Source organism: Saimiri boliviensis, chromosome 11, assembly GCF_048565385.1.
Source record: "Saimiri boliviensis isolate mSaiBol1 chromosome 11, mSaiBol1.pri, whole genome shotgun sequence".
Taxonomy (NCBI): domain Eukaryota; kingdom Metazoa; phylum Chordata; class Mammalia; order Primates; family Cebidae; genus Saimiri; species Saimiri boliviensis.
The window spans coordinates 31,866,760-31,938,448 of NC_133459.1; the positions used below are offsets into that span (position 1 = coordinate 31,866,760).

At 47.2% G+C, this 71,689-nt stretch overlaps 1 protein-coding gene across 1 annotated transcript; it reads right to left on the bottom strand.

Moving 5' to 3' along the window:
• Nucleotides 1-774: 774 nt before the first annotated feature.
• Nucleotides 775-35,885, bottom strand: TRIM62 (tripartite motif containing 62). The gene is made up of 5 exons (XM_010348115.3): nucleotides 34,828-35,885; nucleotides 18,901-18,996; nucleotides 13,173-13,429; nucleotides 12,102-12,217; nucleotides 775-3,123 (listed from the first exon to the last, which is right to left on the bottom strand). Exons 1-5 carry the CDS (start codon nucleotides 35,233-35,235, stop codon nucleotides 2,573-2,575), a joined length of 1,428 nt encoding a protein of 475 aa, XP_010346417.3. The 5' UTR covers nucleotides 35,236-35,885; the 3' UTR covers nucleotides 775-2,572.
• Nucleotides 35,886-71,689: the final 35,804 nt, after the last annotated feature.

The window sequence follows — 71,689 nt, forward strand, 5'->3', positions numbered from 1 at the left end:
AAGCTTGGTCTTTTTCCTTTAGTCGACAGTCTTTTCCACTTAAGTGTGCACAGCCCGCGTGTCCACATGCAGAGCCTGTCCTAACTCCCAGCCAGGATGCTTCCCTGTCATTCAGAGGTGGGATGGACCTCAGGGCTGTCCTGGCCTAGGTGGTCCCATACCCGTCACAGGTCACAAGGAGGAAGACAGACTTCTTAAGTCAGAGCCAGCCCAGAGGTTCAGGAAACCCACACAGCTCCAGGCATTGACTCTGGAAGGCAGCTGGGGGGACAGGTAGGGGGCATCAAGCGCACCGCACTTTACAGCTTACCAATAAATAACGTGAAATCGGTGTTATTAGCCTCATCTTCCATGTGGGAAAACTAAGGCCCAGAGAGGGTGGTTATTTTTCTGAAGTCACACAGTGATGGAGCCTGGATTTGAGTCCAGGTCTTTGTGGTTCCTGAGACCGGGTCCTGCCAGTGCTCCATGGGCTTCTCCCTGCCTGCTCCCAAGACTGCCACCACCTCTCCTCCAGGTAAGGACTGACAGCCTCCCCTGGCTGGTAAGTTTTTCGACAGGTTTGTGGTATGGCACTTGTCAGTGTGGGATATGGGACTCCAGGCAAATCACGGCATCTTTCTGAACCTCATTTTTCCTCTGTAAAATGAGCATGATACCATTTGCCCAGCTGGGCTGCTTTGTGGAATAGCTATGCTCACGTGTGTGCACTGCCTGGGACGGAGCAGGGTGAGCCTGTGTGTTTGTCAGAATGAAAGGAACTGGCTACTGACATCTGTAACTTTAATTTAATACAAATTCATAATAACTCATAAAATGGGTAACATTTTAAATAAAAATACTGCTGGGGTGGCCCAGATTCTGGTAGTTGAAGGGGTGGGGTAGGGCGCTAACAATTCCTCTTGCCCAAGGGAGGCCCCAGGGGGCAGCCGCTGTAAGAGCCCCTATGTTCAGCTCTTCTGGCTACCTTGGGATGGTGTGTGCAGAGACTCCCAAGTGCAGAATCTAGGCCCCAGGACTAGAAAGAAAAGTCAAGGCCAGGGAAGCATTGTGGCTCAGTCTTGCAGCTCACTCCTCTGGTTCCTGCCTCTGAGCAGGGATAGAGCCCAGGGGAAGGACAAGCCTAGATGCAGACTCCACCCTCTCCCGAGTTCTTCACCATTGGATGCTGTGGCAAAAAAACGCAGGTGGGGCTTGCTCAGCGCCCCTAACTTCCTTCTAGTGTGTGTGCCTTTTTGTATGCCTGAAGTTGGAAAGAGGAAAACGCATTTCCCAGACTCCCTTGCAGCCAAGGTTCTGGACCTGACTTCAGTTCCCCCAAACAGAATCTCTTGTAAAAATTTAGATTTGGGAACTGAGTGTAGTGGGAGAGAGGCAGGCCTCAGGACATCCATTGGCTGGCACAGACCGCGGCAGAGACGCTAGTTCTGCAGTCAGCAGCTTTCTGGTGCAGTGACTTCCTGCAGCTGGGGGCAGCTTTCCTGGTGACAGTAGACATGATGAGTCTGGCACTGGGAGCTGTTGTTCCTGGAAATTCAGCAGAGTCTGCTTCTCCAGCCCTTCCAACAACTTTTGCAAGCCACAAGAGGCCAAGTCATAAATCCTCGTCTAATTAAACCAGCTACAGTGGCTCTTGTTTTCTGCGGCAGGACCCTAACTGAGATAGATGCCAAATCTGACGAGGGGTTCCAGCCAACAGCCCCTCCCAGTGCTCGGCTCCTAATTACAACAACTGCTCCCGGAAGCCTCCTGCACCCTAGCAAGTCACAGAAGCCTGGCTGAAGAGGGTTGGCTGGACTGTCGTTCAGAGCTGCTGGGGACTTCGATCATCCAGTGAGGCTTGAACTACAGTTGCTTTTAGGCTAATGGGCTCTGCATCCGCTTTGGGTATACCCTCACCCTGTCCTTAGGCCTGTGGGCAGGAAGGTCGCGGCACATGACTGTAATGTGTGGTCTCAACTACCAGGTGCCTTCCGCAGGCCACAGCATCATCACGGACCAGCAGATCGGGGGAGAAGTAGGAACCATATAGTTCCTGGTGTCGGGGTGGCAGGAGAGGTTGGTTCTCAGATAACCCTAGGACCAGGTACCACCTGTGTCCACTGTGGACTGGCGTCAAGGGTAAATGACCCATTACTGGCTTGGTCAGGGGCAAGTCTTAGGCCATGGGCCATAAGAGGGTGCTGTGTGTCTTTAGGGCTGCCGGCAGGGTACTGGCCGTACTCTGACACTTCCTGAGGCCAGGGCTGGGCAGGAGGGAGACGCTAGAAGGTAGTCCCCTGCCCCTGAGAGGGTGGGGATGAGGGTTGGGCAGGGGTTGCCCTGAGGAGAAGCCATGTCACATCCTTGGATCAAAGCTGTATCCCCATCAAGGTCAGAGCTACAGAAAAGGGTTTAGGAAGCAGGGAACGCGACCTCCATTTGACAGACAGTGAAATGGAGGCCGAAGGGTAAACAACTGGCCTGAGGTCTCCAGTGGCCACGGTGGCCGGAGTCCAGGTCTTCTGTCTCCTGGGCAGGGCTCTTCCAGGTGGCAGTGGCCCCAGGAGGCTGTGGTCCCCTTCTGCCTGGACTAGATGCGGACGGTGTTGATCCGCAGCGGCTGAACGTTCTTGCCATTGGCGTGGCTCTGGCCAGGGCTGAAGTAGGAGCAGAGCTTGCCGGGAAACTTCTCCCGGAAGGTGTAGAGCCAGGACATGTCATCAGCATTGTAGAAGATGAGCAAGCCTTGGTCGTAGTCCAGGAAGACGCCTACCTTGTCAAGCTTGTCCCGGACGTTGAGCCGCGTCCAGGGCTCCGTGCAGGCGCTGTACTGGTTGCCGTCGTGCATCACGATGCAGTAGAAGCCGCGGCTGGGCTGGATCTGGATGCTGCCCTTGCGGCTGGCGGCTTCATGCGCCAGCCCGATCACCCACTGGGTCTTCTCCGCCACCACCACCTCCCAGTAGTGGACGCCACTACTGAAAGCTTCAGAACCCAGCACTGACACCTCCACATCGAAGCGCTTTGGGGAGTCCTGCAGCGGCTGTGGGTGCAGGTTGCCGTAAGCCACAATGGTGCAGTCATCCGACAGGATCAGGCGCTGATGGGCCGTGCCTGGGTCCAGGGTCAGGGCGGCTGGCACTGTGTGGGGTGGAGGAGGGAGAGAAGATGAGTGGGGAGAAGGCTGTGGACCTGCCATGCAGATCCTTCCTGAGGCCAGAGTTCTGGTTGGTACCCAATCTCGGCTCACTGCAACCTCCACCCGCCAGGTTCAAGCGATTCTCATGCCTCAGCCTCTCGAGTAGCTGGGATTACAGGTGCCTGCTACCACGCCCAGCTAATTTTTTGTACTTATAGTAGAGACAGGGTTTCACCATGTTGGCCAGGCTGGTCTTGAAATCTTGACCTCAGGTGATCCACCTACCTCGGCGTCCCAAAGTGCTGGGATTACAGGTGTGAGCCACTGCGCTTTCTTCTTCTTTTTTTAAAAATAGAGACAGGGTCTCACTCTGTCACCCAGGCTGGAGTGCAGTGCTGTCATCCTAGCTCACTGTACTCTCCAGTTCCTAGGCTCAAGTGATCCTGCTGCCTCAGCCTCTTGAGTAGCTGAGACTACAGGCATGCATCACTATGTGGAGCTAATTTTTAAAGTTTTTGTAGAGATGAGGTTTCACTACGTTGGCCAGTCTGGTCTCGAATTCCTGGCTTCAAGTGAGACTGCTGCCTCAGCCTCTCACAGTGCCGGGATTATAGGTGTGAGCTACTGCACCTTGCCTGAAATTCCTTAGCTTTATTTGTGCCCTGCCACTGGCGTGGGGTATTATCTTCTGTGATCACATTTTGCCCTATTTCCCCATTTGTACCAAGAGGGCAAGGACTGTGTACTGTCTAACTGGGCTCTCCCTTGTGTGTCCAGAGCCCAACCTAGAGCCTGGCATGTGACATGTTTCCGGAAAGACTCACCAAATTAAATTGACCCTGTTTGTGTTGGTCAGGTGGCATGGGCTGCATTGCCTGGCTCTGGGCTGGCCACACCGGCTTAGCAGGTCTGACTTAAAAAATGTCATGAACTCTTGTTAAGGCCTGTTTACTCTCTCCTCCCTGAGGGAGCTGATAACCAGCCAGAGGAGAAGGAGGAAACTGGGATTGGCTTTCCTTAGCCTGAATGACACTTCCAGGCCATTGCAAGACAGAGGTGAGGAAACATGGGAAGAAGGAATTTTGCCTCCGTTCCTTGGGGTGAAGGACTTGGACATCCAGCTCTCTAGCTCTTTATATGAAGAAGTGGGATGCTTGGCTGAATCATTGCCCCTCCTTCAGTTGACTCTGTTGGCTGTGTTTATGCACAGAAATAAGATGTCTCAATGATGGGGACTGTCCCCAAAAGGGAGCCCCAGCCAGTCTCTGAACTGTGCCTCTGTTCATATACCCTGGACCGCTGAAGTGTGTCAGGCTCCTTCCATGATCTTTTGTCAGGAGTCAGTTTCGTTTTTCATGTTACTCTCTTCATTTCTGTCCTTTGGACTTAGAGGGCTGTATGGAAGTAATTAGCCCTGTGAATAGAGGGGTCAATGGAAACACAATCCTCCGTCCAGGGACATAGAAGAGAAGGAGCCAAGAGAGGACGGACTCTGAGGTGGTGGCTAGACGTTTTACCCTGTGGTCTGACTGGGCACAGGCAGCTTGTCAGAACCAGGGGGCCCCTGCTCGGTGGAATGTGGGGAATTCCGACAGTGGGGTTGGGAGGTTGGGGGGAGGAGGGAGCTGTAGGAGGAGCATGTGGTAGGGGAAGAGCTAGGGTGAGAAAAGAAACCTAATCAGACATAGGTGGCCCACCCCATGACAGTGGGATGTGGATCACACTCAGGTGTGACAGTGGAGGGGCAGAAGACCAATCGGGCACGGTGCCCAGGTGTGAACAGCAGCAGTTCAGAGTGCTGGGGGAGCCTAGGCACTCTGGTTCCCTGGGGACCTGGGTGATTCGAGACCAGAAACAGGCAGCAACCAAGGTTCAGGGCAGAAGGACGGGTGCCAGTGGGGGTACCCTTGAGCAGGCATGAGGTCTCAGCCTCAGCCTTGTAGCTTATGTAGGGCAATGTGGGCCACCTGCAGTGCCACCAATGAGTGGGAGGGCACCGTAGGAGGGAGATAAGGGGGCTCTCAGTGAGTCTGAGACCAGTAGACAAAGATGAGCCTGCAGATTGGAGAAAATCCTGACCCACTGAGTACCAGTTCCGGTGAGTGGACCTGCATGGCTTGAAGTCCAGGGGACAGGATGAGTACTGGGCCTGCCACTCACTGGGCCAGCCTAGGCCAGGGCCTGCTGCTCTCTTAGGCAGAGGGTGTGGCCTGACTCTTCTGACACTTTTATACTCTAAGGGGTAAGACTAGGGCAGGGCCCGGCGCCCCGGCTGGGGCCACCTCCAAGGCTTTGCACGCATCGTTGACACAGGGTCTTGGCTCCTGGGGCTCCCTCCTTGAGGCTAGGGCTAACAGGAGTAACAACCCTCAGACCAGAGAGGGTGCCTGAAGGGGCATGGCAACGCCCCTTCCCCCTCTAAGAAGTCAGTCCCTCCATCTGTCCCTTATCCCCAGGAGGTGACAGGCCCAGTGAAACAAGCACAGTCCCTGGGGGCTCACTATTCTGCAGGTCAGAGGTCATTTCTAAATCCTGGGACCCCAACATTTATAAAAACAAAAAGCCAGACACTGAGGCAGCCCGTCTGGTCTCCAGGTGTGCTCTCCATTCATTTACGCCTCTCCGAGACCTTGAGGTCAAAGGCATTCAGGAAGGATCATGGACTGCGGAAGTCCCAGGAGATGTTTCACTACCGAGCAATCACATTCTGCCCAGGCAGTGGAGAAAGCCCTCCCGGGGCACAGCCCAGCACAGCTGCTTGGCAGTGAGTGGCTTGTGTTTCTTTGTTCTCAAGAACAGAGGCTTGGAACATGCAGAGGCCTGACAGAACATGAAAGGCTGTCAGCGTTTTCCTCTGGCAGGCCTTTAAAAAACCAGGTTCCTCAGTCCCTCAGATGTACAGGGCAGGCATTTGCAAAAACATTCTCACACTCACGAGCTCGTGGGAACACCATGGACAGTCCCAGGGACACAAATGTGCCCCTGGGATTCTCATGGTGTTCTAGCCATTTTTCAGAAGAGGAGACTGAGGCACCCAGGGGACGACTCAGGTAAGTGGCTTGCTCAAGCTGCCACCTGGGGAGGAAGCAGAGTTGGAACTGGGCTGAGGTCTTTTCATACCATGCTCTTTCCAGTGTGTGGTCCTAGAAAGCCCGTTCAGCAAGACTGGGGAACCATGTGGATTCATGATAATAATAACAATCTACAGACAGGAATCAAGTGCTTACTAAGTGTTATAGTATTATTCTTACAAACAAATAACTTAATCTGCATATCTGCCCTGGGAGGGAAATGCAACTATCCCTGTTTTTCAGATGTGGAAACTGGAGCTCAAAGAGGAGTGCACTGCCCTGGGTCCCACAGCTAGGCAGGGAATGTGCTAGGACTCAAAATGACTGGATTCAGATAAGCATGGGAAGGGGCAGAGAGCAGCCCAGGGTGGGGAGGAGGCAGGAGCAAGGCGGGCAGTGTCTGGTGTCCTTGGGACAATGGGCCTGGCTGGCCTGGCTGGGGAGGCAGTCCGTGCCTGGGAGCTGGGAGATTTAGACCAGGTGGGTAGGAAGGTCACAGTTGGAGGAGGGCTTCCTAATGTTAGGTTGGGGGTGGGACAGAGGGGTGGGAGGCGGGGAGAGTGGAAGTACCAGAGCAGGGGAGTGACAGGTGCTGGACGGGGTTCTCAGGTGACCCAATAGGAAGCCTGAGCCGGAGGGGAGGAGCAGGCAGGAAACTGCTAGAATCCGTGGGCTAGGTCCCTGGGGGCACCCCTCCCATCTGGACATAAAGGGCTTTGGTGCTGGCAGAGGAGCCAGAGTGACTTCACAGGCCCCACAGACAAAGGAAGGGGCCCAGCCAACCAGGCTGCTGCTCTCTGAACTCCCCAGGGGCCTCTGCTCTGGGCAGGACATTGGAGCACAGGCTGCGCCTCCCTCGGCCCCTCTCCTCCCTTGGCCCCTCTCCGGCAGGCAACTTTCTCCGGGCCAGTGGTTCTCAGCTGGGCCAGTTTTGCTTCCCAGAGACATGTGGCAAACTCCAGAGACATTTTTGGTTGTTACAACTGAGTGAGGTGGCTACTGGCATCTAGTGGATGAGGCTAGGGATGCTGCTAAACATCCTGCAGAGAGCAGGGCGGGGCCCTGCAACAAGGAATGGTCCAGCCTCCAGTGTCAGTGGGGCTGAGGCTGAGAAACCCTGCACTGGGGTGATGGCCAGGTCCACATCCCTTTGCTCACTTGTGAGGGAGCTGAGAAGGGAATGCAAGCATCCCTATTTCACAGAGGAGGAAACCGAAGCTCAGAGGAGTCAGTGACTTGTCCAAGGCAATGCGGCAAGTTTCTTCAGTCAACACATATTTACTAAGCACCCACTTTAGGCGAAGCACTATTCTAGAAACAGAACTGGGACTAGGACCCATTCATTGGCATTTGCTGTGCTGGCTGCTGGGAGTGAATCAGACCTGGCCCCTGACCCTCAGAGTTCACAGTCTACTTAGAGTGAGACAGTCACACAGATAATGACAAAACATTGAGACCAGGTAAGCCCAGGCTGCCTTGAGAAATCCAGGAAGGCTTCTCGGAGGAAGTGTTTATAAATTAAGATGCCAAGGAGAGCAAGAGTTGGCCATCAAAGACTAAGGATTGTGTAGAGGGCTCCAGCCAAAGGGAACGGCATGTGCAAACATGTAGACAAGGGAGAATATGGCTCATTTAAGATCTAAAGATGGGCTGGTGTGGTGGCTCATGCCTGTAATCCCAGGCGAAAGCGCATTCAAGGCTTTGATTCCCTCCCCAGTCGCTGACCCAGGAGACCACTGGAGCAGGGAGCCTGGGGAGCCCTCTAGCCTCAGCTGCCACCTGCTCCACGTCTGTCACAGCTTGGAGAGGCAGTCCAGGAACTTCAGCCTGGCATTCAAGGCCCTATAGGATCTGCGCCCTGCCAGCTTCTCATTCTCTCTTCCATATCTTGCTCAGCTACATGGTATGATCTTTAGATCTTTTTAAAATATATAATTTTATTATTTTTTTTGAGATGGGGTCTCGCTCTGTTGCCTAGGCTGGAGTGCAGTGGTGTGGTCTTGGCTCATGCAGCCTCCAACTCCTGGGTTCAAGCAGTTCTCCTACCTCAGCCTCCTGAGTAACTGGGATTACAGGTGCATGCCACCCTGCCCAGCTAATTTTTGTATTTTTAGTAGAAACAGGATTTCACCATATTGGCCAGGCTGGTCTCAAACTCCTGACCTCAAGTGATCTGCCTGCCTCAGCCTCCCAAAGTGCTGGGATTACAGGCGTGAGCCACCGTGCCTGGTCTCCCCTGACTCCTGAATGTGCCTTGAGGGACTTTTGATGTTTGTGGAACAGAAGAATGAATCCAGTCAGATGGAAGGAACTCTGACCCCTGTGTGACTGAGGGAGTCAGTGAGTCTCCCTGAGCCACGGTCTCCCCAGCCTCCTTCCTGGTGTGTGTGAGGTTGGAGAATGTCCAGTGAGCTTAGTAGGTAAGGAAGGGCACAGGCTCTGGGTACCAACATTGGGATTTAAGTCCTGGCTGTACCATTTCCAGGTCGTGACCATGGACAAATTCCTAACAGCTCAGTGCCTCTGTTTCTTCATCTGAAAAAATGAGGATAATAACAGTGCCCACCTCTTTTTTCATTGTTGTCTGTTTGAGACAGAGTCTCACTCTGTCACCCAGGCTGGAGTGCAGTGGCTCGATCTGGGCTCACTGCAACCTCTGCATCCCGGGTTCAAGCGATTCTCCTGCCTCAACCTCCAAAGAAGCTGGGACTACAGGTGCACGCCACCACGCCTGGCTGATTTTTTGCATTTTTAGTAGAGACAGGGTTTCACCCTGTTCGCCAGAATGGTCTTGATCTCCTGATCTCATCATCTGCCTGCCTCGGCCTCCCAAAGTGCTGGAATTACAGGTGTGAGCCACCGTGCCTGGTCTAGTGCCCACTTCTTAGGGAAAATTCCCTTCTCTATCCAGGTCTCTTCTCTAAAGGACATTGCGCCTGATTCAGGAACACACAGGGTTCTCTGCTGCCAGTTGGTTTGAATCTGCCCTTGGGGGATCTGTGATTTTGGGAAGGCACTGATTTCCCAGTCTCAATACCTGATAAGTCTACTAGAAACCTGTTTCAGACCTTGTCTCTCCGCAAACCTCCCATACCCTGCTCCCATCTCAGCTGATGATTTGGCTTCCTGCTTCACTGAGAAAGATGAAGCCAGAAGAGAATCCCTCAAGCGCCCACCAGTGCCCCACTGGCTTTGGTGCCCACTTACTCTACTTTCTCTGGGTTCCTGGAGATGAACTGTCTGGGCTCCCAGCGTGCAGCAGATCGCAGTCAAGGCTGGGCAGCAGTAAGGCTGTCACTCCCACAACTCCCTCTCCTGCATCCGTAATTCTATCCCCTCTACTGGATCTTTCCAATCATTTCACAGATGTGCTGTATTTCTTCTATCACCAAAAACAGCACTGCCACATTCTCTCTCCCTGGCTTCAGTAAAATTCCTTTAAAGCAGGCGTCCCCAAACTTTTTACACAGGGGGCCAGTTCACTGTCCCTCAGACCGTTGGAGGGCCGCCACATACTGTGCTCCTCTCACTGACCACCAATGAAAGAGGTGCCCCTTCCTGAAGTGCGGCGGGGGGCCGGATAAATGGCCTCAGGGGGCCGCATGCGGCCCACGGGCGGTAGTTTGGGGACGCCTGCTTTAAAGCATTGTCTCCACCTCTCTCAGACCAGCTCCAACTAGGCTTTGGCCTCTATTGCTCCACCCAAACAGCTCTCATCAAGGCCAGCAGTGACTTCCCTGTTGCTAAACCTGGAGAATAGTCCGTTCTGGGTTCTCCCACGCTTGGCTCAGCAGCCTTTGTCACTGTAAGCCACTCTCTTGTGGAAACACCTCCTCCAGGCTTCCAGGACATACTCGGGTTGTCCTCCTATCCCGCCAACTGCTCCTTCTTAGTATCCTTGGCTGGGTCCCCCTCCTGTCCCTGACTTCTAGGAGTGTCCCGGGGCTCCTGATGTTACAGCAATCCTCTGCTTTCTTGTCTATCCCCCACTTCCTAGGTGATCTTGTCCAGGCTCATTAAACGCTGTCCATATGCTAACGATGCTAGCGCCGACCTTCCCCTTGTATTGCAGGCTTGTCACCCCTAGTTCCTTCTCAACATCAGTGCTGAGAGATCTAGTTGGCGTCACAAACCTGACAGGCTTACAACTTCATCCTTTTAGTCACTTGGGCTGAAATAATTGCTATCTCCCTTGTCGTCTTTCTTTCATGTCTGGATCTGCTAATCTGCTAGCAAATCCTGTTGGCTGTCCCTACCAAATATGTCCTAAATCTGACCCCTTCCCACCCCGTTCACTACCACCATCCTGCTCCACGACCCCATCACCTCTTGCCTGGGTCATGCAATGATCTTCTAACGTGTTTCCCATTCCCCACCCTTCACCCTCTTCAGTCTGTTCTCAACCCACTAGCCAGAGGGATCCTTAAAAAACCTAAACCAGGCCGGGCGCAGTGGCTCTTGCTGTAAACCCAGCACTTTGGGAGGCTGAGGCAGGCAAATCACCTGAGGTCAGGAGTTCGAGACCAACCTGGTCAACATGGAGAAACCCCATCTGTACTAGAAATACCAAAATCAGCTGGGCACAGTGGCAGGTGCCTGTAATCCCAGCCACTCAGGAGGCTGAGGCAGGAGAATCGCTTGAACCGGGAGGTGGAGGTTGCAGTGAGCCAAGATCGTACCATTGCACTCCAGCCTGGGCGACAAGAGCAAGACTCTGTCTCAAAAAAACCAAAAATTAAAAACCTTAAACCAGCTCACGTCACTTCACTGCTCCAAGCCCTCCGTTGGCTGTCATCTCACTCAGCATAAAATCCAAAGTTCTCACAATGGCCTACAGACCCTTGTGGTCTGGCCACTGCTGCCTTCTCTACCTCTTCACCTTCACTCTCCTTCTCACTTATCTCCTCCCTCCAGCCACTTTAGCCTCCTTGCTCTTCCTGCCTCAGAAACAGCAAGGAGACTGGTGAGTGTGAGATGTGCTCCTGCCTCAGGGCCTTTGCATTTGCTATTTCCATGCCAAGAACACTCTCCAGACAACTACGTGGCTCACTCTCCTTCAGCCCTTGACTCTAATGCCTCCTTCTCAGCGCGGGCTGCTTCCTGGGCACCCTGTCTAAAATCCCCATCCTGTTTCACCTTCCCCAAACCCTTATCCTTATTATTTGTCAGTACTTGATATGCTCCGTATTTTTCTGATTTACTTTTGTCTACTTTCTCTCTCACGCCCTAGGATGTAAGATGCATGAGGGCAGGGATTTTTGCCTGTTTTGCTCACTGTGGTCTCTCCAGCACCTAGAACAGTTCCTAGTGTGAACTGTTATATATCCATTGTATAGGAGTCTATGAAGTATCCAGGCCTCAGTCATTTCATCTGGAGAACGGGTTTGCTAATGAAACATATCTCATGGATTTTTTTCTTTCTTTTTTTTCCAAGATGGAGTCTTGCTCTGTTACCCATGCTGGAGTGCAGTGGCTCGATCTTGGCTCATTGCAACCTCTGCCTCCCGGGTTTAAGCAATTCTCCTGCCCCAGCCTCCTGAGTAGCTGGGATTACAGGTGCCCACCAGAATGCCCGGCTGATTTCTGTATTTTTAGTAGAGATGGGGTTTCACTATGTTAGCCAGGCTGGTCTCAAACTCCTAACCTTGTGATCCACCCACCTCGGCCTCTGAAAGTGCTGGGATTACAGGTGTGAGTCACGGTGCCCGGCCATCTCATGGGGTTTTGTGAGGGTTCACTGAGCTGAGTGATTGTGCAGGTGCCCGGGACGGGCCCTGGAACACATGAGGTACTCAGCAAGGCCCTCTGCTCCTTCCTCCCCACTGCCCCATGCTGTGTTTAGGACACCGGGCTGGGCTGGGCTGGGCCATGTCCCACTTAGCTCTGGCCCATGATAACCCATGCCTTACCTGGGTGGATGTCCTGGAACAGGGACTTCCAGATGGTGTACTGCAGGGGGCCTGTGTACTTGGAAGTCGGGAAATCTTCATATGTGAGGTTGGTCTCATGGATTTTTCCCTTGAGCCTGGAAGGAGAGCAGGAGAGGGGGCTGCCTCAGGGACTGGATTCCTGCCCCAGTGCCAGGGGCCCCGCAGCCACCTTCACGGCAGCTCACATAGGACGTGGTCATGAATGAGAAGTCTGTGGGACTCAGATTCAAGTGCCTGCTTGTGCTGCTTCTGGCCTCTCTCACCGTTCCCATGGTCTTCTCACCTTTAAAAAGGGTGCTACGCTAGCATCAGCCTTTTCGGCTTTTTGTAAGAATGACGTGGCATAACACATACAGATGCTCAGCACAGTGCTTGGCTCCTGACCAACGCCAAAGTCATGATGTTAGCGATCAGCCTTGATCACCAGCAAACCAATGACTAAGTGTTGTTACTACTAAGGGGGGCTTTGGGGTCGCAGAGATCTAGGCTTGAATCCTGGCTCCACCACTTACCACATGGCAGGGCCTTGGCCAACGGATGGAGCTTTTCTGAGCCTCAGTTTCTACATGCATGAAATGACGGTGACAGTGGTAACTACTTTCAAAGGGACTGAGAGAGTTACAGTAATATAAAGTCTTTATATAATAACATGTAATGCCAACATTATCATAAATAAAATAATATATATTTAGAATACATGATTGTAAACACTATTGAATGTTACCGCTATCTATAATGTACACAAATGTATTGCATATATAGTGATATAAATACGTGGTCTTTATTCCCAGATCCTTTCTCGCTTGCACCCCTATAGCCAATGGAGCAGAGTCAAAGGTCTAGGTGTTTTTCAAACATGGTGCTGCTCCTCTAGTTCAAGCCTCATTGGCTTCATGTTCCCACCCAAAGCAGATGCCCCATAAATGTTTGATGAAGATCTGAGTGAAAGAATTCTCTGCTAAGGATGCCATCTGCCTCCACTCCCACTGCCCAGCATGGGTCGGGGAAGGGACGTCCAGCCAGGGAGGGCCCCTGGCAGGTGGCACTTACCGCTCGGACAGTGAGGCCACCCCAGCCAGGAAGGTGTGCCGGTCGGTTTCAGCGAGCCGCTCCTGCAGGATCTGGGCTCCCTCCTGCACCTTCCGCAGCTGCTGGCTGTAGCGCTGGACTTTCTGCTCGATGTCGGTCAGCGTGCGGGCTGTGTCTGCCTCCAGCTCCTCCAGCATGGCTTTCTGCCGCTCTCGAAGCAGCCGGTGCAGCCGCTCAAAGGCCTCGCCAATAGTGGTCCGCAGGCTCTTGGTGGAAGACTGTGGGGGACAGTTGTCAGGAATTATGGCCGGGGGAGCAGATCAGGTGACCTCTGGGTGGAAGGAGGAAACCGAGAGCCTTGACATGTAGAGAGGAAAGGGTGGGAAAGGCATGCGTGGCGGGGGAATGGCACACACAAAGGCATGGTAGTTGGCAAGGACAGGCATGTGCTATGTGGCCCATGAAATAGCTAATGAAATGGGTCACATAGAATGTGGTGAGATGAGGCTTGAACTAGAGGAGCAGCAATAATGGTGAGGAACACGGTTTGAAAAACATCCAGAGGGCAGCGTCTTTGACCCTGTTTTATAGGCTAGAGGGGTGCAGGAGAGAAAGGAGCTGGGGATCACGCCCATGTTTCTGGCTTGGGGGTAGGAGGGATGCGGGAGCTGGAGTGAGGGCCAAGGGACAGGCTGAAGATGTTGAGTTCTCTCAGGGATATAGTGAAGTCTTTAATTGTTTTTCTTTTATTATTATTATTATTTTTTTTTTTGAGATGGAGTTTTGGTCTTGTCACCCAGGCTGGATTGCAATGGCATGATCTCAGCTTACTGTAACTTCTGCCTCCTGGGTTCAAGTGATTCTCCTGACTCAGCCTCCCTAGTAGCTGGGATCACAGAAGCCCGCCACCGTGCCTGGGGATAATTTTTGTATTCTCAGTAGAGATGGGGTTTTACCATGTTGGCCAGGCTGGTCTTGAACTCCTGACTTAGGTGATCTGCCTGCCTCGGCCTCCCAAAGTGCTGGGATTACAGACATGAGCGCTTTAAAGAAATCATTCATGCAGCTCATTCACGGGGCTCAAGGAAAGATGAAAAGGAGATCACAGACATCAAAGAGCCTTGTAAATTGCAACATGCTGGGAATTGCACTCACTCTGTCCTGCTACCTCTAGGACCCTCTGGCTAAGGAACAGGAACTGGTGTTTACGGACAGAATCAGGGAGGTAAGCATGAACTTCCCTGGTTCTCTCTGCTTCCACGGGCACCGTGAGGCTCAGGAACGGTGGAGTATGAAGGGCACAGGCTTGGTGCCCAATGACCTATGTAAGGATTCTAGCTTTTGGTCTCTAGCTGTGGCAACATTTGCCTAAGATCTATGAACTTAGTTTTCGTATCTGTGAAAGGGGTAACAAAAACCGTGTTGTGGTGAAGATGAAATGAGGGGCTATTGTTGTGACACAGCCCAACTCGAAGAGAAAGAGCCTGGTTGCACTCTAGAAGAGTGTATTTCTAATAAGCGTGTCCCGGAAGTCTTCAGTGAGAGTCGGCTTCTGAGCCGGGGCCTGAGGGATGGGCAGGATGTCAGCTGGGGGTTGCGGGGGCGGGCAGGCAGAGGGAGCCTCGTGAGTAAAGGCTTAGCATCAGGATGACACGGGCTACGGGAGTGCGGCCGGGCTGCGGCAGCATGTGGGGCCTGCCTCCTCAATTTTACTTTATGGGATTCTGGCTGGGAGTTCATGGAGTCAGGAAACCCCACTGTGTTCAGTGCCCAGGGCTCTGTGGGAAGCTCCACAAAAGCTCAACTAGGGCCTGTTCCCTCCCCAACGCGGCTGCTGGCCCGCAGGAAGAACTGCTGACGGCCGGCCAGACTCGCTGCGCATGCCCACCCAGAACGCCAGGCAGACAAAGAAGGGGCGGAGGAGAGGCTAGGGATGCACGGCCAGGCTGGCGTGGCCTTCCTGAGCCCCCTCATCCGGGGAGGGCTGAGGCTTCTGCAGTGGCATGTTGCTGATGGGAAGATCGGGTCCATCATCCCTGCACCACCTGGAGCTGCCCTCCACAGGCGCCCAGATTCCGCAGCTGCTGCTCTGGCTCCTCCCAGACTACTCTGCAGCAGCACTTAGCCCACTGGCCACTCTTCTAATTGAAAGTTCTGCTTTGCCTCCCATCTCTGTGGCTGCCGCCTCTCTGCCTCCCATGTTCCTTGGGACTCATCCAGGTCAGTGCCTTCCATCCTCACCCTCCACACCCGCCCTCATCTTCAACTCCAACTGCCTTAAGGATGGTTCCCAAGTCCATGTGGATGGCCTCACCTGTCTGCTGAGTGCCACACCCATTTTTCCAACGGTCTCCCCAACACATCCCCCTGGGGTCCCTCAGGTCTTTCCAACTCACTTGGTCTACACGTCAACTCTTGTCTTTGCTGGCAAACTCACTGTCAGAGTGATCCTTCTGAAGTGCCAACCCGATTACAGATGATCCTGAGTTTAGGAACCTTCCTTAGCTCCTTCATTCGTAGTAAAATGCTGAACCCTCTAGTCTGGGATTCAAGGCCCTTCTCAATTTAATCCTAGCTTATTTCCCTAGTGCCACTGCACTGCAACAACACCTGCCTAGAATGACCCTACCCAAACCCTGTATTCAACTGGCAAACTCCTATCCTGCAAGACCTAGCTTAAAAGTTACCTCCTTAGAGATAACTTTTCTCTCTTCCAGGCAGTTGGATGTTCCCAAAGCCTTTTGTCAACAGTTTTAATACACTGTCCCACATTTTCTGTCTCCCTGGCTAGTGATTGAGCCCCTCCTGGGTAGGAATGACATCTTTCTCAGCTCTGCACCCCTGTGCCCATCCCCAGGCCTGGCACAAGGCTGGCAATCAGGAGTTGGTTGAGGGGTGAAGGAGGGAATGAGGGGAGAGTCTTGTCTGAGATTGTTCCGCAGATTTGGCTTTAGGCTCTGTCTTCTTTCTAGGCTGGGGTTTCAATGTCTCTAGGACAAGGGAGGATGGGAGGAAAGGGGTAAAGGCAGGGACAGGGTAGCCAGCAGTGGAATATCAGAGTCGCAGCCACCCCTGGAGCCCCAAGTACATTCCCTATGAGTCCTGCTGACCTACCCGCTTGCTGACTACAAAGCCGTAGCTCTTCGAGGACCCCAGGAGATATCCCAGCTGCAGTATGCACTGGGCTCTGACAGGACTGCACGGTAAGCTCCCAAGTTGCCATTTACTAGCATGGCACTTCAGGCTGGTCCCTCAACCTCTCTGTGCCTCAGTTTCCTCACTGATAAAATTGAGATAACAATAGTTCCTACCGGCGATGATTTCTCTCTCCTTCCTTCCTTCCCTTTTTTTTTTTTTTTTTTTTTGGAGTTTCACTCTTGTTGCCCAGGCTGGAGTGCAGTGGTGTGATGTTGGCTCCCTGCAACCTCTGTCTCCTGGGTTCAAGCGATTCTCCTGTCTCAGCTTCCCCAGTAGCTGGGATTACAAGTGCCTGCCACCATGCCCATCTAATTTTTGTATTTTTAGTAGAGACAGGGTTTCGCCATGTTGGCCAGGCTGGTCTTGAACTCTTGACCTCAGGTGATCCACCCACTTTGGCCTTCCAAAGTGCTGGGATTACAGGCATGAGCCAACGTGCCTGGCCGATTTTCTTTTGTTTCACTCATGCTTTTTAAATAACTACTTGTTGTGTGCCAGATACTATGTCAGGTTTCAGGGAGTCCTGCTCTCGTGGAGGTGACATTCTGTAGGGTTGGCAGGACAATAAAGGCGAACATGATTCTCAGCACAAAGAAAAGTTCTGCTCAACTGGTGTGCCCCATTTATTCTAGTTCTTTCTAGGGCAGAGTCACCCTTTTCCCAACCCCCTCCCTTCAGCGCTGTGGCTGGGGAAACAGCCCCCACCCCAACCCACCACATCCCTTGGAACACCCTGGGGCCTGGAGGCGCTGGGGCCCTTTTGGAAAAACACCCTGCCAAGAATGCATCACCCCACCAGGGTACCGACCAAGGAAAACACAGGGCCTGAGGAGGGAGAGCAGACAGGCCCTCAGGCTGGGCCATTGGAGGGGCAGGCACAGCAGGAAAGCAGAGTAAGGCACCAGGTGAAATATGACCTCCAAAGCATCCATAGGCATTTCTTATATAAACACCCCAGTCCAGACAGGAAGTGGGGCTGGGGGAACTGGAAGGGAACGTGGTCCCACAGGACCCCCCAGAGGCAGACAGATGGACAGGAAAGCGGGGGAGGAAGAGGTTAGTGGAGAAAAACAAAGGGAGGGGGCGTGGAGAGAAGAGAAGAGAGTGCTGCTGGGGAGAAGGAACAGCCCATAATACTCCCCTCTCATCCAGAGAGAGACTTCCATTTGCTTCTGATCATCCAAGAGGCACAGAATCACCAGACAGATGGGGAAACTGAGGCTTTGAGAAGCGATGAGGCCAGGATCCTGTGACTGTTTATCATCTGTTGCCCACTAAGAGGCCTGCCAGAGGCACTCTGGAATGTTCTGTGAAGAATTATTTGTCTTGACCTTCCTGAGACCCCACAGTGGGTTGGTGGCCAAACTAGGGCACAGATCTGGGTTTCCAGTGGTGTCTCCAGGCCCAGGATGACCTCCAGAGGCCCGGCACATTCCTAAGGCTCCGCTGCAGCTCCTGCTGACAAAGTGTGGCCAGTCTGAAATTACCTCACTACACAGAGTCACTCTGTACAGTGGGGACTCCACTGGGCACCTGCCAGTCCCAGAGTGCCGGACTGAGCCTGGCAGTCCCTACTGGACAGGTGGAAAGACTGGGGGCCCAGAAAAGCATGCCATGTACCCAAAGTCACCCAGTGAGTTAGTGGTGGGATCAGAACCCATGTCCTTCTTAAGTCAGTGGGAAGGTTTATTTGTTTATGTATTTCCCAAACCACTGTAGCCAGAGACTGCAGAGTTTGGCCCTACCTTTCAGAGTCTCTATCCTATGGCCTGAGCTTAAGGGGAGACGATACAAGGGCTGGGCCACATCTGGAGGGCTTTGAGGGCACATGTTCAGGATTGGATCCTAGGTAATGGGCTCATTCATGCATACATTCATTTTAGAGACAGGGTATCACTCTGTCACCCAGGCTGGAGTGCATTGGCTTGATCATGGCTTACTGCAGCCTTACACTCCTGGGCTCAGGCAATCCTCCCGTCCATCTCATTCTCCAGAGTGGCTGGGACTACAGGCATGTGCCACCACGCCTGGCTATATTAATATTTATTTATTTATTTATTTATTTATTTATTTTTGCAGAGAAGGCGTCTGGCTGTATTGCCCAGGCTGGTCTCGAACTCCTAGGCTCAAGTCATCATCTCACCTCAGCCTCCGAAGAAACTGGGACTACAAGTGTGTGTTACCACACCGGGCTTGGGGGTTTTTAATCAAGGGAGTGAAAGAAGGGGCTGGGCATATTCCCCAGCCCTTCAGGATGACAGGGGTTTCCGGAGGATCCCTGGACCCGCCTCAACTTCCACCCAAAGTGGGAGGGGAGAAATGGCTTTATCCTTAACCCAGGGACCAGATCAAATCCTTGCCCTCAGTCATGAGGGGGTGGGTCCCGCCCCGTTTAACTTCACAGAAGCCCCACCCTCTTCCCCACCCTGCCCTTGTCACTCCAGGTTTGGCTCCGCGAAGCCTGGTTTCCACTGCACACCCGAGGCCCCGCCCCTCGAAGCCCTGCCCTCATCTCTGACGGCCCCGCCCCCCGCGCCCAGGTCACGCTTACCTTGGTCTCCGCCAGCTGTCGCTTGAGCAGCTGCAGCGCCTCGGTGTGCTCCCGCTCGCTGTCCTGAAGGGCCTGAAGTTGCTCCTTCAGCTCCCTCTGAAACACACACAGGGCTGGGATGGGGGCAGAGGCCATGCCTGGCCCAGGCATTCCGCTCTGACCACTGCCGGGCCTGGGGGTTAGCCTGGCCTCTGTCCCCAACCTCCAACACTTGTCTCCCGTCAGTTCAGCCACCAGCAAGTCCTGTAGAGTCTGTCTCCTAAATACCTCCAGAATCCGTTCCTATCTTTCACCTGCATTTTTGCGACAGCCTCCTCCTCTTTGGCCATCCTAGAGGCTTCTGTGACAATCAACCTCCATATACACACTCTTTCGCTCCTCACACTTGGCCCTGGATCCCCGCTTAGAAGTAAGGCACGGGTCCCCAACCCCCAGGTCACAGATGGGTACAGGTCTGTGGCCTGTTAGGAGCCCGGCCACACAGCAGGAGATGAGCAGTGGCTGGGAGGAGCAGAACTTCATCTGTATTTACAGCCGCCCCAGTCGCTGGCCTTACCACCTGACTCCGCCTCCTGTCAGATCAGTGGTGACATTAGATTCTCACAGGAGCGTGAACTACACATGTGAGGGATCTAGGCTGCCGGCTCCTTAGGAGAATCCAATGCCTGATGATCTATCACGTCTCCCGTCACCCCCAGATGGGACTGTTTAGCTGCAGAAAAACAAGCTCAGGGCTCCCACTGATTCTATATTATGCTAAGTTGTGAAACTATTTCATTATATATTACAATGAAATAGTAATAGAAATAACGTACACAATAAATGTAATGTGCTTGAATCATATCGAAAACATCGCCCCGCCCCACCCCTTGTGGTCTGTGGAAAAATTGTCTTCCGTGAAGCTGGTCCCTGGTGCTAGAAAGGTTGGGGACCGCTGCTCTAAGGAATCAAAACTGTACCAGCCCTTTGCTACAGACTAGTTGCCAACATTCTCCGAGGGCTGCAGTGGGCTGGGCACTGTTCTTAGCGCTTTGCTTCTATTAATTCACTTGAGCCTCTCAGTAACCCGAAGGGGGCACGGTTATTATCTCCATCTTCTGATGGAGGGAAAGGTATAGAGACGTCAAGAAGCTGGCCCCAAAGCATACAGATAGGCATAAGGGTAAGGAGGGAATTGGGACACCGGGCAGCCTGGTTGTGGAGCCCATGATCTTGATGCCAGGTGACACATTTTCTACCATGATGACTCCCGTGATGAATAACAACAAATCCACAACAGACAAGGTATTAACATTTTAAATAAAAACATGATCAGCATCACTGATTTTTTTCTTTGTCTCAGGTACCACTGTGGCTCAGCAGAGCAGTTAGTGATCCTAGCCTTATTTGAAATGTTGATATTTTGTTCATTATGGTTTTTTTTTTCATTAATTTTGATTGAAGAAATATTGCATTAAATGCTGTTCATCTCGATTGCTGAGTTTGGGGCACCCTGGGATCCCACGTCTGTTTCTACCACCCTCCCCTATCACTCTCATCCAGCCAGTAGTCTTCTTCCTGTGCCTCCACCATCCTGAGCTCCTTCCAACCTTCAGACTGTGCTCTGGCTATTTCCTCTGGCTGGTGGCCTCCACTCTCAGAGTTTCCCATGGTGACTCCTTTGTACCATTAACTTAACTCAGATGCCACCTCCTTGAAGAGTCTTGCCTGACCACCCCACACACAGTGGCGCCTCCTCATACCCTGTCATGTGTCTGGATTCACGGTCTTCTTGCACCTTCTGCTGTCTGAACGTATTTGACTATGTTTATTGCTTGTCTCCTCACTAGAATGTGAGTTTCATGAGAGCAGGAATCTTGCCTGTCTTTTCCCTGCCATATGCCCAGGGCCTCAGTGATTATTTGTCAAGTGATAAATGGGATGTGGAAGTGAGTGCTCCCCAGCACAGAGTCCAGCTGTCTGCCTGCACTGGGAATTTAGCCCATTGCATTATCATCGGTTTTCTCCCGTCTGTCTCTTCTTCATTCCCATATTAGCCCACGAGTCCTCCAGGGCAGCTCCTATTGCCCCCTTTCCATATATTCCACACCCAGCAACAGCCTGGCACTGAGATGGGACTGATGAAGCTTGCTGTGTGAATGAAATTCCTGGAAACGGCCTCTGAGTTCCCCAGTCAGCCTGGGCTGTGAGTGGTGCCAGGAAGGCTGACTTACCTGTTCACATCCACTCCCTCCTACTCATTCAGCTTGTCAGACCAGGGAGGGCCTCCGTCAATGTCTAGTTCAATTAATTTTACAGACTAGGGAGCAACATGGGAAAATGGTCATGATGACAGGCCGATGGAAGAACGCAGGAGACAAAATTACCTTTGATTACTACCAGTTATTCATTTAACAAAATTTCTTGGGCAACTATTATGTACCAGGCACTGCTGAGACACTGGGATACAGCAGAGGACAAGAAAGACACAGTCTGAACATAGGGACTAATCTAGTGGGGAAGACAGACAAGAAACAAGAAAAATAATAAAGAAGCGAGGTTACCAGTATGGTGTGTCCTCCAGAGAAAATAAAGCAGCATGGGATGGAGGGGATTTTAGGTAGCGTGGCCGGGAAGGCTTCTTTGAGGCGGTAACACCAGAAGGATGAGGAGGAGCTAGCCATGAAAATGGGGGTAAGATAGAAAAACACAAGCAGTTTGTTTTAGAGAGCCCATTCAGATGCAATGGTTGGAACTCTGGCAGCCATCTCAGCCCATGAGGCAACTGTAAATAAGTCAGAAGCTGAAACCAGAAGAGCTCTGGTTTCAGGAAGAAGGAAGAAGGAACCTGAGTCCCTGATAACTGTGGGGCTGCCACACCAGTGCTTTACTCAGTGTCATGCTGGAAAGCTGGCTGTCTGAGTACAACTTTTTTTTTTTAAAGCTCCAACAGTGTTTGCCAATTTCCATGGTGTAAATGCTCCCACTCAAGTGGATTTCAAGCTATCAGTGTGAAGTAGTTGAGTACGGCATTGGGATGAGATGCACACAGTCAGTTCTTGGGAGCCAGTGTAACCTGCTACAGCACACCCCACCTGGAGCCTTTCCTAGAGACTTGTCTTACGGGAGACGGAAATGCACTCCATCTGACTGTGGCTACTTCAGCCAGGGCTCTGTTACTAACAGCTGAAAGCCATTCCCAACATTCACGTGCAGCTTGAGGAGAAGCAGTCCTTGGAGCAGAGAATCTTATTTGCCTAAGAGAATAGAAAGACTGCTCCTCAGGTGCCCCCGACAGCCTTGGGCTGTCCAGGTTGGGACACTGTGGCTGAGACGCAGGTGTTGAGGAGCTGGGCTGAGTGCTATAATTCTCCCCCCATGGTGGTCCCCGTGGGTCCACAGAAGACCCAGCCACCCAAGCGGCTCTTCAGCGTTTCTGAGAAAGTGCCTTGGAGGCTGTGTTCCTCACGTTGCTCAGGGAACTCGAGGGACGTGGATGAATTCCTCCTCTGATTTTGGAGTCAGGGAAAAAGGACAGTAGGCTTGCTCCTTCCTTCTAGATCCCGAGAGAATCAGAATACTCATTTGCCCATTCCACAAACATGTGCCAAGACCTTGGGCCCCACATGGTGTTGTGTCAGGGATGCGGAAAGGGGTGAGGGATGAGTCCCAAACATGATGCCACGAGGTGTACACGTGTTGGGGTGACAGTCAGGGACACAGATCACAGGGAATGCTGCGATCGTGTTAGGAGATCCCAGACTTGCTCCTCTCCCCATATTCCCCATCTCAGTGAAGGGCACCCCTCCCCCAACTCCATCCCAGCCAGAAACCTCAGAGTGGGAGTCATCCTTGATTCCTACCGCCTCCACACCAATCCAGGCAGTCACCAGGTTTGCTCTGGGATTTGTTCTCTCCTCTCTATGCCTACTGCCTCTGGTTTGGTTTTCTGGACTGTGGCCCCAGGTTCCTCCCTGCCTCTAGCTCTCCCACAGATCCAAGTGCCCTGCACAGCAGTTGTGGTGATTGCTCTAAAGGGCAGATCTATCAATGCTTTCCCCTGTCACTTTCCCCGTTGTGCTTGTCCGCAGGCTTTCCACGTTGTCTGGGAAGAAAGGCACAAAGCCTTAGGGTGACACATTCAAGGCTCTTCACTGCTGGCCCCGACCTTTTCCTCTCCAGTCCTAGCTCTTGGTCCAGACTTGTGCTGTCCGATACGACACATGTGGCTATTTAAATCACAATTAATTAAAGTGAAATAAAATGGAAAATTCAGCTTCTCAGTGGCACTGGCCACATTTCAAGTGCTTGTTAACCACATGGGCTGCTGTATCACACAGTGCAGGCACAGAACTGTCCATTCTCCCAGAGAGCGGTAGTGGACAGTGCTGCTCCAGACACACTGAGCGATCTGCAGGGTTCTCTAGGCCTTTGTACATCTCTCAAAACTCAGATCAAATGTCACCTCTCCTGGTAGTCCATGTCTCAAACTCTGTGATGTCCTCAGAGTTTTAAAGAAACGGAGTCTCGCTCTGGCACCCAGGCTGGACTGCAGTGGCACAGTGGCAGGGGGAGGACTGTAGCACTCAGCCCAGCTCCTCAGCATCTGCCTCTCAGCCACTGTGCACTCTGCATGCACAGTGTCCCGCACTTGTACCCTGATGGCACGCATTGTGTTTTAATTGCAAGGTTACCTGTCAATCTCCCCTACTAGGGCAGGTGCGGTAGCTAACTCAGGCCTGTAATCCCAGCACTTTGGGAGGCTGAGGCTAGTGGATCACCTGAGGTCAGAAGTTCCAGACTAGCCTGGCTAACATGGCAAAACCCCATCTCTACTAAAAATACAAAAATTAGCCAGGCCATGGTGGCAAGTGCCTGTAATCCCAGCTAAAATCATCCCAAGGTGGAGGTTGCAGTGAGCCAAGACCATGCCACTGCACTCCAGCCTGGGTGACAGAATGAGACTCCATCTCTTAAAAAAAAAAAAAAATCTCCTCTACTAGTTCGTGGGCTCTTGAGCGCAGGGACTGTGGAGAGGGGAGATAGTCACACTCTCAGTACCTAGGACAGGGCCACGCACCGCTGGCCTTGCTGAGTCTGCAGGATGTCCCTACCCAGGGATGAGGCTAGGCTGGGTCAGAGCCTACCTCTGAAAAGGTGGGAGGGGAGAGAGGGCCCTGAACAGGCAAGGTTCCCTGGGTGGGCTAGGTGCAGAGCCCAAGGGAACAGCTAACATAGGAAAACTAAACCCTAGAGTCCAGAAGGCAGGACTTAGAAGGCTGCCTGAGCTCTGTCACCCCTGCCCCTCCAATGTGTCTCCTTCTTCTGTTAGAAGACTGGCTCTACCACCCACTAGGCTGTGTGACCCTAGGATGTCACCTAACCTCTCTGTGCCCCAGTGCCTTGTCTGAAAAATGGGGATAATCATATCTCCTAGGGTTGGGAGGGTAAAATAAGACAACAGTAAGAAGTGTTTAGCCTCACAGGGCACAGAGCCTGGCACACCCTGGGTGATCGGGAGACAGAGCAATCACTGTGTCCCGTGTGCGGCTTCCCAGTCGCTTCTTTGTATCTTCATCCCTCACTGTGTCCAGGTGGCCCCCTCCCTCCCTCCCCTCTCAGATGGCCAGAGCAGGAAGAGGCTGCAGGGACCATCTGGTCCAACCCCTTGGATTGCCAGAACAGGAAACACAGGCCCAAGGGAAGGGACTGACCTGGCTCATGGCCACACAGCTTGACAGAGGAGAACAAACTGGAAATTTTACTCTAGCAGAGAGGTCACACAGGAAACTGGAGCCTGATAAACTCCCAGGTGATACAGCTTAACCCCGAGGAAGGACACCAGTAACAGCAGAGACTCAAGACCAGAGGGGCTGGAGGCAGGTGTCGTTCGGGTTGAAATTTCACAGGCATCTTGTCAACTATTTTTCACAGCAATCTACAAGGTTAGTAGTGTCTTTACTGCATCCATCTCACAGAGGGGGAAACTGAGGCTTTGAGAGTTAGCTTGCCTAAATTCACACAGCTAGTAAGAGGCAGAAGGAAGGCTCTCAGTGGCTCCAAAAATTGGTGTTCAGAATCTCTTGGCCTCCCTGCCTCACATGCAATTCAATGCAGCAAAAATTTCTGAGTACCCAATGAGTGTCAGGCTTTGTGCTGGCCGCTCCAGGGGTGGCTCTATGCATGGTCCTTGAAGAATCTGCAGTTCATTGAGGGTGAAGAAACTTGAATAGGTAAAATACCAGGAAGAACAGAATAAACATGGAGGGCCTGCTAGGATCCAGTACAGCTGTCAACACCTGGCTGTGCTCATGGTGCCCTCCCTCCACCTCAGTTTCCAAATCTGTAAAGTAAGGTCTTTTTTTTTTTTAAGATGGAGTCTTGCTCTGTCACCCAGCAGGTTGGATTGTAGCAGTGTGATCTTGGCTCACTGCAACCTCTGCCTTCCAGGTTCAAGTGATTCTCCTGCCTCAGCCTCCTGAGTAGCTGGGGTTGCAGACACCCCACCTCCCAACCATGCCCAGCTAATTTTTGTATTTTTAGTAGAGACAGGGTTTCACCATGTTGGCCAGGTTGGTCTTGAACTCCTGACCTCAAGTGATCCACCCACCTTGGCCTCCCAAAGTGTTGGGATTACAGGTGTGAGCCACTGCGCCCGGCCCCAAATCTGTTAAGTAAGACCTAACAGCACCTGCTCCATAGGCTTGCTCTGGGAATGAAATGATTTAATTCATGACCTACATGATGCACAGGGTGAGCTCAATCAATCTTAGTTGTCATTATCATCATAGCAATTATATGTAAAGTTGGGAGTCAGAATTGGGGGAGCTTCAAGGAAGGACCTTATTTCTGGTGGCAGGACAAAGGAAGATGGATGGGCAGGGTTCCTTCAAGTCTCTAGGATGGGCCAGGGCATTGCAGATGGGGAGAACTGGTTGGGTAGGAGCCCACCCTCACGTGTGCAGGAAGTGGGGGTGGTTGGGGATGGCTGCAGCCAGGCATATGACAGGTGGGTGGAGTCACAAACTGGAAAGGCCAGTTGGGGCTAGCTGGGGCGGGGGTGGGCACTGGAGGAGGCCTTGAAGGTCAGCCTGGGAGAGTTGAATCCCACGGGGCCCCACAAGAGCAGGGGCAGGCAGGGAGGGATGAGGTGACTGGGGAGGACACACCTCAGAGGGTGAGGCTGTGGAGTTGCTGTAGCCCTGAGCATACAGTTAAGCAAATATGCCAGCTTTGTGGCTCTGGGGCTCTTGATTGTTATGAAGAAGCCAGGAGTGGGGCAACAGAGGAGTTGGGGGGCACAGAGAGGTGGGGCTCAAATGTTCCCAAGGCCAGATCTCTCCTGCTGTGAGGCCATCCCTCCCTCTGACCCAGGGGACAAAGCAGCTGTGGAAAGCCATCTCAGCTCTGGCTTCAGGGACTCTTCATCGGAAAAGCCTGGGTTCACATCCTGACTGTGTGACCGTGGGCGGTTCGCTTCTTTCCCTCGGGGCTCACCTCCACAAGCTTTCACAGTGTTGGGATAAAGGCTAAGTGAGATGGCACCTATGACAGGGCCCAGCATGGTGCTGCACACAGTAGGTGCTCAAGCTTCTCCTTTCCTCCATGCCCAGGTACTGCTCTCTCTTTCCCTCTCTGATCAAGGGATGCCAGAAACCTGACCATGACAAACTGAACTTGCCTCTCCCTTTCCCCCCCGCAGCCCCAATCCTAGAACTGGATGCTCCTGGTCCTCCCAACAGACCTGAATTCTTCTATGTGTTTGAGCCTCAACTCTCCCTGTGCACTTCCCAGCCACACAGTTTCTGGCAACATCTGGCCACTCTCTGCTTCTAGGGTCTCCCACCTTGCACACTACTGCAGAGTGCTTGGTCCATGGCACAGGCCTGGTCAGGCTGCACTTGGCCTGCTCACATCTGTTTCTGGCTTTTCAGCATCTTCAGGATCAAGCTCGGTGGGTACATGCATGTGCGTGTGTGTGCATGCATGTGTATATGTGTACGTGTGTGTGTGTGCATGTGTGTGCACATTCAAGCATTCAAAGCCCTTCCTGAGCTGGTCAAGCCTCGATTTTCCATTCTTACCTCCTCCCGCCACACCCTCCCCTCCAGCTACAACGAACCACATGAATATGTGCTCACCTCCATGCCTGTCCCTGGTCACACTCAGATAACCTGCAAGTTCCAGCTCCAGGGACAATTAGTAGTTTTCTGACCTTAGGCACAGTTTCTTTTTTTGTTTCCTAATTAAATTTTTTTTTTTTTTTTTTTTTTTTACAGACAAGGGCTCACTCTGTCACTTAGGCTGGAGTACAATCATAGCTCACTACAGCCTCAAACTCCTGGGGCTCAAGTAATCCTCCTGCCTCAGCCTCTGAAATACCTAGCACTACAGGCATGCAGCATGCCTGGATAGTTTTTAAAATTTATTGTAGAGGCCAGGCACAGTGGCTCATACCTGAAATACCAGTATTTTGGGAGGCTGAGGCAGGTGGATCATGAGGTCAAGAGATCGAGACCATTCTGGCCAACATGGTGAAATCCTGTCTCTACTAAAAATACAAAAATTAGCCGGGCATGGTGGCAGACACCTGTGATCCCAGCTACTTGAGAGGCTGAGGACAAAGAATCGCTCGAACCCGGGAGGCAGAGGTTGCAGTGAGCCGAGATCGCACCACTGGACTCCAGCCTGGCAACACAGTCAGACTCAAAAAAAAAAAAAAAAAAATTATTATAAAGATGGAGTCTCTCTGTGTTGCTCAGGATAGTCTCGAACTTCTGGCCTCAAATGATCCTCCCACCTTAGCCTCCCAAGAGCTTGGATTAGAAGCATAAGCCACTGTGCTCAGCCTCTTTTTAAAAAATTTTTTACTGAGGTAAAATATACATATATAATTTATCATCTTTACCATTTTTAAGTGTACAATTCAGAGGTAGTTAATACATTTATATTCCTTTTCTCCCTTTCTTCCTCCCCCTTCTTTTCCCTTCTCCCCTTCCAGGTCCTTAGGCACAGCTTTCTGTTTTTTTGAGACAGGGTCTCACTCTGTTGCCCAGGCTGACTAGAGTGCAGTGGCGTGATCACAGCTCACTGTAGCTTCAACCTCCCGTGCTCAAGCAATACTCCTCCCTCAGCCTCTCGCATAACTGGGACTACACATGCATGCCACCGTGCCCAGCTAATTTTTTGTAGAGACAGGGTTTTGCCATGTTGCCCAGACTGGTCTTGAACTTCTGGGCTTAAGCAATCCTCCTGCCTTGACCTACCAAAGTACTGGAATTATAGGTGTGAGCTACTGTGCCCAGCCAGGCACAGTTTCTGAGCCTCAGTTTCTCCATTTATAAAACAGAGATCCGTCTCATAGGGTTACTGTTAGAATTAAATGAGAGGTAGGCTGGAGGAGAGAGAAAGAAGGCGAGCGTGCCTGCCTGTCAAAGCCTTGAACCCTGTCCCTGGCACAGTCTGTACCAGGCCACATGGTGGCTGTGCACGTTTTTATTCCCTCTGTCCGAAACATCTTTCTTTCTGCTCCCTGGCCTAAAGCACTCAGCACATCTTTTAGGATTCAGCTCAATAAAGCAAGCCTCAGTTACAGCAAGCTACCACTTTACGGGCCTATCTCCCAGGACCACACAGGGCCAGGTCTTGTGTAGCTCTCTCCTGGGCCCAACACAGGGCTGGCCCTCTGTAGCCATGGCACAGATACGGACTAAAGAAAGCATATATGTAATTTTTTTTTTTTTTTTTTGAGATGGAGTCTCTCTCTGCTACCCAGGCTCAAGTGCAGTGGCACGATCTTGGCTCACTGCAACCTCTGTCTCCTGAGTTCAAGTGATTCTTGTGCCTCAGCCTCCCCAGTAGCTGGGATTACAAGCATGAACCACCGTGCCTGGCTAATTTTTTTTTTTTTTTAATTTTTCGTAGAGATGGGGTTTCACCATGCTGGCTAGGCTGATCTTGAACTCCTGACCTCAGGTTATCCACCCCCCTTGGCCTTCCAAAGTGCTGGGATTACAGGTGTGAGCCACTGTACCCAGCTCAGAAATTATTAAGTGAATCCCTGAATCCAAGACAGAAGTCACCTCCAAATCCTCCTCATCCATTCTGAGTGTTCAAGCAGAGATGGAGGTGAGGAAGGAAAATGGTACTGGGAAAACACCACTGGACTGAGAGTCGGGAGAGCTGAGCTCTGGTCTACCTGTGGGTAAGCCAGTTTCCCCATCTGCAAAATGGGGAGAGTATCAACCAGACGGTTTCTCAGGTTCCTCCCTATTTGGGTGCTCCCTGGGGCAGTCGGTGTGGTGGAGAGGAGGCTGAATTCTGAGTCAGTAAGACCAGTTTGAATCTCAGCTCTTCCTCCGACTTGCAGTGTGCTCTTGGGAAAGTTACTGAATCTCTCAGCCTCAGTTTCTTTCTTTCTTTCTTTCTTTTTTCTTGAGATGGAGTCTTGCTCTGTAGCCCAGGCTGGAATGCGGTGGCTCAATCTCAGCTCATTGCAATGTCCACTTCTCAGATCCTGGTTCAAGCAATTCTGCCTCAGCCTCCTAAGTAGCTGGGATTACAAGCACACGCCACCACGCCCAGCTAATTTTTGTATTTTTAGTAGAGATGGAGTTTCACCATGTTGGACAGGCTGGTCTTGAACTCTTGACCTTGCGATCTGCCCACCTCAGCCTCCCAAAATGCTGGGATTACAGGCGTGAGCTACTGCACCTGGCCATGTTTCTTCATCTGTGAGATGGTACTGATCTCAGTCCCACTCAGGGAGTAGAGAACAAAAAAATCTTTGTTAAGGATCAAATGCCCATAACAGAACACCCGGCACATGGTAAGTGCCCCTTAACTTACTTTGTGCCCCCAAAACTTGGGCTATTATTTTTAGAGTCATTATTGTGTCATTGTTGGTCCCTACCAGATCTTTTTTTCTTTCTATAAAATAAGTGTCTTGGAGTCCCCAGTGTCGGCCCTAAGTTTCTACACTGTGGCTGGTGTTCAGCCAAGGTGTCCTGGCTGCCCAGACACCTGTGAAGAAGGATGCAGAGATGCCAGCGGCCAGCTCTGAGTTTGACCCACAGCCAGCTTTGCCCCCACAGAGGCTGCCATTGGCATAGAAATCCCGTCCTCTCCTTGGAAAAGTAAGAGCAGAGCCACTTCCCCAGAACACAGACAACCCAGCTGCCTTCCTGTCCATGCTACAAAATAAAGTGCCTTTGAATCTGTCATTTCTGTGGATGTTTAGCAACTCTTTCTCCCTCTTTACACATAAGGCAGGAGGGCTAGTTCTTACTTCCATTTCCCAGATTGGGTAAGAGGGTACCGCCCCCTCTCCTGGAAGAAAGCAGAGTCGATATTTGAACCCAGCCCCCAGCCCTGCTCCCTCCTCACGTGGCTGCCTTGGTGTCACTGGATCACCATACCCTGCCTGCCAGGGTTTGTGTCCAAGGCTGATCCACTGCTGTCTTCGCTGGCATGAAGGAGGCCTTGGGAAGGGCTCCAACGGTCACATGAAGCCTGGAGGGGGTGGCTAAGATTGAACTGGATCCCCTCTCTAGGGGTTAGGAACCCGAGATGGCCAGAGAGCCGGATGCCACGCCTGGCCTGAAAGATGACATCCCAACCACCTGCCCTCGGGGCATCAGCTGGCACAGATAGCCTAGCCCTGTCAATACAGGACAGGACAGGTGGCTGGGAGACAATTACCCGGCGCTCAGAGGCAGCTCAAGGACTATATGTGGCCTAGTCAGACTGGCTTCAAATCTTGGCCCTGCCATTTACCAGCTGGGTGACCAAATGAGTCATCTAATTCCTCTGAGTCTGTTTCTTCATCAGTAAAAGAAATAGATAACAGTACCCATCCCACAGGGTGCTATGAAGATTAAATGAGGTAATGCAAGAAAAGCTCTTAGTGCAGTCCCAGGCATTGAGACTGGGCCCAATAAATATTGGCTGAGAAGCCCCAAACCCTTTAGAAATGGGCTCCCTTCCTTCACTTTGCTCAGTGGTCCAGGTACTCAGCAGCGGAGGTGAGAAGGAAGACACCAACACACACACGCACACACACGCACACACACGCACATGCACACACATGCACATGCACACATACACAGGTAACGTAAAAATCCTTAGAACTATGTAATAACTCCTGCCATGTTTCATGGGGTATGATTATGGGAGACTTTAACTTTCACATTATATAGCTCTTCTTCTTATGTTAATTTTATAGTAAGAAAAAAGATATTTAAAAATAATTTTGGGGTGCCCACCATGCCAGACATGGTACTAGGCACTTCTTATAAAGGATCCCCAGCCCTTACAACATTCTTCTCAGGAACGTCATATCCTCATGTTATAGATGACCCTTAGAGAAGGAGCCTTAGAGGAACAGAGTGATATGGCCAAGGACACGAACCATGTCAGGATCTGACACCTGTAATGGCATCTGGAGTACAAAGTGATTGTGCTTGGTAGGTCAGGGAAGGCTTCACAGAGGAGGTGATATTTTAGCTGAAGTTTTAAAGTTGAGTAGGACTTCTCTAGATCAGGTTTCTTAACCAGAGGTGATTTTGACTCCAGGAGACATTTGCCAATGCTTGGAGACAGTTTTGGTTGTCACAACTTGGGGGTGGGTGGAGTTTGCTACTGGCATCTAGTGGGTAGAGGCCGGGGATGCTGCTAGACTTCCTGCAACACCCAAGATGGCCCTGCACAACAGACAGTTATCTAGCCCTGAATGTCAGTGGTGCTGAGTACGATGTGACCTACTAGAGCTGTCATTTCTTAAGTGCTGTTAGGTGACAAGTACAGTACCAAGTTTTTATAAATATCATCTTGTTTAATCCTAATATAATTACTTCCATGCTGTCCATGAAGAATCCGAAGCCCAGAGACGGTAAATAATCTTCCTAAAATCACATAGTAAATGGTAGAGTCAGGACTGAGATGACCTGAGTACAAAGCAGAGCTCTTAATTTCTCTGCTCGGATACCTCAAGGATTTATAATAAATGAAAAAGCTTCAGGCCAACCGCTAGGTAGGGTGTTGGGAGACTCCAGCTGAGCATAGGCCCAGCCTCCTCTGGCTTACAGGCCTTAGGCTAGTCCCATTCTTCCCTCTCCCTCTACTGTTTCCCCACTGTCAAATGGACATGGCACAGATGATCTCCATGGCCCTGCTGGCTCTGAGTCTGTAATTCTGCAAGAGAAGTGTCCCAGCTCCATCAGTTGCTGGGAGAGAAGGGAATGCGTGAGGATGGGTTCAGCCTTATTTCTGCTGCATAAATAGCTAATAAACCTTGCTTCCCTATATGGAGGGGGATGCTGGTGGGGGTGGAGGGTGGCTTGAACCTCACCCAGGAGCACATCCTCTCCAGAGGGGAGGCAGATTTCTCTGCCACCAAATTGCGAAGCCCAGAGGACACACCATAGGAAGGCCTCCTTCTCGGGCCAGAGGAGAGAATCTGGGCATTCACTCAGCTGGGGACATAAGCTCTGATAGGCAGAAAGAGAAAGGTGGGCTGCATGTTGTTCCAGCCCCTACTATGTGCTTTTGAACCTCAAATAGCAGGTTCATCCCAGATCGGCCTCATGAAAGTCCTGGTAGGAAGGAAGCATCCTGACTCCATTGTACAGACAGAGCATCAGCGTTTACATGAAGTGACTTGCCAGTGCATACAGCGCCTGCAGCAGAGTTTGGAACTCAAGTGTGCCCAACCCCAGGACAGTACGCTAGACAATAAGCAAATGGCAGTCCTTTTTTCTTATCACCCAATAATGAAAGCATTTCAACAATATTTGTAGGTAATACAGGTTCAATTTCTCCTGTGCCCCCAGGTCATGGGATTCAGTTCAAAAGCCCAACATACAGTAATTTGCATTTCCTGGTTTGCAGACAGGAGAACCAAGGTTCTGAAGCGGAGGCTAGAGAGTCAGACAGGGAGATCAGAGAAGAGGGATCTGGGTCAGGCTGTGCCCTCTAGCCCTGGCTCTCCCACTGTCTGGAAGTGTGGCCTTGGGCAAGTCACATCACCTCTCCAGGCCTCACTTTCCACTCCTACATGATGAAGAGGTTGGAGAGATGGTTTCAGACTCTTCAAACTCTTCCTGCTTATGTGACTCCATAGACAGGGAGATGGACAGCAGCGGTGCCTACCACGAGGGCTCTTGGGGTGGAGGGCCAAGCCTTGTGTAGGGTCCCAGAGGCCCAGGCCCTTGCTCACTCTCTGATGGGGCCTTCATTCTCAGACAGCTAGACTGGAAGGGAGTCAGTTATAGTTTCAAGATAAAAGGGATAGGGAGGGGGCAATGGTGAACATGGGCCACTTCTCCTGAGACCCATGGGCATCTGGTGGGTGCAGGCTTACTCACAGACTCGTGTGTAGAGGGGTTGGGAGCCCCTCGAATACAGGGGAAAGTAGTTATTTAGTTCCTGTTTGAGTATCTTGAGGCCAGAGAGCTCATTACCTCCCAAGTTAGCCTACTCCGTTTTCACAAAATGTTTGAACCAAAAATCTTCTGCTTCCAAATGCTCCACAGTCTGGTTCAGCTTAGGCCATGGCTGGTCATTCTTTCATTCATTAATTCAGCCTTTATTGGTCAGTACTGTGGGCCAGGCCTTGTGCCAGGCTTTGGGGCCATAGACAGGAGAAATAAGATCCTGTCTCTGGCATTGGAGAATTATGTGCTTGACTAATATCCCAAAGCCAGGAACATGGGACTGCTGGATTTAAGTGATTTAGCTTGAAAAAAGGATTCCAGGCCCAAATAAACTTGGGAACCATTTTATTAAACACAATAAAATATATTGACTTGCTTTTAATAAAAGCTTAAATTTCTCTAAGCTTTTAATATGCTAACATACACTGAAAATTCTCCAAGGGGCTGGGTATAAAAAATATACTGCGTTTCCCATACATATTAATAGAGGGCATTTGGGGAAATACAGTTCTAATGCCTTTTTAAAATTGTTGATTGATTGATTGATTTTGTCAGTGGAGCTTGGAGAAGGCTTCACAGAGAGGACATCTGAGCAGGGCCTTAAGAGTTGAGCAGGAATTTGTCAGTGAAGACAGAAAGTCTTAAGGGAGACCAATTAGAGTTCTAGGTCAACTATGCTTAGGTCACTCTGCACCATTTCACTTAGTCTTCAAAGGTCCCGATGTAGGGGACAGAGCCAAAGAGGTCATCAAAAACCCCTGGAGACTCCTAGAGGTCTAGCCTCTCCCTTCTTGAATCACCTTACATCTGGGCCTTATTCTCCAAATCTTTACTTTTCAAGTCCTGGCCCCACTCAACCTGGTCTCTACTCTGGCTTAAATCTAAACTTGTAGAGTATCTGGACCAGATCTCAGTCAATCCCTCATACAGCTTGGCCTAACCCTTGGCACTCACTCTAACTTATACCCCTCTATTAGGTTTTACCCTCACCTGTCCAGCACATTCTAGCCCCCATACTCCCCTTAGTCCTGATGCACATCTGATCCAGTCTCTGCCCCACAGAACCCCCAGCCTGCCAGAGCTCAGCTACCTGGGTTAGTACAGTCCTATCCTCGTGGCTTCCCTGCCTTTGCCCAGCTCTGATTCAGCTCCGTCCACAACCCTGCTCCAGCCCTGTACCTGGTCCAGCTCTGATCTCACTTGCTCCCGCTGTCCCATCCCCGTACTGGACCTCTCCCTAACCACGGACCAGCCCCTACTCCAGGTCAGTCTCAGATCCCGCGGGGTACGGACTGCCCAAGACCCCGCCCCCGACCCCGCCCCCGACCCCGCCCCACCGCGGCCCCGCCTCTCCCTGCCCAGCGTTACTCCTGATAGGGCCCCGACCCTGTCGGCGGCCCCGCCCCGGGACCATTCTGACTGGGTTGGCCCCGCAGTCCAGCCCTGACCCCACCCCCGTCCCAGCCCCACCTCCAGCCCGGCCCCGCCCCCGCCCCAGGCCGGCGGGGCAGCGCACCTGCAGCTCCTCGAAGGCGTCGTCTATGCCTGTGACCTGGTGCTGCTCGTGCAGCGCGGGCTCGTCACAGAAGAAGCAGAGCAGCGCGCGGTCCGTGAGGCAGAAGAGCTTGACCTTGTCGTGAGCCTGGCAGGGTCGCGCGGCGCGGCGCGCGTTGAGGATGGCGTCCAGCGGGAAGGCGCTGTAGCGCTCCACGATGTTGGCCAGCTTGAGGCTGGGCGCCAGCGCGGGCTCGGCGAACGTGCGCCGGCACTCAGGGCAGTCGCGGGCGCCCTGCGCCTCCTGCCGCACCCAGTGCTCGGTGATGCAGCGGCGGCAGAAGTAGTGCTCGCAGCCCAGGCTCACTGGGTCCTGGTAGATGCTCAGGCAGATGGAGCACAGCAGCTCGTCCTTGAGGCTGCACGCCATGGCGCCGGGGGCGGCAGAGAGGGGGGCCCGAGGGGCGGCGGGGCGGCTGAGAGAGCGCAGCGCTGTCGGGTGCAGCACCGAGGGCTGGGAGCTGGGACGAGGCCCGCACAGGCAGGGGTAGGAGCTACCCGAGAAGGGAGGAGGTGCTGTCCGGGAGGAGGGTAACGCAAGGAAGGGGTGCGCAGCTGAGACTCCCCGGGACGCCAGCCCGGGAGGGCGGTCTCGAGGTAGTGGGCAGCCCAAAGCGATGGGCGCCGGAGGGAGGAGGCCGTGGGCGGCTAAGGGACGGGGATCCTGGCGAGGAGGTTCTAGGGGGCGGGGCAGTCCGAAGGGATACGAGCTGAGAGAAGGGGATCCCGGAGGGTGTTGGAGCCCTCGAGGGGGTTGAAATCGCGGGATGGGGGCGGTGGGGGGAGGGTGAGAAGCTGGGGATGGGGAATCCTGGGGGAGGGGGCAGCCAGGCCGAGCCGCACATTGGCTGTGACCTGCAGAGAAGAGGAGGGGTGCCGGCCCGCTCAGCTGCCGGATCCCGGCCCCAAACCCTGGCCCAGGGCAGCCCCTTACCCCCGCGGGCTTAGCAGCCACCGCTTCGGTCCAGCGCAGCCTCTCAACCCGGAACCAGCCGAATCCGAGCTGCCGGCCGCGGCTGCCTCCCCGCCCCCGTGGGCGGGACCCAAGCAACTCCGCCTCCGCAGCGGGCGGGGGAGGGGCGGGGCCGCCAGCCGGTTGACCCCTCCCACCCCGCCCCCGTCATCCTCCAGCTCCAGGGCAAGCGAAGCCCAGCTGTTCCTTCGGGGTGTGTACTTGGAACTGTATTCAGGTCTGGCTTAGGGTCCCCGCGGCGAGGCGAAGCCAGGAGAGAAGCTAATTTGAGAGCACAACAAGTAAACAAGGAGCATCTTTCTGGATCATCGATTTGAAGATTTAGAAGAAATATTTTGTATTATAACGAACAAGAATATGTTTGGAATACAACTTCTGCGTAAAATATAAAGCTGAAACTCTTGAAATGCCCTGCTCGCTTAGAGCAAGTTCAAGGTTCTCACACTCCTAAGCTCTGGGGTCGCATTTCCTCTTCACTTTCTTAAGGAGTGCTTGGGGAGAAGTTTGGAAAGCCCTGGCTGACGTCTGGCCTCGGGGTAGCTTTATTTATTTGTTTATTTGAGAGGGAGTCTCTCACTGTTGCCCTGGCTGGAGTACAGTGGTGCAATCTCTGCTCACTGCCTCCATTGGCAAACAATTCTGGAGTGCTGTATTTGTGTGTGTGTGTGTGTGTGTGTGTGTGTGTGTGGTGTGTGGCATGGGGGGGTGAAGCAGGAGAGAGGGAGGAAAAGTAACAGGAGACTTTGTGTTGTGTGCCAGATGGAGAGGGGATAAGGGATTTCTAGGCAGAGGAGACAGCCTGTGCGAAAGCATAGAGGCGTGAAAGGGGAGGGTGCAGTGAAGGAAGTGCAAGTAATTCTGTACTGTTGGGGGTGGGGTGGAGAAGGGGCCTGGGTGGGCTGGAGGGCATTGTGGGTCCTGGTAAAGAATTTTTTGAAGGCATCAGACTTTCAGACAAGGAAATGACCTGGTCCGATTGGGTTTCAGGAAGTCTTGGAGATAATCATCATGCCATCTGCAAGGTGAAGAAGACAGGGAGTTTTTCCAATGTGTCTGCGTATGCACAGCACTCAGCACACAGTAAGGGTGTGTAGCTGAATAACCGCAGCAACACCATGGGTTGCAAGAGGAAGGAAAGACTGAGCGTCCCTGAGGTGCTGTTGTCCTCGTGCCTAGAGGAGGCCAGACCCGAACTGGGGCCCAGACAGTGGGTAAGGAGAGAAGGCTAGGGTATTACAAGTGCAGACCCGGTGAAATTTGGTGATGGTTGGATACGGGGGTGAGAGAAATGAGGCATCGAGGGTGGCTACCGGTTTCTGTCTTCTCCAGAAATATCTTCACTGGTGTTAAACTTTATTGAGGTACAGTTTATGAAAAAGCTCTCAGTTTAGTTCTCTGTTGTTAACACGTTCTCCATCACACTCTCATCTGGCCCAGAATCTCCATCATGGCCAGAAAAATGCTTGGTTGCTCATGTAACAGCTGTTGCTCAACTTTTTCTTATGGGCAGAGCCCTGATTTTGTTCAGGTGGCCCCCTTCCCTATGTGACCAAAGGAAGGCTGAGCCCAGCCCATTTCTGGGAATCAGTCTTGTTTGGTCCAAGCCCATTATGGTGGTCTCATTCCTCTTGCCAGTGATTGTTTGGGAAAGTCTCAGTCTGAAAAACTAAAGGGGAAGCCTATGGCAGAGAGGGGAGTTCAGGAAAGGGTCTCTACTTTGCAAAACAGTCTGCCCCCTTTGCTGGGATATGTTTGGGGGCAATGCTTGGAATTGCAGCAGCCATCTTGCTCCCAGTCTGAGGATGCAGCAGATACAGAAGGGAAGAAGAGGGCCAAGAGAGTCCTAGGGAAGAGAAGCTTTTACTCTGATGCAGAGTCTGGACTTTAGGATATGTGAGATGGTTCATCTTATTGCATAACACCAGTTTAATAGTAGTACACTGTCACTTTGCAACCCAGAGAATCCCAACTGATATACTGATGTGCACCCCTAGTGAGGGGGTGGGGAAGGTAAACAGAGAAGTCTAAATTATTGAAGCATTTTGAATGAAATGAGAAAAAAAGGCTTGATGATGGATGAAACAGTGACTTCATTATTCAACGTATATTTAGTGATGCTGACTCTGAGCAGGTCTATGTGAGGGGATGGAATAAACTATGCTCCTTGCTCCCAAGGAGCTGGCAGTCTAGAGGGAAAAAACAATGAGAAATTCTTATCAGGCACAGTAGGGCTTGCTAAGCATTCTCACATATATTACTGGATTTGAGTCTCAAAGTAGCCCTAACTAATTTATATCATTATCTTTATTTTATAGAGGAAGATATCAAGTCTCAGATAAAGGAGGTGTGGTAGAAATTGCTATTGTCCACTAAGATCCATCTTCCTGTTCTATAGTAATAGAGTAGCAGTCAGAGCAGTGGCTGGTCAATTACAGACCATACAGCCCAGCTGTTCTTGCAGCCAAGTGAGACTTGGTGACTAAGCTCTTTCTAATAGAACATAAATAGAAATAGACCTTAAGGCATGAGGTTTTTGCTTTTCCATGCTCCATTTCCTCTTCCCTTGAGTTTGAACACAGATGTGTTGGGTACCCAGCTTCAATAATGCTTCAAAAGGGCTGATGGAGCAAAGATATGGGAGGAACCTGGGTTCCTAAATGGCTGCATGAAGTACAGACACCCAGAGTAAACTTATTTTCTAAGAGGAATTGTTTTTTGGGTTTTTGTTGTAGCAGCCCAGCTTTCGCCATACTATTTTTGTAGCTTTATTTATTTGTTTATTTGAGAGGGAGTCTCTCACTGTTGCCCTGGCTGGAGTACAGTGGTGCAATCTCTGCTCACTGCAACCTTAGCCTCCCAGGTCCAAGTGATTCTTCTGTCTCAGCCTCCTTAGTAGCTGGGACTACCAGTGCATGCTACTATGCTTGGTTCATTTTTGTATTTTTAGTAGAGACAAGGTTTCACCTTGTTGGTCAGGCTGGTCTCAAACTCCTGACCTTGTCATCCACCTGCATTGGCCTCCAAAGTGCTGGGATTGCAGGGATAAGCTGCTGTGCCCAGCCAATTTTGCAGCTGTTTTTAGAAGAGGCTCTGGTACTATTTTACACTACTGTCTAAATCATTTCAGTAGATAGGCTTCTTAATATGTAGCTCTAATCTCCTTCAAAGGATATAGAATATAGTTTTCTCTGGCTGAAGGTCACAGTCTCTCTCTCTCTCTCTCTCTCTCTTTTTTTTTCTTTTGAGATGGAGTCTTGCTCTATTGCCCAGGATGGAGTGAAGTGGCACAATCTTGGCTCACTGCAACCTCCACCTCCTGGGCTCAAGCGATTCTCATGCTTCAGCCTCCTAACTAGCTGGGATTACAGGTACCCACCACCATGCCGGGCTAATTTTTGTATTTTTAGTAGAGACGGAGTTTCACCATGTTGGCCAAGCTGGTCTCGAACTTCTGACCTCAAGTGATCTGCCTGCCTTGGCCTCCCAAAGTGCTGGAATTACAGGCATGAGCCACTGCACCTGGCCCATAGTCTCTGTTACTATACTTTCACTTCACTTTCCAGTGTTCAGTCCTTTTATCCTCTGAGCAGTTCTTCTCTTGACCTTATTCCATCTCCATTAAGATGCAGAACACTAAAACTGTTGATCATCTTTACGTTTGGCAAGTCATTGCTATCTCCACATCTGATGTGGTTGAGTGGTCTGAACTAAGACTTAGAGATCCTGACTGCAGTGTATGCCATCTGCTTCCATTCATACTCCAAAAATTAATGTCAGGATTTTTTTTTTCTGGAAAGCTATCCAAGAGCTATTGTTGAGTGAAAAAAAAGAAAAGAAAGACCCAAACACACATAGACACATAGACACCCACACACTTAAACGCAATCACAGGCATTATTTACATAACAAAAATTCTATAGAATTTATATTCTCATTGTGTTCATCTGTGGGCTGAGATTATGGGGGGACTTTCATATTCGATAGCTCTGTTAATTATACATATTTTACAATCAGAAAAAAAGATACAGTTGATCCTCATTATTTATGGATTTCATATTTGCAAAATCATCTACTAAAATTTACTTGTAACCTTCAAATCAAGACTTGAGGCACATTTGCGTTTATTTGTGGACATACTTATGTGCAGAGGTGAAAATCTTGACTTATTCACACATGTTCACAGCTGAGGTTGAACAAAGGGACATCCTGCCTTCTTGCTTCATAGTGTAAACAAGTATTCTTTTTGTGATTTATTTGGTGCTAATTTTTCTTATTTTTTAGGCTTTTTGTTGGTGGTTTTGCTCTTTAAAATGGCCCAAGCATTGTGCTGAAATGCTGTCTGGTGTTCTCAAGTGCAAGAAGGCTGTGATATGCCTTAAGGAGAAAATACATGTGCTTAATAAACTTCTTTCAGACATGAGTTACAGTACTGTTGGCTGTGAGTTCAGTGCTAATGAATCAACAATATAGATATTAAATAAGGTGTCTTTAAGCAGAAACACACATTAAACAAAGTCGTGGCTGGGCGTGGTGGCTCACACCTGTAATCCCAGCACTTTGGGAGGCCAAGGCAGGCAGATCACTTGAGGTCAGAAGTTTGAGACCAGCCTGGCCAACATCGTGGAACCCCATCTCTACTAAAATACAAAAATTAGCTGGGTGTGGTGGCAGGTGCCTGTAATTCCAGCTACTCAGGAGGCTGAGGCAGGAGAATGACCTGAACTTGGGAGGCAGAGGTTTCAGAAAGCCAAGATCATACCACTGTACTCCAGCCTGGGGGACAGAGCGAAACTCTGTCTCAAAAAGAAAGAAGAAAGAAAAAAGCAGAGACAGAGAGAGAGAGAGAGAGAGAGAGAGAGAGAGAGAGAGAGAGAGAGGAAGAAAGGAAAGAGAAAGAAAGAGAAAGAAAGGAAAGAAAGAAAAGAAAGAAAGAAAACAAAGTTGTGTGTTGATTGGTTGCTGAAAATGTGGCCAGAGATTCACAGGAGCCTGATGCTGTATTTCCTTTTAGGACCACAGAGAGTAATGAGAGTCGGCTGTATTTAAAATTGTTGTGTGTAACAGCATCCACCAATACGAGGTACAACACCCACATCCCTTCCTATCTGGGTTACATTTGCTCGAGCCCACTGGAAGGTGGAGGAGCAGGAGAAGGAACATTGAGCAACTTCTGAGTGCCAGGCACTGTACTAGGTGCCTCATGTGTGTTCTTTGATTTGATCCTCACAATAGGATTCCAGACATGACTTGTTTCTCCCTACTGGCAGATGAGGAAACTGTGGCTCTGAGCGGGGAAGGGACTGACCTAAAGCCAGAGCAAGTGAGTGGCACAGGCTTCTCCTGTGATTCCTCCCCTGGGGCCCAAGCAGCTGGAGACGACTCCACATCATGCAGCCTGGCTGGGCCACAGCTGGGTGGTCAGCTCTACCCAGCAGACTTTATAAATGGGTCAGCTGGGCTGTCTCTCAGTGCCTTTCCCCTATTCCAAACTTTGCCTAGGTCTTCTAACCTCACAGAAACAGCCCTGCTTCCTTTCAGTGGGGAACCTTGCCTCTTGCATCGTGGAGGAAGTGGAGCCCCTCCGTGGGGATGTCTTAACTTCCAGTCCCTCCAACCTATCAATTTATCTATAGAAACAGCTCAAGTCCTCAGTGAAATAAGGCAGCGAGTAGAACAAAAAAAATGGCTGAAATAAATGCATTTCTCACATTATTCATTCTCACCCCCTTCCCTGGTCCTGTAGGATGAAACTCACCTTCTGGTGAAAACTGATTCTTCCCCTAGGGCCCCTCAGATCCCCTCAGGCCTCTTCTGCCACCTGACTCCTTCAATGAGCCCCCTTTTGACTCTGTATTTTTGTCTCCTTCCTTGTCATTGGCTGCTTTTCCTCAGGCTAGAAACAGGCTTAAGTTCCTCTTAAAATGATACTCTAGGCCGGGCCCAGTGGCTCAAGCCTGTAATCCCAGCACTTTGGGAGGCCGAGGCGGGTGGATCACAAGGTCGAGAGATCGAGACCAACCTGGTCAACATGGTGAAACCCCGTCTCTACTAAAAATACAAAAAATTAGCTGGGCGTGGTGGCGCGTGCCTATAATCCCAGCTACTCAGGAGGCCGAGGCAGCAGAATTGCCTGAACCCAGGAGGCGGAGGTTGCGGTGAGCTGAGATCGCGCCATCGCACTCCAGCCTGGGTAACAAGAGCGAAACTCCGTTTTAAAAAAAAAAAAAAAATGATACTCTACAGTTGCCCCACCTTTAGCTACCATCTCATTTCTTGCCTGTCTCTAGCCCGGCACCTCGACACAATTGTCTGCGCGTCCTCCCGCTCCACCACCAGCCCACCTCAGCCTGGCCCTGCTCCCCACCACTCCACTAATCATTTCCTAATTGCCAATTAAAAATACTTTCCGTGACACAGTTGCTGCTGTAGAAAAACAAAAGAGAGGAAAACTAAGAAGAAATCTGAAGTATTCCTGATTCCACCATTCAGAAAGAACTGTTGTTAATACTTGGATTGTATCCTTACAGATCTTTTTCACATATTCTATATGTGTGTGCACACACACACTTGGGTTTAGGGGAAAGGAGAAGGGGAGTCGGGGGGAGGGAGAGAGAAAGAGAAAGATTTTTAAAAATATAGAAATGAGCTCACTCTCTAAATTCGTGCTTCTCGATGCATAGTCCTTGAACCACATATGTCTTAGCATTGGTTCTTCCAAGAGCTGACCTTAAGATAGGGACTAATGGGAAAATAGTTGATTTGGGAAGCACAAGTAACACTAATAGGGAAGTGGAAAGGTGATATAGAGAAGGGAAGGCAGTCCCATAAAGGTGCACTGTTATCACAGAGGGCAACTGACGATTTATCTTGCAGGGAACCTGGGAAATGGTACAAAATCTCAGAATGGTGGATGCCTCGAAAGTATACCATCCAAAAGGTGAGGGAGCTGGGGTACTTACACACCATCTTTGAGTGTTGAGGCTGCTCCCCAGTGGTGTTTAAATCCTTGGCACTTGTGAACTGTGATGTGTACAGTTAGCTCTCTGTAGTTCTGGGAAAATGATTTCTTAGCTACCATACGGATGCTGGCAGTTGGAAGTCTTGGGAACACATTGACAGGTTTGAGGGACAATGGCAGGGCATTGACAGTATCTGTCACAGTTCACCCTTGCACCTGCTCAGATAAACTTGCATTCACATTAAGTTTCATGTTCTGTCACTCCTTCTTTGGGTGGTGGAAAGTCACAATTTGTTACAAGAAGAGAGGGGAAGAAGGAGGAGGAAGAGGTGAAAAAGATAACAGGTAAGAGGAGCGACAAGCTCTAGACGCCACTGCTGTAGTTGGTCCTGAAGTGTAACTGATGTTCAGTTACCACCCCTTCTAGATGTCCCTCACCTGGTCCAGCAGGGATCATTTACCCCTGCCAGTTCAGGAACTCCTTTCTTAGCTTGCTGGTCTGCTGTCATGAGGATCCCAAAATTGCCAGGGGCAGATATAATTTTAGGTTTAGTAAAACCATAATTATGTCCTCTGGTAGAAATGATCTCTCCCTTCCCTCTGGGAACTAGGATCTCTAGTTCAATAGAGCCTAAAACTTTGGCAACAGAAAGCATACATCTTCCAATTGGGTCATTGGGAAGGAAGGTGAGAGGGGCCACTCACTTCTTGGCTTCCAGACCTATGTATTCTGCCTGTCAGGGATGTAGCACCCTTATAATAGCTATTGGCTCAATTATAGAAATACATGTAAGGACAGCTCCTCAACCCTACCTTCAAGCTGATGCCTTAGCTATGCTTTCAAGTGATTATTCCCACATTTTCTCAGGATGTAGCTCTGGTTAATATGGTAAATAGTAGGACCAGTGAATAACATGGTCACGTGCTGACTTCCTCCGTGGTCACGTTATGGGGGAATCCATGATGATATATTGCACACCCTGGGAACTCTGAGAGAGTGCTGCTGGCCAAGACATTGTGGACAGAGAAGGCAAATATGTATCAGTTCTGTGAAGTCATAGAAGAGTCACAGCCCCTCTAGGGTGGTTGGGTCCAGCGTAATCAACTGGTGCCATGTGGCTGGGTGCCTTCCTTGAGGGGTGGTACCATGTCGAGAGCTCAGCCCTGCCTCTTCTTTGACAGATTGGACACTTAGTAGTAGTAATACCTAGGTCAGCCTTGGCCAGAGGAAGCCTGTGCTGTTGGGCCATGTGTGGCTTCCATCCCTGCTACCGTGGCTTCTCAGTTCATGGGTCTGTTGTGCGTGCTCTGGGACAGCAGAGGAGAGAGGTAAGCTCATTTCCACCGGATGAATCATCCTATCTATCTGATTGTTCAGCACCTTCTCTGCAATGGGTACCCTCTGGTAGACAATGCAATGAGACAGAGACCCACATATTTTTGTGTCTTTTCTCAAAGATCAATCCACATGCTTCTTCCTCAGACCTCCTTAACTGCAGTTTTTCAGTCTTGCTCTTCTCAAGTCCCTGAACAATCAGCTGAACTGTTCACTACCGCCTGGGAGTCCTGACCTCAGGCCACCACTCTTTCTGCATCAAGTTGATGACTCAATGCACCACCTAAAGTTCTGCTTCTGGGGAAAATTCCCCTTATGACTGTTCTTCAGGAGCTCTTGAGTGGGGCTGGAGTGCAGCAAGAGTGCATTTATGTTTCCCACTAACCTATTGTGCCAACCTGTCCATAAACCAGGCCCAAGCTTTTTCCTTCTCTGTCATCTGGTCATCAGGAATGTCTCATGAGTTCACAAGTGTGAGCTGAGGGGAGAGGTTCCAATGCAGAGGTCACAACAGGGGATTCTGGGCCTGCTTCTGTAATTTATCTGTGACCTCTGGTCCTGCTCAGGTCTAGTCCTGAATGTTCTGTGTCCAACCTTCAATGGATTACTATTGCACATACCCAACTATGTAGTTTGGTGGATCTGACAGCCTTACAATGGGAAACGCTGGCTGTATAATCAGTTGATCTCCCATATATAATGTGCGTGTGCGTGTGTGTGTGTGTGTGTGTGTGTGTGTGTGTGTGTATACATATAGTTGTTAACGTCTGCATTGGGTGACCCTCGCCACTTTCTTTACAGATTAAGAAACTGATGTGAGGTTTCTACCACCTGCTGAGTTTACTAATCCTGATTAAGTATTCAGGGATGGGGAAGATGATCACAGGAGGGTGTGAAGACCCATTGGACTCACTGTAAAATGGGCTTTGGGAAAGGCTCCATTTATCATCTTGCTTCCGTATCCCCTTACTTTAACAGGAGGACCATGGTGGCAATTTGGATCCCCTGGAATCAGTGTCAGTCTGCACCCTGCATCCCCAAACTATAGAAATATATGGTTTCTTTTTTGTTCTCCTATGTGCAGTGACTGTGGTACTGGGTCTGAGGAATAGCTTAAGCATGAAAAATGGGTGAAGGATAGTGATTTTCCACGGTGATGGCTCACATTAGTCTTCAGATCACATGCTCTTGATCTGTTTTTATTATTTTGGGCAGCAATACCCTTGTCGGTCACCCATTGATCTCGCTCTTAGGAACTCCAGAGTCTATTAGCAATCCCACAGATCTCTGTGGGTAAGAGCCCCTTGGTTGACTTTCTGGCTCTGCTGCCCATTATGGTAATTCCATACACCAGGCATCTGATGGTTAATTGCTGCTACCTGGCCTCTGCTGTTCTGGAATCCTATTGTCACCATTAACAAACAGTAGGAACTTCAGTTCCCTAGCAGCTACAACATGACATAGAAGGGACAGCCACCACTGAGTTGCTCGATGATGCCAGTGCCCCTTCATGAGCTCATTCTTTATTGCTCCAGTGAAGGCGTACCAGAAACATCTCAGCTGGTGGTCTTTTGGTTTTAGGAAATACATTTCTCCTCTGACCTTTTGGCTGCTTTCTCCAGTTCTGTCAGTTCACGCATTTCTACATCGTTTATTGTAACTCTTCTTTCTGTCAGTTGTTAAGCTGTTGCCTCTTAGATCCACACCCACCCTTCTATATCAACTTGCCTAGTGCTGGGGCTGGGGTTCAGAAATTCACATTCCAGCATTGCCAGTTGCTCCCTGTTATTCCTGCCAATGAAGAGGGCAGGAGGGAATTGATGTTGTGGCAGCAGGATGGAGGGACTTGCTTCTTCCTGTTGACTTCCTGTCAGGTTGCTGTTCCCATGAGCATCACCCTAGCAACACTTCTTCACCCTGGCATCAGCAATGTCTTCCCTCAGCAGCAGCTGAATCCAGTTTGCAGTTTACCAACACTTCTTAGCACCAGTTTCCAACACTTGAGTGTCCCTCCTCAGAGATCTGAGTTTTGGCTTCTTGGAACTTCTCTTCTAAGCTTCTAAATTTTGATAATTCCACTTCTTATTTTGTTTCACCAGCCCTGGGCATGGTATCTGCTCCTGTTATTGCTACCTTTGTGATAACTTAGCATTCTCTTTTTACCTTTGCAGTAACCTACTTACTAGCTTTATACCTACTTAACAATACACTACAATAGACCTCTGTTTAAATTAATGGTATAGTTTCTACCTTCCTGATTGGACCCTGATCCTTTTGTCCCCCGAACCATCCCAGCTCCAAGTGTTCTTGCCAGGATGGTAAATGCAGAGGCTCAGGAGACTGCCTCCATATCAACGACGCTTCTCTTCTCCATCCCTGTGTTCCATTCCCCTTCTCGACTAAGCAGCCTCAAAATCCATTCCCAGGCACATCCTCCAGCTTTATACTGGTACCTATGAGGCAGGTCCTGCAGTTCTTTTAGTAAAAATACTTTCTTTCTCTTTTTCTTTCTTTCTTTCTTCCTTCCTTCCTTCCTTCCTTCCTTCCTTCCTTTCTTTCTTTCCTTCTTTCTTTTTCTCTTTCTTCCCTTCCTTCCTTCCTTCCTTCTTTCTTCTTTCTCTTTCCTTTCTTTCTTTCTTTTTTTTTTTTTTTTTGAAATGGAGTCTCACTCTGTCACCCAGGCTGGAGTGAAATGGCTCACTGCAGCCACTGCCTCCCAGGTTCAAATGATTCTCCTGCCTCAGCCTCCTGAGTAGCTGGGACTACGAATGCACACGCCACCACATCCAGCTAATTTTTGTGTTTTTAGTAGAGATGGGGTTTTGCTGTATTGGCCAGGCTTGTTCCAAACTCCTGACCTCAGGTGATTCATCTGCCTCGACCTCCCAAAGTGTTGGGATTACAGGCGTGAGCCACCATTACCTGGCAAAAAATCCTGTTTCTTTAAGCAGAGATAGTACTTCCTCAGTGGACGAGTGATGAGATTTGACCCTAGCGATGACCTAGAAGACGCAAGAGAAGGTAGAAGCAGATCTTGAAGAGGGCAAGTATCATCTGGCAAAGCATCTGCCTTAGGGGAGGCCTCTGCATAGTTTCCAGGTAAGAGAGGAATGGGGAGTGGGACACTTCTGCTACTCTCATCATTAGGTTCTGGACATAGTTTTCAGACCTATCTGCCCTCCAGCTGCAGGAAATTGGGAGATTTTGAAGTGCTGTCATAGTGGCTTTCTAGCTTTCATACCATCCCCTAGGCTGGTAGTTGACTAATTTGACCCTATCATTTTCTTCCTTTAGCACTTCAATGGTACCTAACAACAACCAACAAACTCCACCAGTTCTTTAACTACCATTGCCTCCATATCTCTCAGATGCTAGAGAGATTTCATAACTGGTCGTATCCCCTTGTATCCATATCCTATCCCCCAGTTCATCGTAGGCCTTTACAGCATGTTAAAGACCACCAACAACGGATGGGATCTTGTTGTCATTGGCTGCCTAGAATCCATCCTTGGGATCTCCTTTCTAAGACCACTTCTGATATGAACTTAGAACACCAGATACAGGCCATCACACAAGGATTTGAGCTTAATTAGCTTATTTGGAAAGCGACGATTTGGGTAGAGAAGTGGGAAGTGATAAAGAAAAGGAAGGCAGCCAATAAGAGTGTGCTACCGCAATAGGTTATTAAAGGTTAATTTAGCAGGGAGACTCTGGGAAATGGTGTAAAACATGCCTCAGAAATAACTCATCTGAAGGGTAAGGGAACTAGGGTATTTATACACCAATGCTGAGAGTCATTGGTTAAGAGTGGGTACTAACAGTTGGCAGGAAAGATCCAAGGGATATGGATGGGGAACTGACAGCATCGGCAACAACCTGCACCTATATCCGAGTCCTCTGATGACCGGCTAAAGCACAGATTCCTGAAAGTATTCCCTGAATGCAGGGAACGGAGTGATGTATACTCGGGAGTCTTCTGCAACTTCCTATGAATCTGTAATTATTTCAAAATAAAAAGTTAAAAAATAGATAGCACGACCAAGAATATAAATTATAGAGAAATGCAGTTAAATATATATGTAAATATATGCATATATACATGTGTGATACATATATATGGAGTAAACATATATATATATATATAAGAAGTATATATATATATATATATATATATATATATATGCAGGTTCCAGGGTTTACTTTCATTGACTATGGGGTATTGTAGAAAGAACAGAGGTCTCTTTTATCTCTTACTGTAAATAAATATAAATACTAGATAAAATATAACAAATACATTAAAAAAATATATAGCTGAGCCCAAAAGCTCAGGTAGAGCAAGAAAGGTAGAAAAGAGATAGGAAAGAATCACCTGGAAGCAATTGTAATGACAACCTGCATTAATGTGGGTGTGAGGATTAAGTTCACAAGTTTGCATTAACTTTGTGATGGTGGCAGTGGTGGTTGGGGGAACCCTACCAAGAAATCGACATAAAGTTTGTCTTGGAACTAGTTAAACTCATAGAGCATCTTGGGAAACCACCTGTGGTTCTCCTCCACAATGCAGGGCACACAGGACTGCTATAGAAAACAATTCCCACTGAAGATAATCTCATGGTAAAAACCTTTACAAAGTACGAGAGGAAAAGCATTGCTAGAAGATGAAACAACTTGGATAATTCACATGCTTTTTTAGTCGGGTACTCCAGAAAGTAAATGCCTACACCGAATGCAAGGGCTTATTGAGGGGTAATGCCTGTAAAAGACAAAATGGGGAGAATCAAGATTGGGCAGAGAGAGCCTTAGATGGGACAAAGATGTGATAAAGTCTTGGCTAACCCAAAAGGGGACTATAGAACAAACACTGCCTGTTAAAGGAAGTCCCTTGTTGGGCAGGAATAGCAAGACTGTAGTACCACTGCCATGTTCATAAAGTTGTCGCTCAGGGACTGCCAAAGAAGAGCATAACTTTAACTAAAAAATGGAGGCAGATCTTGAAGGCACTAATAGTACTAACAGCTTGAGGTAGTCAGCCACCTGCACTTGAGGCTGAAGAGCAAACGTTCTTTCTTGAAGGGAGATCTGAGTGGTGCATATACCAAAAATTAGGATTATAGAACAACCTGAGAGACTTTAATGTCAGTGTGTTTAAAAGACATAAAATTAGGAATAGAAGACAAGGCAAGAAGGATTGCTTTTGAAAAAAGAAGCAAATAGAAATAGCAAAAATGAACTATTAAAAATGCAACAGATGTTTTGAAGGGTAGGTAAGACGCAGATGGAGAGAGAAAATTAGTACACTCAAATTGATCTGAAGAAATTACTCAGAAGGCAGCACAGAAAGCAGCACAAAGAGATGAAATTATGATAGTGTAGAATATTAGTGGAGCGGGCTGGGCACGGTGGCTCACACCTGTAATTCCAGCACTTTGGGAAGCTGAGGTGGGTGTATTGCTTGAGCCCAGGAGTTGGAGATCAGCGTGGGAAAAATGGCAAAAACCCTATCTCTACTAAAAATACAAAAAATTAGCCAGGCATGGTGGCACATACCTGTAGCCCCAGCTACTTGGGAGGCTCAGGTGGGAGGATCACCTGAGCTTGGGAAGTTGAGGCTGCAGTGAGAAGAGATTGCACCACTCCATTACAGCCTGGGCGATGAGTGTGTGACCCTGTATCAGGAAAAAACAAAAAGAAAGAAAAAAGAAAACAGAACATTAGTGGAGTACATGGGCTCGGAAGTCACACACCTGGTATTAAATCTCAACTCTGATACTTACTATGAACAAAGATTAACAAAGATACTTACTAGCAACAAACTCTGATACTTACTATTAACAAAGATTAACAAAGATACTTACTAGCAACAAACTCTGATAACTTACTATTAACAAAGATTAACAAAGATACCACTAGCAACAAAGATTCAGGTATGTTTTTAAACCTTGTTGTGTGTCAATTTTCTCATCTATAAAATGGAGATATACTATAATATTACAGTACCTACCTCATGGTGTTACTATGAGGACTCAATGAGTTTATAGCTCCTGGCACGTAGTGAGTGCTCAGTATTACGAGTAATGGAAAATATGAAAGATAAAAACCATAGAGGAGAAAATGAGAAGTTCCAAAATTTATATTAGATTAGTAGTTCTACAAGGAGAAAATCAGGGAGAAGCAGCACCATTCCAAGAAATAATGATGAAGAATTTTCTGCAAGTGAAGAAAAATGAGCCTCTAGAATGAAAAGGCACACTGAGTTCTGAGTAGAATAAAAAATTCCATTTCTAGACATATTGAAGGGACTGAAAAACAGTAAAAATTAAAAAACTGAAAAGCCATCAGAAATGAAACATCTGCAAATGAATGATGTTCTCCCTGAAGCTCATTTCTCATCAGCAATAAGAGATGCCAACGGACTAATACCTTCAAAGTGATCAGAGAAACAAATTCTACATTCAATTAACCAACATTTAAGGGCAACAGAGTGAGACTGTCTCAACAACAACAACAACAACAACAACAACAACAACAACAAAACATATCTAAACATAGAAAAGTCACACTAGAAATATGGCATAAAGATTAAAAAATGATATACCTCTATAGGGCACTTACCATGAATGAAGCTTGCAGGACTGGGAGTTGCTCTGGGTGAGTGAGTGAGGGGGTGGTGAGTGAATGTGAAGTCGTGGGACAGCATATGTGCTTCTGTAGACTTCATAAACACTGTACACTAAGGCTACACTAAATTTATTTTTAAAAATTTTTTCTTCAATAGTAAATCAACCTTAGCTTACTGTAACTTTTTACTTTATAGACTTTTACATTTTAAAAAACTTTTGGGCTCTTCTGTAATAACACTTAGCTTAAAACATGTACATGTTGTACAGCTGTACTAAAATATTTTCTTCCTTTATATCCGTATTCTATAAGCCTTTTTATATTTTTAAAATTATTATTCTTGTTTTTTACTTTTTAAACTTTTTTGTTAAAAACAAAGACGCAAGCTGGGTGCAGTGGCTCATGCCTGTAATCCCAGAACCTTGGGAGGCTGAGGCCGGTGGATCACCTGAGGTCAGGAGTTCGAGAGCAGCCTGGCCAACATAGTGAGACCCTGTCTCTACTAAAAATATAAAAATTAGCCAGGTGTGGTGATGGGCACCTATAATCCCAGCTACTTGGGAGGCTGAGGCAGGAGAATCGCTTGAATCCGGGAGGCAGAGGTTGCAGTAAGCTGAGACAGCGCCACTGCACTCCAGCCTGGGTGACAGCGTAAGACTCTGTCTCAGAAACAAACAGGCCGGGAGTGGTGGCTCACACCTATAATCCCAGCACTTTGGGAGGCCCAGGTGGGTGGATTGCTTGAGGTCAAGAGTTCAAGACCAGCCTGACCAACATAATGAAACCCCGTCTCTTCTAAAAATACAAAAATTAGAGCCAGGCGTGGTAGCAGGTGCCTGTAATCCCAGCTACTTGGGAGGCTGAGATAAGACAATTGCTTGAAGCTGGGAGGCAGAGGTTGCAGTGAGCCAAGATTGTGCCATTGCACTCCAGCCTGGGTGATCGAGTGAGACTCTGTCTCAAAAACAAACAAAAAGGCACAAACATATACATTAGCCTAGGCTCACACAGGGTCAAGATCGTCGATATCACTGTTTTCCACCTCCCCATCTTGCCCCACTGGAAGGTTATCAGGGGCAATAATATGCATGGAACTGTTATGTCCTATGATAACAATGTCTTCTTCTGGAATACCTCCTGAAGGACCTGCCTGAAGCTGTTAAGTTAACTTTTTAAAAAATTAAAATAAGTAGAAGGAGTACACTTTAAAATAATGATAAAGTATAGCATAGTATACAGAAACCAGTGACAGCTGTTTGTGATAGTTATCAAGTATTATGTACTGTTCACAACTGCATGTTAGACTTTCACATGGCTGGCAGTGCGGTAGGTTGTTTACACCAGCATCACTGCAAACACGTGAGTAACGTATTGTACTATCACATTTTGATAGCTAACATTAGGTGTCAACTTGATTGGATTGAAGGATGCCTAGATGGCTGGCAAAGTACTGTTTCTCGGTGTTCCTGTGAGGGTGTTGCCAGAAGAGACTGACATTTGAATCAGTGGACTGGGAGAGGAGGACCCACCCTCAATGTGGGTGGGCGCCATCCAATGGGCTGCCAGCATGGCTAGAACAAAGCAGGTGAAAGAAAGTGGGATTGCCTTGCTTGCTGAATCTTCTGGCTTCCTTCTTTTTTCCGTGCTTGGCGCTTTCTTCCTCTCCTCCCGCCCTTGGACATCAGAGTACAGGTTCTTCAGCCTTTGGACTCTGGGTCTTGCACCAGTGGCTTGCTGGGGGATCTTGGGCCTTCAGCCATTGACTGAAGGCTGCACTGCTGGCTTCCCTGGTTTTGAGACTGTCAGACCCAGACTGAGCCACTACTGGCGTCACTCTTCCCCAGCTTGCAGACAGCCTATTGTGGGACTTTGCCTTGTAATTGTGTGAGCCGATCCTCCCTAGTAAACTCCCTTTGCTATATACATATACCCTATGAGTTCTGACTCTCTGGAGAAGCCTGACTAATACAGATGTCTATGGCATCACTAGGGGATAGAAATTTTGCAGCTCCATTGTAATCTTTTTGGACCACCGTCACATATGCAGTCCATCATTGGCTAAAAGCCATTATGCAGCGCATAACTGTATATGGTTCCCAAGGCACTGGATATCAGGGAAAAAGCGGAGCAATCTCTGAGAAACAGGCAAGGCAAGTTACACAGTTTCCCAGCTAATAGCCTAGAAAGAGTTTCCAGGCCACAGCACAGGGACGGGGAACCCAGGCTAACCCTGGAGGTCTTTCTGAGAGGAGGAGACAGAGCTGAGAGGCCAAGGAAGCCAAGGAAGCTAGCATTTGCAGGGCAGAGTCCCAGAGAGGTGAGCACTTCATAGTACTGAGTACTGATCGTGTGCATGTGAGGAAATGACCCAAGCCTCGGGAAAGTACTTCACAAAAGGAGTAGAGAAAAACATTCTCAGAGTTCACATGTAGTCAGGAATGGTGACTTCCCACAAGCCACAGTAGAAAAATTCCATAACTCTTGTGGCATTGGGTAGAGCACTCAGAAGCGTTTTGCCTCAGTAATAAGGAAATTTAACTCTTGACTAAATGCTACTCTTGTTCTGCCAAAAATGTTAAAAAGAAGACCTGAAAGGATCAAATTATGTCAGAGTAACTTAACCACGTTAAGAGCAAAGCTAAATAACACTTATGGGAACATAAAAATTATACAGGGTCCCCCCAAAAAGTAAAATTTACGATGTCTAGGATCCAATAAAAAATTACCAGGCAAGTAAAAGAGCAGAAAAATACTATGTATAAAGAAGAGAAAAGTTGGCCAAGCATGGTGGCTCATGCCTATAAATCCTAGCACTTGGGGTTGGGTGCGGTGGCTCACACCTGTAATCCCAGTACTTTGGAAGGCCAAGGCGGGTGAATCACCTGAGGTCGGGAGTTCGAGACCAGCCTGACCAATCAATCAATAAACCAAAACTGACCCAGAAATGACATATGATAGAATTAGGAGGCAAGGACTTTAAAACACCAATTGTAACTTAATTCCATATGTTCAAAAAGTCAGGAGGAAGGGTAAACATATTAAAAAGAATAATAAAAGATATTTTAAAAATACTCAGATCAAGCATCTAGACATGAAAATCACAATGTTTGAAGTGAAAAATATACTGAATGAGATTAATGGCAGTTTTGACACTGCAGAGGAGCAGATTTGTAAACTTGGAGAATATAAAGTATATTTTCTGACAACAATGGAATGGAATTAAAAGTCAACAATGGAAAGATCTCTGAAAAAATCTGCAAATATTTAGAAACTAAATAACATGCTTCTAAGCAATCCATGGGCTAAAGAAGAAATCAAAAAACAAAATATTCAGAATGGAGTTGAAATGATAATACATATATTAAAATATGTAGGATGCTGTTACATAGTACATAGAAGGAAAATTAAATGCTCTATATTAATCAAGGGCCTTAGCTTTCACCTTAAGAAACAACAAAAAGAGAAAATTAAATGTAAAGTAAGCAGAAGAAATAATAAAGATGAAAGCAAAATTCAGTGAAATAGAAAACAAAAGTAATACAGAAAAATCAATCACAACAAACAGTGGTTCATGGAGAAGACCAATAAAATTGACAAATCTCTATCCAGACTGATTTGGGAAAAAAAGTGAATGAAAATATAAAGTATTTCAATATCAAGAATGAAAGAGAAATGTCACTACAGATTCTAAATACATCAAAAGGATAATAAGGGAGTACTATGAGCAACTTTGTGCCAATAAGTTGGATAACTTAGATGTAACAAATTCCTCAAAAGATACAAACTACCAAAGTTTACCCAAGAAGAAATAAATAACCTGAATAGCCTTCAAATATTACATACATTGAATTTGTGTTTAAAAGCCTTTCCACAAATAAAACTCCAGGTCCAGACAGCTTCATTGAGGAATTCTTCCGAACATATAAGAAGGAAATAATACAAATTCTAAATAAAATCTTCCATAAAATTGAAGAGGAGGGAATATTTTCCATTTCATTCTATAAGACCAGCAGATTGAATTTAACAATATATAAAGAAGACACTACATCATGGTCAAAAGGATACTATACTTCAGGAATGTAAGGTTGGTTTAAGCATCCCAAATCAATCACTATAATTTATCATGTTAACAGGCTGAGAAAGGAGAGCTAAATAATCATCTTCATTGATGCAGAAAAAAACATTTAATAAAAGCCAACACTCAATCTGGATTAAAACATTCAATGTGCTAGGAACAATAGTGGAGCTCTTCAGCCCAACCAAGGTCGCTTTTTTATTGAAAAATTTTTTATTGTATATATTTAAGGTATACAATATAATGTTTGGTATACATACATTCGGTTAAATTATTGTATATATTTAAGGCATACAATATAATGTTTGGTATACATACATACATTCAGTTAAATTGTTACTGGAGTCAAGCAAATTAATATATTCATCATCTCAAATAGCTACTCCTCCTAGAATGCACTCTTTTAACAACAATCTCAAGTACAATACAACATTATTAGTGATAGTTCTCATGTTTTACATTAGATTTCCAGATTTGTTCATCCTACATAGCTGCAGTACTGTATCCTTTGCTCTACGTTTCCCTATTTACTCCTTCCCAACTACTATTTTATTCTCCGTCTTTCTGACTTTCTTTTTTATTATGATTCCACATATAAGTGAGATCATGCAGTATTTTTCTTTCAGTATCTGGCTTATTTCACTTAGCATAATGTCTTCCAAGTTCATCCATGTTGTGGTAAATGCCAGAATCTCCTTTTTTTAAGGCTGAGTAATATTCAATTATATATATGCACCATGGTTTCTTTACCCATTCATCCATCAGTGGATACTTTAGTTTGTTTTCATATCATGGCTATTGTGAATAATGCTGCAATGAACATGGAATAATGCTGCAAAGAACATTTCTATGAGATGATGATTTTATTTCATTTGGATATATACCCACAAGAAGGATCGCTGGCTCATATAGCACTTCTATTTTTAATTTCTTTAGAAAGCTCCATGATGTTTTCTGCAATGGCTTTACTGATCTACATTCTCACCAACAGTGTACAACGATTCCCTTTTCTCCACACTGTCAACATGTGTTATCTCTTGTCTTTTTGATAACCATCTTAACACATGGGAGGTGACATCTCATTGTGGTTTTGATTTGTATTTCCCTGATGATTAGTGATGTTGAACACCTTTACATTCATGTGTTGACCATTTTGATGTCTTCTTTAAAGAATTGTCTTTTCAGTTCTTCGCCAATTTTTTAATTGGGTTATTTGTTTTCTTGTTGAATTGTCTGAATTTCTTATATATTTTGGATATCAGATGTAAAGTTTGCAAATAAAGTTTCTCCCACTCTATATGCTGCCTTTTCCTTGTATTGTTTCCTTTGCTATGAAGAAGCTCTTTGGTTTGATGTAGTCCCATTTGTTTATTTTTGCTTTTATAGCCTAAACTTTTTGTGTAATATGCAAAAAATTATTACCAAGGCCAATGTCAGGGAGCTTTTCCTACGTATTTACTTTTAGAAGTTTTATGGTTTTGGTTCTTATATTTAGGTCCTTTGTCCATTTTGAGTTTATTTTTTTTTCTGTATTATGTAAGCTAAGAGTCCAGTTTCCACATTTTTTGGCATGTAGAAATCTAGTTTTTTCAGGACCATCTATTGAAGAGAACATTATGTCTTCTTGGTATGTCTCCTTGTCAAAAATTATTTGACTGTATATGACTGAGTTTATTTCTGGGCTCTCTATTTTTTCCATTTGTCTATGTGTCTGTTTTTATGCCAGTACCATACTGTTTTGCTTACTATACCTTTATAATATAATTAAAAATCAGGAGATGTGATGCCTTCAACTTCGTTTTTTTTTTCCCTCTAAATTGCTTTGGCTATTTGTGGTCTTCTGTGGTTCCATGCAAATTTTAGAATTGTTTTTCCTATTTCTGTAAAGAATGCCATTGAAATTTTTATAGAGATTGGATTAAGCCTGTATATCAAATTGAGTAGTATGAACATTTTAACAATATTAATTTTAATCCATGAACATAGCATGTCTTTCAATTTACTGGTGTCTTCTTCAATTTCAAATGACATTTATGAAAAATCTACGGTTGGCAGCATGCTTTGTGGTGAAAGACTGAATGCTTTCCTCTAAGATCAGAATCAAATGAAGGATGTCTGCACTCATCCCTTTTATTCATCATTGCTGTACTGGGGGTTCTTGCCAGTCCCACTGGAATAAGAAGTGAGTTTGGTGAGGCTTCAGGATGCAAAATTAATATGCCAGAATCTATTATATTTCTATATATTAGCAACAAACAATCAGAAATTAAAATGTAAAAACATCATTTATAATAGCATTAAAATATAAAATACTTAGGGATGAATCTGACAAAAGATGTGCAAGACATGTATATTGAACACTGCAAAACATTGCTGAGAGAAATTAAAGACTCAAATAAATGGGAAGATATACCATGTTCTTAGATTAGAAGACTGAATACTGCTTAGATGTCAAGTCTCTCAAAATTCATCTATATTTTGAAGAGAATCCTAATGCAAATTCTAGCAGGCTGTGTGTGTGTGTGTGTGTGTGTGTGTGTGTGTGTGTGTGTGTGTTTACAAATTGATGAGCTAATTTAAAAATTCTATAAAAATGCAGAGGATAGCTGGGCACAGTAGCTCACAACTACTAATTTTTATAGGGATTGGATTGAACCTATATATCGAATTGAGTAGTATGAAAATTTGAACAATACTAATTCTAATCCCTGAACATAGGATGTCTTTCCATTTAGTCACCTTGGGAGGCTGAGGCAAGAGGATCACTTGAGCTCAGGAGTTCAAGACCAGCTTGAGCAACATAGCAAGACCTCATCTACTGAAGAAAAGTTAACCAGGCATGGTGGTGCACAACTGTAGTCCCAGGTACTTGGGAGGCTGAGGTGGGAGGATCATCTGAGTCCAGACAATGGAGGATGAAATGAGCTATGATTGCACCACTGCACTTCAGCCTGGGCAACAGATCCAAATCCTGTCTCAAAAAAGAAAAAAAAATGCAAAGGATCTAAAATAGCAAAAATAACTTTGAAAAAAAAAAGAAGAAGATTGAAGGACTTACTTGATTTTATGATATTATAAAGCTAGAGTAATCATGATATTTTAGTATTGGTATCAAGATAGACAAATAGGGCCAGGCACGGTGGCTCATGTCTGTAATCCCAGCACTTTGGGAGGATTACCTGAGGTGGGTGGATTACCTGAGGTCAGGAGTTTGAGACCAGCTTGGCCAACATCATGAAACCCTGTCTCTACTAAAAATACAAAAAAAACAAAAACAAAAACAAAAAACAAAACTAGCCAGATATGGTGGTGGGTGATTGAAATCTCAGCTACTGAGGAGGCTGAAGCAGGAGAATCTCTTGAACCCAGGAGTGGAAGTTGCAGAGAGCCGAGATTGTGCCACTACACTCCAGTCTGGGTGACTCTGTCTCAACTATGTAACTTCTAGAAGAAAACATAGAAGAAAATTTTTATGGGCCTGGAGTTAGGCAAAGATTTATTGGACATAATACCAAAATTTAAAAAAAATGGCTGCAACAAACAAGAAAAAATTGATAAACTGGATTTCATCAAAGTTAAGAAAATTTGTTATTCAAAAGAATCTATTATAGCTAGGCTTGGTGATACGAGCCTGGAGTCTCAGTTACTCATGAAGCCGAGATAGGAGGATCACTTGAGCCCAGGAGTTTGAGGCTACAGTGTGCTATGATTGCACCTGTGAATAGTCACTGTACTCTAGCCTGGCCAACACAGTGAGACCCCATTTCTAAAAAATGACCAAAAAAATACTATTATAAAAATGAAAAGACAATCTGCAGAGGGGGGAAAATATTTGCACATCACATATCCGACAAAGGACTTGTAACTAGAATGTATTAAAGAACTCTGGAAACTCAATAATAATAAACATACAACTCTGCCAAAACGGGCAAACTACTTTCAGACATTTAACTAAAGAATATATGTAGATGGAAAACTAGCATATAAAAATATAATTACATCATTAATTATTAAAGAGATGAAAATTAAAACTATAGTAAGATACTACTATGTACCTATTATAATGTCTAAGATTATAACATTTGCTGGGGAGGATGTGGAGAAACTTGACAATTCTTTTTTTTTCTTTTTAAGTTTTTCCTTCCTTCCTTTCCTTCCTTCCTTCCTTCCTTCCTTCCTTCCTTCCTTCCTTCCTTCCTTCCTTTCTTTCTTTCTTTCTTTCTTTTTTTTTTTTTTTTTGAGGCAGAGTTTCACTCTTGTTGCCCAGGCTGGAGGGCAATGGCACGATCTCAACCCACTGCAACCTCTGCCTTTCGGGTTCAAGCAATTCTTCTGCCTCAGCCTCCCGAGTAGCTGGGATTACAGGCATGCATTACCATGCCTGGCTAATTTTGTATTTTTTAGTAGAGATGGAGTTTCACCACGTTGGTCAGGCTGCTCTTGAACTCCCGACCTCAGGTGATCCACCTGCCTCAGCCTCCCAAAATGCTGGGATTACAGGTATGAGCCACCATGCCCAGCCACAACTTGACAATTCTTATATTGCTGGTGGGAATATCGAATGCACATCTGAGATGGTTTGGATCTGTGTCCCCACCGAAATCTCACATTCAGTTGTAATCCTCAGTGTTGGAGGTGGGATCTGGTGGGAAGTGATTGGATCATGGGGGCTGTTTCTCATGTTTAACATCATATCCCTTGGAGCTGTCATTACAATAGTGAATTCTCATGAGATCTGGTTGTTAAAAAGTGTGTAGCACCACCCACTTCTCTCTGTTCCTCCTGCTCCAGCCGTATAAGACACGCCTACTTCCCCTTCCCCTTCCACCATGAGTCAAAGCTCCCTGAGGCCTCCACAGAAGCAGATCCAGCCATGCTTCCTGTGCAGCTTGCAGTACTGTGAGCCACTTAAACCTCTTTCCTTTATAAATCATCCAGTCTCAGGTATTATTCATAGCAGCGTGAGAATGGACTAATACGACAGCCATTTTGGAAAACATTTTGGCAGTTTCTTGATAATTTACCTATACCTATCCCTCACATATACTGAACCATTATAGGTACCTGTATTAGGCTATTTGTGCCTTGCTATAAAGAAATACCCAAGACTGGATAATTTATAAAGAAAAGTGGTTTAATTGGCTCACAATATTGCAGGCTGTACAGGAAGCATGGTGCTGGAATTATGGCAGAAGGCAAAAGAAAAGCTGGCTTATCACATGGCAAGAGTAGGAGTAAGAGAGAGAGATGGTGGGGTGCAGTGGGGAAGTGTCACTACTTTTAAATAATCAGATCTTGTGTGAATTCATTCATCGCCAAGGGAATGACACTAAGCCTTTCATGAGGGATACCCCCGCCTGATCCAAACATCTCTCACCTTCAGGCCTCACCTCCGACACTGACACTGGGGATTACTTTTTTTTTTTTGAGATAGAGTCTCACTCCATCACCCAGACTGGAGTGCAGTGGTGCGATCTTGGCTCGCTGCAACCTCTGCCTCTTTCATTCAAGCAATTCTCCTGTCTCAGCCTCCTGAGTAGCTTGGACAACAGGTGCCTGCCACCATGCCCAGCTAACTTTTTGTATTTTTAGAAGAGAAGGGTTTCCCCTTGTTGATCATGCTGGTCTCGACCTCTTGACCTCAGGTGATCCATCTGCTTCGGCCTCCCAAAGTGTTGGGATTACAGGCGTGAGCCACTGTACCCTGCCACCGGGGATTACATTTTAACATGAGATTTGGGGAAGACAGCCAAACAATATCAGTACCCAAGAGAAATCAAAGCATATGTGCATGCAAAGATTTGTACACAAATGTTTATTTCTGCTTTATTTGTAATAGCCGCAACTTATTTAGAAATAGCCTCAATTTCTCAAATCCATGGATGAATGTGTAAACTAAACGTGGCACTTCCATACAATGGAAATACTCCTCGGCAATAAAAAGGATAAACTTTACATGTGCAATAGCATGGCTGAATCTCAAAATAATTGTGCTGAGTGAAAGAAGATGGACAAAAAAGAGTATGCAGGCATTATTCTATTCATATACATTTTTAGAATTTTGTTTTGTTTTGTTTTTAGATGGCGTCTCACTCTGTTGTCCAGGCTGGAATGCAGTGGCGCCATTTCGGCTCCCGACCTCAGGTGATCCAATCACCCCTAAAGTGCTGAGATTACAGGCATGAGCCACTATGCCCAGCCAGAAGTTCATTTTCTTAATCATGGTGATGATTTCACAGATGCATACATATATAAAAACCTCTCGAAACTGTTTAAGTATAGGCAGTTTATTGTTTGTCAGTTGTACTTCAATAAATCCATTAGACAAAATCCCAGAAGGAAGGGTGGGAAGCAATAAAGTGAACAAAGAAGCTGGTAAATGTGTTGGTGTATTTGAATAAGTATTGATTTTTATAGTAATAATAATAATTACTATTTGGGGGGTCTTAAAACAAGATTGAATGAAAACACCTGATTTTGAATTGGTTGGGAAAAGTCTAGGGATTTTACTGAACTCTAGATTTTAAGAGTGCATGATGTATACTCAACTTTCATGTTAGTTGAGGGAACAAAAGAATAGAATTTTTAAAAATCAATCCAATAACAAATGTAAAATAAGAAAAAAGAAGCAAATAAAAAGCATGTAAATTGGAAGACACAAAGTAAGATAGTAATTGAAACCATGGGAAGGCATGCAGGAATGCACATCCTTGAAAATTCCTGTGGGACATCTACAGTGAACTCATTTTTGACAAAGGTGCCAAGAACATTCATTGGGGAAAGTCTTTTGAATAAATGGTGCTAGGAAAACAAGATCTCCATATGCAGAAGAATGAAAGTAGACCCCTATCTCTTACCATATACAATAATCAAGTAAGAATGGATTAAAGACTTAAATCTGAGACCCAAAACTATGAAACTACTAAAAGGAAACATTGGGAAACTCTCTAGGACATTGATCTGGACAAAGATGTCTCGAGCAAAACCTCAAAGGCACAGGCAACCAAAGCAAAAACAGACAAATGAGATCACATCCAGCTAAAATCTTCTGCACAGCAAAGGAAACAATCAGTGAGGTAAGGAGACGACCCATACATTGGAAGACAATATTCGCCAACTACCCATCTGAAAGGGATTAATAACCAGAATGTGTAAGAAGCTCAGACAACTTGATTGGAAAAATGAAATAATTGGGTTAAAAAGTGGGCAAAAGATCTGAGTAGACATTTCTTAAAAGAAGACATACAAATGACTGACAGGTGTTTGAAAAAATGCTAAACATCAATTCATCAGAGAAACGCAAATCAAAAGTACAATGAGATATCTCACCCCAGTTAAAATGGCTTTCATTCAAAAGACAGGTCATAACAAATGAGAGTCAGTGGTGAAAGGGGAACCCTCATACACTGTTGGGGGTGTAAATTGGTACAGTCACTGTGAAGAGTAGTTTGGAGGTTCCTCAAAAAACTAAAGATGGAACTATCATATTGATCCAGCAACTCCACTAGTAGGTATACATCTAAATAAAGGAAATCAGTATATTGATTAGATATCTGCACTCCCATGTTTATTGTAGCACTGTGCACAGTAGCCAAGATTTGGAATCAATCCAAGTGTCCCCAAATGGATGACTAGATAAAGAAAATGTGGCACGTGTACACATGGAATATTATTCAGCCCTAAAAATAATTAAAGTCTGTCATTTGCAACAACATGGATGGAACTGGAAAACATTATGTAAGTGAAATAAGCCAGGCACAGAAAGACAGATTTCTCATGTTCTCATTTATATGTGGGAGCTAAAAATTAAAACAACTGGACTCATGAAGATGGAGAGTAGAATGATGGTTACCAGAGGCTGAGAAGGAAGCTGGGGCTGGGGTGCGGTAGGGAGAATGGTTAATGAGCGAAAAAATATACTTACATAGAAAGAATAGTATCCTAGTATTTGACAGCACAACAGTAACTACAGTCAACAGTATTTTATTGTATATTTAAAAACAACTAGAAGAGTGATATTGGAATGTTCCTAACACAAAGAAATGATAAATGTTTGAGGCAATAGATACCCCGATTACCCTGATGTCGTTATTATACATTGAGTGCCTGGGTCAGTACATTGCATGTACTCCATGAATATGGAGTACCCATAGTCATTTGAATTTTTAAAAAATTTAAAAATCAACATAAAAATTCTGTACCCTGGTACTATTGCAAAAATGAAGTCCACATTTACATCCAGAGTGATATTTTTTAATAAATCCTCAAATAAATTTTGAAATTGAGCACACATGCATAGGAATATGCTGAAGCTTGTAATGTTTTCTTAATATCACATATTATTTGAAAAAGGCTTTCTTTTTTTTTTTTTTTTCCTTTTTTGAGACAGAGTCTCACTCTGTCTCCCAGGCTGGAGTGCAGTGGCGTGATCTCAGCTCACTGCAACCTCTGCCTGCCGTGTTCAAGGGATTCTCCGGCCTCAGCTTCCTCAGTAGCTAGGACTACAGGAGCGTGCCACCATGCCAGGCTATTTTTTTTTTTGTACTTTTAGTAGAGACAGGGTTTCACCATGTTAGCCATGTAATCTGTCACTCCTGCCTCAGAGAGTGTTAGACCAGCAGGCCTTTTCCTCTCTGACCACCTAGGACTCATTCCAGGCAACTTTACACCAGGTTGGATGCAACTCCAGATGTCTGCGCCCCACCTTAATGTCCCAACCACCAGCTTGCCCTCCTAGCAGGGCCACCCCCATCCTGCCGCTGGGCTCCACCACCTGCGGAAGCAAGATCCTCCTACTGTTTTCTTTCTTCAAAATGAAAACAGCTTTATTGTTTTCATTATTAAAATAATATGGGCTCTTTAAAAAGAAATTTAATAATAAAAGTACACAGGAGAAAGAAGTATACAGGTGAAAGTAAAATTCAAGTGAAATCTTACTATACAAAGGTAGCCCCCATTAAGATTTTGGTAACAGTCTTCCAAGATAAATTCTTATGTACACACACACACACACACACACACACACACACAACTTCGTGTAAACTGGATCATAGTATTTTAGCTATGGTGCAATCTCAGTTTTTCACTTCATAATATATCGTGGGTATCTATGTAAAAATATATTTATCTTATTACTGTCAAAATTTTACTTTGATTACATACATACAGATATACAATTTACATAAATGTATAAATGTAATCAGCATGAACATGAATTGAATCCAGTTGCTTCTTTATTTTTAGTGGTTTCCTATTTTTCTCTAGAGTCTATAGATGAACAATAAACACCGTAGCAGCGAACACCTTTAAACATATATTCTTTTGCATTTTCAAGATAAATTTCTAGATGCAGAATGGTTAGGTAAAAAATGTGGGGGCTTGGCATTGTGGCTGATGCCTGTAATCCAGCACTTTGAAAGGCTGAAGCGGGAGGATCACTTGAGTTCAGGAGTTCAAGGTCAGCCTGGGCAACATAGGGAGACACTGCCTCTACAAAAAAAACTAAAAATTAGATGGGCATGGTGGTGTATGCCTGTGGTCCATGCTACACGGGAAGCTGAGGCGGGAGGATGACTTGAGCCCTGGAGGTCAAGGTTGCAGTGAGCTGTGATTACACACAGCACAATACTCCAGCCTGGACCCTGCCTAAAAAAAATGTGAATATTAAAATTTTTGATACTGCCCTCCAAAAAGCTAGTACCAATCTCACTTCTACTAACAATACATGGATGCCTGTTTCTCGCCACTCTTTCTAAAAGAAGCCATTGTCAATTTGTGATCTAACAGGGCAATGTGTCATTGTTGGTTTTTATGATCATTTATTTGGTTATTGGTGAAACTGATCATCTGCTTATTGCCTATTAGGATGTTTTCTTTTGTGAAATGATCTGTTCATGTCCTTTGTCTATTTCTTCTGTTGGGTTACATTTGTTTGTTTCTTATTGCTTTTTAAGAACTCTTTGTATATTAGAGATTTAACCTTAAACCATCTGGTTTCTCAGGGTCCCTGGAGTTGGGCAATGTAGTCCCCTGTGAAGTCAGATTCCCAAGAGACTGGAACAGTTCTACCTCTGGTCAGCGGAGGGCAGCAGTGGCAGCAACATTCACTTTCAGGCTGGATGCACAGGTCTGTCCAGGATCTGGACACATAAACACACACACACATACACACACACACCTCTGCAAGAGTCTTCCTTCCTTTCTCAGGAAGCCACTTGATTCACTGACCCTTAAGGGCTCCAAATACAAATTATTTCCCCTTAGTCTCTAGAGATACCTCTAAACATTGAAGAGAATCAGGCTCGGAAGTCAGACTGGAGTTCAAAATCCAACTCTGCCACCTCCTGGCTGGGGGTTGGGTGTGACATTCATGACCCCCCTACCCTCAATTTCCCCATCTGTAAAATGGGTCCAATGGTATACCCAGCTTCACTGGGTATGATGAAGGAAAAGTACACTGAGAAATATGGTTGGTGCTCAGTGAATGTAAGCCCACAGTGGGCCTGCCCAGCCTACTCCCCAACCTCTGCCCGCCATTTATTCATTGGCGGAACAGAGAGAAGTTGGCTCCTGCTGTCTCAAGCCTGCCCACATGTTTGATTAGTTCTGTGTCTAAGCACGATTCACTGGGTAGTATGGAGGGAGATTGCAGGGAAGGAGCCCAGGAGGAAGAGGAGGACTGATGAAGACCTAACCAGGCAGCATGGGCAGCAGGGTTCAATGGGAGGAGATGCTGTTCCCAGGCAAAAAAGGCCAGTACGTGGCCATGGGTGAGATGTGCTGGCCAGAAGAGGGGTGAGGTGGGGCATGCTCAGGTTTTCTACCTGAGGGACTGTGTGGACAGCCAGGAAGTGGGGGCAGTTTTGTCATGGAGAAAAGTTCTGCTTGCAGACTGCTGACTTTGGGGTGCTGGAGGGACTTCCAAAGTCCTCCCAGCAGTGGGAAATCACGGCTCTAACCTGACCTCTCCCCACCCTTCACACCCGAAAAACCTGGATCTCTCCCTGCTCTAGACTAATTCGGGCCAAGGGAGGAGACTGTTTCTGTCGTTACTTCCTTTCCCATCTTCCTCCTTGCTCCCCTAACTCCCCCCCACTCCCCCAGACACCCTTTTTTCGGCTCAGGGCCCCCTACTCCTCCCTTATGCTGGGAACAAGGCATGGCCCAGGAGGCCCCTGGTTCAGGAGGGGAAACTGGAAAAATGGGTTTCTGATGGGCATGTCTATGGCCTGGGGGTGGATGAATCATCAGCCAGCAGAGGGAGAGGGCAGTGGAGCAGGAGATGAGGGCTGGGCCCAGGCCCTGGAGGCTGTGGGCTTTGTGGGGAAGGAAAGGTGGGCAGGGAAGAGGTTGTGAGGTCACAGGACTTTGCAGGGGGGCTTTGGGGAGCCTGTTCCCTCAAGCTCCGACCTGGTGCCATGGCTAAGGCAGGATTATAGACTTTTATTCCATTGTTTATGTTAATAATGATAGCAGTAACAGCTGTTTGTAGCTGCTTACCATATGCTAGACCTCCTGGAAAAATCTTTACAAGTATTACTTCCTCTGACCCCCACTTACCTTGTGATCGATCTCCACTTTAAGATGCGGACACAGAAGCTCAGGAAGGTTAAGCCACTTGTCCCAGGCCACAAGGGAGTCAGGGCAGAGCCCTCTGTTTGCCCCCAGTTCCTTCATGCCCATCCCCACAGTCATGGTTGGACTGTCATATACTCACCGGGTGCCTGTGTGCATGTGGAGGCACCACCTGGTGCTGATTTGTCCTGTGGCCAGGCCTCAGGAGACTGGCTTGCAGCATCGCAGGCCTGGGTTCTACCACTCCCCAGCCAGACCTGACTATGACTTGGGTGAGTTCCTTTTGCTCTCTGGTCCCCAGTTTCCCCATTTGTCCAACAGTGGTTTCCAACGTGGGGTCCCAGGAACCCAGAGTCCTTGGAGCTACAATCTAGGTGAAGCAACCCGGCGGGTGTGTGTACATTCACCCACCATTAGGTCACCCTAGCCGTGGTTCTCCTAATGCCACGAATTCTGGGCAAGTTCTTTTAATTTGTGAGCTTTGTGGGGAGGAAAGGAATGAACAGGTTGGTGCTCTGTGGGGAATGTGGAAGGGTGTGGCCTATCAGACTGACAGGGTAAGGGTCAGCAGAAGGAGGGTGGCAGGGCTCCTTGGGGTTCCTCAAAGCTGTGCTGCTCTGTGAAGAAGAGACAGGGCCATGTGTGTGAAGGGTGGTGCTGGGGACGGGGTGCCGGCTGTCAGCCGAGGCATGGAGGGGAAGACCCGGCCTTTCTCTCCTAACCCTGAGGTTGGCAGTGGGTGGTGGGTGTGGCTTCCGGAATCTTATCAATCCCTCCGGAATGTAAGAGGCTTTAGCAAACCCCAGCGGCAAGCAGAGGAGTGAGGTACAGGCCAGGACCAGTCCTGATTGTAGGTGGGGATCCTGGGAAGGTCCCCCACCAGGCAAGCTTGGGCTGAGGCCAGGTCTGGCGGGGGGGGCCTGCCCAAGGAGACTGCACAGTAAGTTTCAGGCATCCCTGTCCCAAACTGGCCTTTCCTTCCTGCTGCCAGGCCCCAGTCCAGCCTCACTCCTCCACACCACGTCTCCAGGAGTATACCCACAAGGTTGCTGCAGTCTTTGTACAGCCACAGTTACGTAAGAATGGAGTGCCCAAGCTACCAGGCATTTCTCATTAAGATCTTATTTAATCCTCACAGCTTGCCCAATTATATATCTGTAATCACTAGTTTATACATGAGGAAAATAAGTCTCAGCGAGGTTAAGTGAGTTGTCCAAGGCCAAGTAGCTACGAAATGTCAGAGCCAGGTACTGGCTCACTCCAAAGACGATTCATTTTGCATTTCACTAAGCTGACGTTTCAGAGGGAGTAAGAACCGGTCCTTAACTTTAAGCTGTGTCCGATCTGTTCCTAGACGGTTAGACAGATAGATAATCTTCCCCAGCATGAACGATGGGCTGGTAGGATGCAGCGGATAGGCTGTGGGAAGGCTGCCTTTTTTCCTACTGCAGACAGTTTTTTTCCATGGGTGAGGTGTGGCTGCAGCCACTCCGGGATTAAATCATCCCAGCAAAGAAGGTAGAGAGAAAAAAGAGAAGCAGGTGGAGGAGGAAGAGGGGAAGAAGGAGACAGAAAGAATGCGTGAGGCAGTGTGTGTTCTGAGGACAGTTATAGTGCCTGGTATAGGCTCCTACGCTGTCCGTGAGCCTGTGTTTCCTGAGTACGAGCCAACAGTTTCGCATGTTTGCTTAAGCCGGTTTGACACTTGCAACCAAAAGGCACGAAATTCATGCCATTTGTATAGCATGGAAATGGCATCAGAATGGAATGCTTGATGTTTATCTCCAAAACCTAACCCTTCCCCACACTTCCCCACCTCCGTCCATCCAGTCGCTCAGTCCCTTTGTCTCCCCACCAACCCTATATCTAACCTAGAAACAAGCCCTATCAGTCCTACCTCCAAAATACATCTTGAATCCATCTATCTCTCTGCATTTGCAGCGCGCTCCCGTCCAGGCTGCGGCCATCTCTCGTCTACATTACCGCAAACAGTCACATCGCTGGTCTCCTTGCTTCAAGCTTTGTTCCCGCATGACTATTTCTCCACGTTCACCGCCAGAGTAATCTTTTAACATGAAGCACATCATGGCACTGCCTTCAGTAAAGTTTTCCAGTAATTTCCTGCCGTACCTGAAATCCACACTCTTTGCCAGGACTTCTAACAGCTAGTAGTGTCATCCTGCCTTCTTTCTATTGCACAAAGCTGCCAAGTGCATTTGTGCCTCAGGGCACTTGCATTTGCTGCTTACTCTAACTGGAAGAACCTACATCTTCACATGGCTGTTTCCTTCTCATCATTCAGTTTGGGTCTCAACTGTTACCTCTCATAGGGGCCTTCTTTGAGTACCCTAGTGAAGTGGTTTGGCTGTGTCCCCACCCAAATCTCATCTTACCTGGTGGGAGGTAATTGAATCATGGGGGCGGGTGTTTCCTGTGCTGTTCTCCTGTTAGTGAATAAGTCTCACGAGATCTGATGGTTTTAAAAACAGGAGTTTCCCGGCACAAGCTCTCTTCTCTTGTCTGCTGCACTGAGATGTGTCTTCTACCTTCTGCCATGACTGTGAGGCCTCCCCACCCACGTGGAACTGTAAGTCCAGTAAACCTCTTTCTTTTGTAAATTGCCCAGTCTCGGCTATGTCTTTATCAGCAGCACGAAAATGGACTATCACACTTAGCTAATGCTGCATATACTTCTCTCTCCCATCCCAAATTACTCTCTCTCTATTACCATTTACTTTCTTCACAGCACTTTTTGCAGTTTGTAATTTTTGGGTGAATCAGAAGTAGATTAGCCATCATAAAGACTGAAGACAAGGCTGGGTGTGGTGGCTTACACCTATAATCCCAGCACTTTGGGAGGCTGAGGTGGGCGAATCATCTGAGGTTAAGAGTTCAAGATCAACCCGGCCAATATGGTGAAACCCTGTTTCTACTAAAAATGCAAAAATTAGCTGGACATGGTGGTGTGCGTCTGTAGTCCCAGCTATTTGGGAGGCTGAGGTGGGAGAATCGGTTGAATCTGGGAGGGAGAGGTTGCAGTGAGTCGAGATTGTGCCACTGCACTCCAGCCTGGGCAACAAGAGTGAAACTGCCTCTTAAAAAAAAAAAAAAATGCTAAAGACTGGCTTTGGATCAGCTTAGTCCCTGACTGCATTAAAGTGATCCGTCTCTACTACCCGTCAAAAGTAAAATTATATTCTCTCTTGAGGATGAGAACATGATCCAGAGTTTCAAATTATCTCTACATTTTTCACACAATGTTAAAATTTAATCAAAAGTTACTGAACATGCAAAAAGACATGAATTTACCAAAATATCAAGAGAAAAATCATAGAGAGCCACAAGAGTCCAGATGTTGGCATTATCAGACTTTAAAGTAACAATGATAAACAAATTAAAAGATGGGAAATTTCAGCAGAGAGCTGGAAACTATAAAAATTATCAAAATGAATTATAGAACTAAAAAAAATAGCAATTGAAATAAAAGTCTCAATAGATGGGTTTGGCAACAGATCAGACACAACTGAAGAGAGAATTAGTGAACTGGAAATAGACCAAGAGAAAATGTCCAGACCTAAGTAAGGGGAGTATGTAGAATGCAAAAATACAGGTAACATTGTGTCACTTACATTGTTATCTATAAGAGATAACAATGAGATAACACTGTGTCTCTTACATTGTTATCTATAAAAGATACATAATTTAGATGTATCCACTGTGTTTCATGTGTCTCTTACATAATTGTAAGAGATCTATAATTGCAAGAGATCAGATCTATCTATAAGAGATAAGAGACTCATGAAACACAGTGTATATCTAAACTATGTAAATTATGTATAATTGGAATCTCAAAGTGAAATAAAAGAGAAAATAGGGCAGATGCAATATTTGAAGAAATGATGGTTGAGAATTTCCAAAACTGAGGAACGATATCAAATCATAAGATGCATTACGAATTATGAACTCTAGACAGAATGAATACAAAAAAAATTTAAAAACCATATTCAGACACATGCAATAGTCAGACTTCTAAAAACCAAAGGCAAAGAGAAAAATCTTAAAAGAGGCCAGAGAGTGAAAGATATATATTCAAAAAATCTGCAATTGGATGACAGTGGACTTCTCCACAGAAACCTTAAGAGCCAGAAGACAACAGATACTGCCCATCTAGATTTCCATATCCATTACAACTATGAACTGATCTTCTACTCTTCTCTTCACTCATTTAATTCTAATCATACTGGCTTTATTATTCCTTGCACATACAGACACATTCACACTATAGACTCTTCCCACAGGCTATTTCCTCTACCTGGTTATTCTTCTTTCAGACATTTGTATAATTTTTGCCCTCATCATCTTTAAGTCTTTTCTCAAATGTCACCATTCCAATGAGGCCTACTTTGACTACCCCTTTAAAATGGTAACACACTTATTCCACCTGGCACTCCTCATCCTTCTTCCTGGAATTACTTTTCTTTATGCATTATTACCTTCTGACATATTATATATTTTACTTACTTATACTTTTTGGGTTGTTGGTCTCCTTTTACTTAAATGTAAGCTGATTCATGTAACTGATTTATTTTAAAAATATAGATTTAAAGTAACTACAGCCCTTTTTATCAGGAGGGTCATTCAGGGTATTTTGTATGTCATGACGCCAGAAGCATGAGTTCCCCCTCATTGCTTGTGTACCCTTGTATTGGTTTCTCCCTGTGTCTTTTATTGTAAGGTAAGATGAATCTTCTCTGGAAGTAGATGGGGTAGATAGACAGACAGATAAACAGATACTGAGATGTGTTTAAGTATGGATGTTTTCAGTTGCAAGTTATAGGAAACCCAACTACAAGTGACCTAAAGGATAAAGACATTTATTATCTCACATAAGAAATCATCCCAAGGCAAGACTTTCTCCAGGGTTAGCTCAATGCTGACATCAACTTGCTGTCCATTTTCAGATTTTATCACACTCGGCAAGCTGATTACTATGCAGTTTCACAAGCAAACATAAAGATGTCTTGCTAAAAAGGGATGATTTCTTCTTCTGCATGTTTTTTAGGTCTAAGATACCCATTCGCCGTGGTGTTTCCCAGCAGACCCACTTTGTCTTATTGACCAGTAATGCATCATTAGGTCATTCCAAAACCATAAATAGGCAAGGCAATGGATTATTGTGATTGATTTAGACTGATCATAATTTGTCTACTGTGGTGTGAGGGTGGGTCTCAACCCCCTAGGAAGCAGATACCTGACCAAAATCAGGATTCTTTTGCCAAGAAAGGGATTG

Excerpts from the sequence above, each read along its gene's own strand:
- TRIM62 (XM_010348115.3), bottom strand. The coding sequence starts at position 35,235 with ATGGCGTGCAGCCTCAAGGACGAGCTGCTGTGCTCCATCTGCCTGAGC. Across the intron at positions 13,430-18,900 it reads GACAGCTGGCGGAGACCAAG|TCTTCCACCAAGAGCCTGCG; the intron begins GTAAGCGTGACC and ends TGTCCCCCACAG. Across the intron at positions 12,218-13,172 it reads GTGGCCTCACTGTCCGAGCG|GCTCAAGGGAAAAATCCATG; the intron begins GTAAGTGCCACC and ends CTCTCCTTCCAG.